Raw genomic sequence first — 72089 nt, 5'->3', positions numbered from 1 at the left:
CCACTGGAGCAGTACCTATTTATCTACTTGCACTTTGAGGTGCTTTTGAACTGCTAGGTTGGCAGGAGCAGGGACCGAGCAACGGGAGCGCACCCCGTCGTGGGGATTCGAACCGCCGAGCTTCTGATCGGCAAGTCCTAGGCTCTGTGGTTTAACCCACACCTCCACCCGAGTCCAAAAACTTGCATCCAAGTAGAACTTGCTGGGAGGCGGGGAGAATACTCCAAAAGTTCTATTTTTTATTATTTTTGCAGGGGATTTTGGTGGCAAATATCAAATACAAACTCCTAGCTCTATGATTCAGACAGAGTTGGATACTAGTCCAGTGGAGGTGTCTAGAGACTGCCTGTTCCATTTGTACTGGATCAGTTTAGATAATTGCAGCCTGAGGATGTGTAGAAAGCTGCTTGGAGAAATGAAGCTGGCCACCTGTATCCTTGACCCTCACCTATCTTGGCTTCTACGAGCTAGCTGTAGGGAGTTGCCTAAGTGGATCCAGGGAGCAATTAATACTTCATCGGTGAAGGGGATGGTACCAACTTCCTTGAAGGAGCTGGCAGTTCACCCCCTCCTTAAGAAGACCTCCCTGGACCCAGAAGTGTTGAGCAACTACCGCCAGTGGTGAATATCCCCCTATTGTGGAAGAAGAAGAAGAAGAAGAAGAAGAAGAAGAAGAAGAAGAAGAAGAAGAAGAAGAAGAAGAAGAAGAAGAAGAGTAGTTTGGACTTGATATCCTGCCTTTCACTCCCCTTAAGGAGTCTCAAAGCAGCTAACAATCTCCTTTCCCTTCCTCCCCCACAACAAACACTCTGTGAGGTGAGTGGGGCTGAGAGACTTCAGAGAAGCATGACTAGCCCAAGGTCACCCAGCAGCTGCATGTGGAGGAGCGGGGAAGCGAACTTGGTTCACCAGATTACGAGCCCACCTCTCTTAACCACTACATCACGCTGGCTCTCTCTGGAAGACGCCTTCTTAGATGGAAGTCAGCAATTCCACACTTTGTAGTTGGTGCTTTGCAACTCCAGGAGAGGCCTGCTTTTCAGGTTGAGAGGTAGGAGAAACCAAGGTTACTCAGTAAAAACTGCTAGAAGTTTATGAAGTTGTCAGAAAGAGTGGAACTGGGAGAATGTGCTGGGTGGCTCTGGAAGGGAACTGGTTTCCTCTGCTCTGCAGATGTTGCTGCCCCAACCAGTGGTGGAAGCTTGGTGGGCAAAGGAGAATGCCAGTTTCTTGCCCCATAATCATTGCACAGACATCGGGGAGAAATTCAGTGGCATTCACATGTAAAGACAAACATACCTAATTCTCAGTTTGTGAAACAATATGTGAACCAGTGGCTGTAAAATGGTGGACCCTGGAGGTCACCAAGATCTGAAGGACCACAGGTCCTCTGCTATATGGGTGGATGGTACCATACTACAGTAAAAGATGCTTTCTGTCCTAAGGGGACAGAAACCTATCCATTCTTAAGGAAATCAGCCCTGAGTGCTCACTGGAAGGACAGATTGTGAAGCTGAGGCTCCAGTACTTTGTCCACCTCATGAGAAGAGAAGACACCCTGGAAAAGACCCTGATGTTGGGAAAGATGGAGGGCACAAGGAGAAGACAGAGGATGAGATAGCTGGACAGTGTTCTCGAAGCTACCAGCATGAGTTTTACTAAACTGAGGGAGGCAGTGGAAGACAGGAGTGCCTGGCGTGCTCTGGTCCATGCGGTCATGAAGAGTCGGACACGACTAAACAACTAAACAGCAACAACAAGTCCTAAGGGGTAGTAAGTTCCAGAGATCTGTCATAGTCGAGCAACCACATTTTCATATGGAAAGAAGATTCCTCAGCCTATAATACATTGGTTATTTTCCTTAGTATTAGATAATACAAATTTGTGAGCTGGCTTTAGAGTTATGCTTTTTCTGATCTGAAGTTTCCCCCGGGGAATGGAATGTACTGGGAGAAACCTGCAATTTGCTGTCACTTGTTGGGTACCTGCCATCGGGGGGGGGGGTGGAATTTCTAATCCAAAATGTCAGGATAATCTCCTTCTTCCTGCACATTCTTTTGCTAGATAGAATGAATTATTTCCCCACAAATATAATGTGTGTGCTTATGACAGGTGCTATAAATGCATTTGGGGGGGGGGATATTGAAATATACCATGTAATTTTCCAGAAGTTGCTTCTTCTGCCTCTTATGTTCCCCCCAGCAAGAGAAGGTGCCTGAATTAGTAATGTAGCAAATTGCATTTCGAAGTGAATTGTGGTGTTTGGGAGGAAATGAAGACAGAAACATGCTATAGAAGTGCAATACAGAATTTAAGATGAAATCCAGGAATTCACTCAGGTGGAGTCATGCTCCAGAACTTGCTCTGTAACCCACACAATTTATCTCTTAAAAAAAAAATTATTAAAGTTTTAAAGGTTTCAAAAAGAAAAAGTAAAAACACCACATTAAACAAGAACAAAACAACACATCACAACAAGAAAAAAAGAAAGAAAAAGATAAAGTAAAAAGAGAAAAAACAGAGAAATAAAATCCATTAAAAACACATTGAATCTTCCCATAACTTATCTTTCATTTGCTTGTTTCCTTGACCTCCTCACACCTCCCTTTTTTGTATTCTAGTTCAATTAACTATTTCAGCAAATCCTTTCCATCTTTTCCAATTTTTGTCCTGTAATTTATCTTAATATAATGTAACTTTACTTTCCCTCCTTTCACCAATTGTCTGTTTTTTCCTAAACCTTTATAACATTTCTGCTAAAACCACATAACTTCATTCCAACAACCTTCTAACATTCATTAATTTTACAATGTTTCTGTAGATAATCTTTAAATTTCTTCCAGTCTTCCCACACAATTTATCTCAGATTCTTCTCGGTCACTCTGAATACATACCATATTTCACATTCGAATGGCCCTGGATATTTTTGTGCATGGACTTATCACTCGCACTGCACCATGCGCTTTGTAGTCTACATTCACAATCCAAGTGTAGCTCTCCCACATGCTCATTGCACAGCCATGCTACACTGGAACAGAGGTTTCTTAACAGAACATTGTCGTGTGCGCCCCAATCTCTGAGCAGTGAGGGACTTCAGGGATTCCTGAACTTACGCAAGGTTTGGTTTCCTTGGAATCAAGGTCACTGGAGATTGTGGTGTCTTTAGGGTAAAGGTAAAGGTAAAGGGACCCCTGACCATTAGGTCCAGTCGTGGCCGACTCTGGGGTTGCAGCGCTCATCTCGCTTTATTGGCTGAGGGAGTGGGCGTACAGCTTCTGGGTCATGTGGCCAGCATGATTAAGCCGTTTCTGGTGAACCAGAGCAGTGCACGGAAATGCCGTTTACCTTCCGCCGGAGTGGTACCTATTTATCTACTTGCATTTTGATGTGCTTTCGAACTGCTAGGTTGGCAGGATCATGTACCGAGCAACAGGATCTCACCCCGTCATGGGGATTTGAACCGCTGACCTTCTGATCAGCAAGTCCTAGGCTGTGTGGTTTAACCCACAGCGCCACCTGCGTCCGTGTCTTTAGGATATGTGGTTTAATTTAAACATATCTACATCCTGTGTATAAGATAGCAAGGCTCATAGGATTTACACTCCAATGTATCCCACTTTCCAAATAGGTTTTCAGGAAAGCCATAGCTTTAGTCTCCGCTCAGAGAGCAAGCTTCATCTTCCCTGCTTCCAGCTCCTGACATGACTAAAACAAAAGTTTAGCTCCTGGGATATTGCTCTCCTTCCTACAAGATGATGTGTCCTCCAACCAGGTGAGGAGGGGAAGGCTTACATCCTCCTGAAAAAACATCACCCAGCTCTTCCCATGCCAACACAGCTGTACTCAACCAGCTCCTTAGACATGTAAATAGATACCTAACAAACATGGCCAGGCCTACTGACTTAACAAAGAGAATGGTTGATGCTTTTAGAAAGGTAAAGGACCCCTGGACGGCTAAGTCCAGTCAAAGGCGAGTATGGAATTGTGGTGCTCATCTTGCTTTCAGGCCGAGGGAGCCGGCATTTGTCTGCAGACAGCTTTCCGGGTCATGTGGCCAGCATGACTAAACTGCTACTGGCACACAGAGGACCAAGTGCCAGAGTGCACAGAAACACCATTTACCTTCCCGCCACAGTGGTACCTATTTATCTACTTGCACTGGGGTGCTTTCAAACTGGTAGGTTGGCAGGAGCTGGGACAGAGCAACGGGAGCTCACCCTGTTGCGGGGATTCGAACTGCCAACCTTCCGATCAGCAAGCTGAAGTGGCTCAGTGGTTTAAGCCACAGTGCTACCCGCGTCCCTTCAGAAGTTTCTTCTAACACCGACAGCAATCTTACAGATTTTTTTAAGCTGCCCAATATCATTGTGAAGCCAAAATGACTTACCGTTTTAACAAAAGATCCGTGATTAATTGTCATATCTTCAATCAAACATGCAAATACCACTAGACAGAAAGACAGAATTTCCTCATGAGCACAGCTGTTGCTTTCAGTCACAAATGGAAATCCAGAAGACTGAACAGGTTTCTACCTTCATGAATCTGATGAAATGCTTAGCTGTCAAAAAGATGCATTATCAACACTGGCAAATGTAAACCTGAAAGGTGGATAAAATGCACACACACCATTTAAGTGTGTGTGTGTGTGTGTGTGTGTGTGTGTGTGTGTGTGTGTGTGTAGAATTTTGCCTCCAACCCTTTAAGGAAATGAGGCATAATGAGGAATTAGTTTATAACTAGGGTGTTTTCCATGAACAGCTTCCCAGTTTAAGCAAACAGAGTCATCAAAGATGCATCGACCATCCGGACAATGATCTTTAGAGGAAGATAAAGGGTCCATTCCTGTGCTTATCTCAAAGTTGGCATGGAAGTAAGAATAATCTGTGCATTCAATGATGCTTAGCCAGCACCTGTCCTGCTCCTCCAGCCTTTGGTCTGGGCATCATGATCACCACAGATTCTCAAAATGAATGATCACCACAGATTCTCAAAATGAAACTTTGGTTCATACACTAAGTGGATCTGCTCCTTCTGTATGTTGTTGTTTAGTCGTTTAGTCATATCCGACTCTTCATGACCTCGTGGACCAGAATACGCCAGGGTGCTTCTGTATAGCACCCCAGAAACCAAAAATCAGGCCATAAAGGATGTAAGTAACAAAAACCCTGTTTGCTGAGTTTGTTCAGGATCCTTCTTTTAGAAAGCACCTGGAGAAGAAGAGGTTAGGTAAACTCACACTATGTGAGGGAGTAGCTAAAATTCTGCTAGAGGTGTAGCAGAGAGGCAGCACTATTGCTTCAAGGAGTCATAAAAACAAGACACACTTGCCCTTTTTGCAGGTATTTCACATACTGAGGTAGAAAGTCTGCAAAATCCATTATGAGTGAGACCAGCATCATGAATGCAGGAGTGTAGCCTGACCCCAAAACTGGTGAGAACCAGTTTAGGAGGAGCCTGACATTGACTGTCAGAGGGAAGAACAACTCCAGATAACTTCTGAACCACCCTGAGATCTATGGATGAAAGGTGGTATACTAATTTAATAAATAAATAAGAGCTCTACAAGTACAGCAAAAAGCTTGGGTTGGATAAGTGTATTCAAAGACTGTGGTTGGATGACAAGACTTCGAGGTGCTGGGGCGGCAGAAGGTAGCAGACAATGGTTGACTAGAAAATAAACAGCCAATATGATGTATATTTTCTATATTGGGAGTGTTCTAATGGTTAAGCTCTCACAGACTCTTTTGGACTCTGAATAAAGTGTGACTAATTGGGATTTTGGTTTAAGCCTCTGTACTGAATCCCTAAAGGTAATACCCACCCACCCTTTCCATTTTAAAATGTGTTAACATTTTCCTCAGCTCTAGATGCAACACACATCTTCAATGGTGTCTAGGGGTCCACACAACCTCTGCTTCCCAGCACTTCCTACTGCCCTCCTGCTAGAAAATGCAAAAAAAAAAGTGAGTAGCAGGGGGTGTCTCATTCACACTACGGGGTTTTTGCATTGGTTGGTCAGTCTCAAAGGCTTCACACATACAGGATGTGGTCACATTATTTCATACCCTCCAACATGTAGCATCAAAAAACTGGGGTACGTGTCTCATGGGCCATGCTTCCAGGTGAGTCACGTGACCTGAATGAGAGTACAATGCCCCAAAGCACACTTTTTGGGTTCAGTGATCTCGTGTGTTTTTTAGCTCTGTGCTCTTTCGTGTTTTGGGGTACCGTGCTCTTATGCAAAAGCACAGAGCCCCAAAACAGAAAGTCCCAATTTAATCAGGACAGTTGAGGGGTATTCTGAGACCTGTTGCCTCCTTTGCACTAGTGCTGTTATACCAGTGCAAGTCTCTATTGTACTTCCAACCTTACTGTATGCTTGTGAAACATGGCAGGCAGAGGGCCTTCTCAGTAGTGCCCTCCCCACCCCCATGGAATGCCCTCTCATCAGGTGTCAAGGAAATAAACAACTATCTGACTTTTAGAAGACATCTGAAGGCAGCCTGTTTAGGGAAGTTTTTAATACTACTACTACTACTACTACTACAGGCCACTTATAAATGCCATCTCCAACTCCTTGAAAGATTCCATCAATCGTGTCTCCGAAAATTTTACATATCACTATATCACTTGGGAAAACCGGCAAACTAATGCCCATGTATTGGAAAAAGCAAAGATCACCAGTGTCAAAGCAATGATCCTTCAATGTCAGCTTCGTTGGACTGGTCATGTTGTGTGGATGCCTGATTATCATCTTCCAAAGCAACTACTCTAATCCAAACTTAAAAATGGAAAGCGTAATGCTGGTCGTTAACAAAAGAGGCAAATATTTAAAAATGTAGAATAAACACCGACAACTGGGAAACACTGGCCTGCGAGTGCTCCAATTGGAGAACAGCCTTTACCAAGGTGTCTTAGCCTTTGAAGACACTTGAACTCAGGACGAAAGGGAGAAATGTGCTAAGAGGAAGGTATACTTGGCAAATCCACACCGTGATCAATGTCCGCCCAGAAACCTATGGCCCCACTGCTGAAGGACGTGTGGATCCAGAATTGGCCTCCACAGTCACTTACGGACTCATTGTTAAAACCGTGTTTATGGAAGACAATCTTACTCAGCTACGAGTGATTGCCAAAGAAGAAGAAGAAGAAGAGCAAGTGTCTAAATAAAGTTCTAATGCAAACCACACTCACAGTGGCCTGTTGGCAGGACTCAGCCCTCGACACGTGAGCCAGAGCTGGTCAGAGCCCAAGCAAGTCCGCAGACAATGATGTTTCCAATTAAATCCAGCAGTCTGCGAAGCATGGTAACCTGGGGAAATGAACAAACCTGGGCTGGAACTGCCAGCAGCAGCCTCTTAAACATATTTCCTGCTCTCCAAGACAGATAGAGAGGCAGAAAGCTCCGGGGAGCATCCATGTGTGGAGAGCCAGGCAGTCTGCAGAATGAAAGCAGTAGTTTGTCTTAGCCAACTGACCCAATGCTTATCTGAATGTCCCAGATGGCTTGCTAAGAGGTCCAGGTAGTAACCAGTCCAGTTGCAGCATCTGAGGGGCCATGGCTGTCAGGGAACTGCCATCGGAGCCAGGAGTGGAGGTAAGGCTCCCCAGCGATGCCGGAGAAGGGCCCAGCAGGGAGAGAGGGAACTCATCCACTGGCGAAGGAAATCAGCGTGACACCAGGAAGAAAGGGGAGCAGGGGAGGGCTTCGGAGAGATGGCTCCAGGACTCTTCCACAGAGACCAGCGGGGAGAGCACGGGTCCTCCGCTGGCCATGCCCACCCTGTGCAGAAGACTTCCACGCAGGGAGGCTAGGCGGAGACTGGGCGTCAAAGAACTTTTATGCTGGAAGAAGTTCAAGAAACGCCCACTGACGGATTCTGCCAGTGACTGACACAGCCGCGGAGTAAGGGCTGTGCAGCCAGGGAAAGGTTTAACCAGGCAGCTTGCCAAGAGTAGTGGCAACTTACACACGAGCAACCCCAATTCCCATTACAATGGCATTCTCATCCCCTAAGGTAAGGTAAAGCTTCTACGAGGATGAGCCCTGTGGCTAAATTGGGCCACATTGTAAACTCCAACTCCTCAAAAGATTATATCAATGGTGTCACGGCCACCCAGGATGGGTCCCAGCTCACAAGAGACCTCACTCCGTTGCAGTTTATTTACAGGAAAAGTTTATTGAAGATTTCTGCTTCTCATACAGTTCAGCATTGTGGCCGTACGTCTGTCACGTTAGACCGCTGAAGTCCCCTCTGACTCCTCCCCTCTTCCACACCAACTTAATAGCCTGGCTCTAGACCACCTCTTCCTCTCCTTTCTTTTCCGCAGGGTCTTCCTGCCCCCCTGGGTTCCCTCTCTCCGTGACTCGCCTGAGGCTGAATCCTCTGCCGCCTCTTCCCCCCTCCTTCTGGCTTTGGGGCCGGGCTCCTCCCCTGAGCTCTCTCCACTTCCGCGCGCCTCTACGTTTGAACTTGGCGCGCGTACGTTGCTCCTGACCTTTCTTTCGACCGCTACACCACCCTTTGTTCTGCTCTCCACCCTTTCCGGCTGAACACCTTGCCCCAACCCCCTTTCTCTGTTCTCTCCTAATCCTGCTCCCTCCGAGAGGCTGACGACTCCACCCCCTTTACTCCGTTCCAGCTGAGACGCCTCTTGCTGCGTCTGTCTTCCACTGGGCTCCTCTCCGCTTCTCCCTTCTCCTCCCTTTTGCTTGATTAAGGTAACCCCCTTTTGAGAATCCTCTGACTCGCTGCTTAGACTCGTGGATTCCCTTAGAATTCCGTCATCTTCTTCCTCATCCTTCTGCCCCTCCTCCCACTCGCTCTCCGTCTCCTCTGTCATCTCCTCCTCTCTCCCAGAAACCCTGACATCCATCCCCCCCTCGAAGCCCCCCCTTCCCCCCTCCCGCTCGCCGGGTGCAGGTTGAGGAAAACGTGGTTCTTCCGGGGTCGGTTCAGGATACAGGTTGTCCACTTCAACGTTCTCCTCTGGCAGCTCCGTATATGTGTGTTCGAACTCGGGTTCCCCACCCAAAGACATCACAGTCTCTTCCTCCATCACTGTTTCTCCTGGCGCTGCCTGCCAAGGACCTACCATCCATCTCTGACTCCATGCCTCCCTTGGCTGATCCACCCACCAACAAGGGCCTGTCTCCTCCCCCCCCAGTCTCGGATCCCTGGTCGGGCTTGTTTCGGGCGTATGGCCCTCGGGCGAGGAGAAACCCTCGAACGTGCTGTCCGACAAAGTGGGCGTGAAAAGCCAATCATCAAAATACTCCTCGGGCATGGGCTTGTGCGGAAAAAGTGCATGGAACTCCTCCTTCAACAGGGGTTCGTCCAACGCGTAACCCGGCACCCAGCTATTGGCAGAGGCCGGAGTGCCTTCCCTGGCGAGAAAATATTCAACTCCCTCCTCCCCCCATCTCGAGTCCAGTATCTCAGTGACCTCGTTAAGAGGTTCTGGTCTTGGCGATTCCCCCCTCTCAGGCGCCCTCCTACGTGGCTCTGGGGGTGCTCCTGACTCTTGAAACCTGTGTGGGGTTTTGTAGGGAGTGAGCACCGACCTATGAAAGACCGGGTGCACCCTGGAACCCTCCGGAAGGGCTAGACGAAAAGCCACCGGATTGATCTTAGCCTCAACTTGATATGGCCCTAGCTGCCTGTGTCCTAACTTCTTCTTGGCCAATGACCTGGCCGGCATCGCGTGGGCTGCTAACCACACCCAGTCCCCAACCTGGATGTCCTCTCCCGCCCTCCTGTGCTTATCGGCCTGCACCTTATACGCCTGTTTTGCCAGCTCCAAATGTCTCCGCAGCTCCTCGTGCACCTCTTGCAACTCCGCTGCAAACTGGTCGGCATCTTGAGGCCCCCCCCCTCCTGGTGCCGCAAATCTCGGGAAGGTCCTGGGATGACGGCCATTGTTCGCGAAGAAAGGCGTCACCCCGGTGGATGCGTGTTTCGTGTTGTTGTAGGCGAATTCAGCCATCGGCAGATAGTCCACCCACGCCGCAGGTCGCTGGTTGGCGTAGCACCGCAGGTACTGCTGCATGATCGCGTTGACCCTCTCCGCTTGACCGTTGGTTTGTGGATGCCTCGCCGATGTCAGGTTGATTTTGACGTGCAAGATGCCCAGAAGCTTTCGCCAGAAAGTGGAAACAAACTGGCGCCCCCTGTCGGACAAGACGGACTGCGGAAGTCCATGCACTCTGAAGACGTGATCGATGAAGAGCTTTGCAGTCTGTTCTGCCGTCGCCACCTTGGCACAAGGGATGAAGTGCGCCATCTTGGTGAACAAGTCCACCACCACTAACACCGCCGTCTTACCTCTGGAGCTGGGCAGGTCTGTAACAAAGTCCAACGCTACCCTCTCCCACGGTTGCTGCGGTGTCTCCAGCGGTTCTAGCAATCCCGCCTGCTTCTGGTGCACTGGTTTGGACCTCTGGCAGATATCACACCTGGCGACGTAGTCCGCCACCTCTCCTCTCATCTGGGGCCACCAAAAGTCTCTAGCCACCAACTCCATCGTCTTCTCTTTGCCGAAATGGCCTGCACTAGGGGCGTCATGCAATTGTTGCAGAACCTTGGCTCGAAGCTCGTCGGTGGGCACGTAAAGGGCACCCTTACGAGTCAAAAGTCCATCTTGCAATTGAAACTCATCATTGTCTCGCGACCCTCCGCGTAGTTCCTCCATCTTAGACTGTGCAAACTGATCCCTTTGCAACGCGCGTCGCACCGCGTCCAGGTCGACTGCGATGGTAGCGCACGTCCACGCCTGCGGTGCGAAAATGTGCTTTGCTGCGATTGGAGCTGCTTCCTCCAAGTATTGCGGCTTTCGGGATAGCGCGTCTGCAATAACATTGGAGTCTCCTGGGATGTATTCTATTTTGAAGTCGAAGTCCGCGAAGAACTCCGCCCAGCGCATGTGTCGCTGGGTCTGCAACTTAGCCGTCCGCCAATACTCTAAGTTCTTGTGATCCGTGCGGACCTGCACCGTGTGCTTGGCTCCTATCAAGAAGTGTCGCCACGCTTTGAAAGCTGCATGAATGGCCAACAACTCCCTGTCCCATATGGTATAATTGCGCTCCGTCTTGCTGAGCTTCCGGGAGTAGAACGCACCCGGTCTCCAGTTGCCTTGTGAATCCTCTTGCAAAAGAACGGCCCCAACCGCTCTGTCTGACGCATCGGTCTCTACCCGCATGGGTCTGCCGGGATTCACGTGGAGCAGCTGCTCTTCGGAGGCGAAAAGACCCTTAAGCGTCCGGAAGGACCGCTCCGCTTGTTCGGTCCAGACGAACTTCTTCTTCTTGGAACTGAGGGTGTCAGTGATAGCCGCCGTCGCGTTCGCAAAGCCTTTAATAAACTTGCGGTAAAAATTGGCAAAGCCGATGAACCTCTGGACCTCTTTCCGATTTCGAGGGCTTTTCCAGTCCAACAGCGCTTGAACCTTAGCCCTGTCCATGGCCAGTCCCTCGTCGGACAACTTGTAGCCAAGGAAATCAACCTCTCTGACATCAAACTGGCATTTTTCCAACTTGGCGTACAGCCTGTGTTCCTTCAGCCTCTGCAGGACCTCCCTCACGTCCTTATCGTGATCCTCCGGCGATTCCGAGAAAATCAGGATATCGTCGAGAAAGCAGACACACTTTTTGTAGAGGAGACCTGCTAGCACGTGGTGCATAAATGCTTGAAAAACGTGGCTGCCATTTTGGAGGCCGAAAGGCATGACTCTGTATTCGTATGTGCCCAGAGGGGTGAACATGGCGGTCTTCCACTCATCTCCTTTCCGGATGCGGATGAGATTGTAAGCTCCACGTAGGTCCAGCTTGGTGAAAATCTTGCCCCTCCTGACGGTCGCTAAAAGGTCGTCAATCTTGGGCATGGGGAAAGCTTTGGGCTTAGTCAAGCTGTTTATGAACCTGTAATCCACTATAAGCCTTTTTTGGGGCGTGTCTTTCTTCTTCACAAAGAAAACAGGGCTGCCTCCCGCTGCTTTAGATTCCTGGATGAAACCGCGCTTGAGGTTATGGTCTATGAACTCCCGAAGCTCTTGCATTTCGTCCTCCGACATGGAGTACAGCTTGGCAGCAGGCAGTTGCGCCCCTGGCACTAAATCAATCGCGCAGTCGTAAGGTCTGTGAGGCGGCAACTTGTCAGCTTCCTTCTCACAGAAAACCTCCAAGAAGTCCTGGTACTTGTGAGGCACTGTTTGCACCATACCCAGATGCAACTGCTGCTCGGCTTCTCCTCCCTGATCGGTCTGAAAGCAATGCTGAGCACAATACGATGAACAAAAGGTGATCTGCCGCTGATACCACGCAACCGCGGGACTGTGCCTCTCCAGCCAACTCATGCCTAACACGATGGGCGTGTCCGATAAGTGGGTGACATTGAAACTAATAAGTTCTCGATGGTTGCCAATCTGCATCAGCATGGGAGGGGTTTGCTGCACCACTTGCCCTCCCAGCAACTTCCTGCCGTCTACCGTGACCACGTTCAGAGGCGTCGTTGCAGGCAGGAGCGCCATGTTGTGCTGCTTAACGAACTGCAGTCCCACGAAGTCGGCGTTGCTTCCCGAATCGATCGTTATTGGAACCTCGAGGAGTCTCCCATCAGGCAGCTGGAGTGTTGCTGTGAGCAGAACTGCCGGTTTGGGAGGCAAAGGGTCCACGCTCTGCGGAGATGCTGGGGGCTTGTCTACAGATCCGCCTGGCTGAGCCCCAGGAGCTCTGCTTCCAGCCAGGCACTGTCGTTTCCCTGAAGTCGCTCCCCTGGTTGCACCTCTGCTGTCACAGTTGCCAGTGCCGCAGTGTGCTTCTGGAGCCTCTGGGGGCACTCTTTCGCCATATGGTGCGCACTGTCACAGATGTAACACTTCCTGGTTCCTCTAGGAGGCTTCGCTTTGGCTGCACCAGGGACAGGGCTCTGGGATGGCTTCTGAGCCCTAGCACCACCAATCTCCATTGGCTCCTCGCTGTCCTTCCCCATTGGCGAGGGGTGCGCACGGCTGAAATCCCTGTGCACAAAAGGGAGAGTCCTCGCTTGCGCACGCGCTTGGGGCCCGTCCTCCTCGTGCCACGGACGTCCCTCATGTCGAATTCCAATAGCTAAAGCCCGTTGCACCACGTCTTCTAGGGTCTGGGGTCTGTCCCCCCTAGCGATCTCATCCTTGATGGGGGGGCTCAATCCCTCCCAAAAAAGATCTCTGACCGGTTTACTGTCCTTTGGCCAATCTAAGGCGGTGAGCAATGCAAAAAATTTAGAGTGGTATTGGCGCACAGCCGCTTTCCCCTGCCTCAGCCCGTGCATTTGACGGCGCGCAATGTCCACATCCACAGAGGATTGAAAACAAGAATCCATCGCTTTGATGAACGCAGTTGAATTGCGACGGGCCGGTCCATCTTCGCGCCACAGATTGCGTAGCCAAGCCCTGGCCTCCCCATGCAGGTGCGAAACAATGAACCCCACTTTCTCCTCCTCATCTTTAAAATCGTGACGGAGTAAATGCAGTGCATACACGACGTCCGCTCTGAAATTGGGATAGTCTTGCAAGTTGCCATTAAAATGCGGAACCAGGGCACCCCCCCGCCGTCCAAGCGCAATGCCCTCCGCTCTGGATCCTGGGGCCCCCGCCCTGTCCGCGTGTTCCCACCTTGCCTGCAAATCCTGGCACGTCTTCTCCAAGTCGTCATTCTTCTTCTGCGAAGCAATGACTGCCGATGTGAGAGCGGTAACCTGATCCCGCAGTGCAACCAGCTGCTCCTCAGCGCTCATGGCTGCTCCCGTTCGTGAGCTTCGCAAAAAAAAATTTTTTGCTTTCGGAGAGGGGACTTACTGTCACGGCCACCCAGGATGGGTCCCAGCTCACAAGAGACCTCACTCCGTTGCAGTTTATTTACAGGAAAAGTTTATTGAAGATTTCTGCTTCTCATACAGTTCAGCATTGTGGCCGTACGTCTGTCACGTTAGACCGCTGAAGTCCCCTCTGACTCCTCCCCTCTTCCACACCAACTTAATAGCCTGGCTCTAGACCACCTCTTCCTCTCCTTTCTTTTCCGCAGGGTCTTCCTGCCCCCCTGGGTTCCCTCTCTCCGTGACTCGCCTGAGGCTGAATCCTCTGCCGCCTCTTCCCCCCTCCTTCTGGCTTTGGGGCCGAGCTCCTCCCCTGAGCTCTCTCCACTTCCGCGCGCCTCTACGTTTGAACTTGGCGCGCGTACGTTGCTCCTGACCTTTCTTTCGACCGCTACACCACCCTTTGTTCTGCTCTCCACCCTTTCCGGCTGAACACCTTGCCCCAACCCCCTTTCTCTGTTCTCTCCTAATCCTGCTCCCTCCGAGAGGCTGACGACTCCACCCCCTTTACTCCGTTCCAGCTGAGACGCCTCTTGCTGCGTCTGTCTTCCACTGGGCTCCTCTCCGCTTCTCCCTTCTCCTCCCTTTTGCTTGATTAAGGTAACCCCCTTTTGAGAATCCTCTGACTCGCTGCTTAGACTCGTGGATTCCCTTAGAATTCCGTCATCTTCTTCCTCATCCTTCTGCCCCTCCTCCCACTCGCTCTCCGTCTCCTCTGTCATCTCCTCCTCTCTCCCAGAAACCCTGACAAATGGTGTCTCCGAAAATTTTTATGCATCGCTTGGGAAGACATGCGAACTAATGCCAGTGTACTGGAAGATCACCAGTGTCAAAGCAATGATTCTTCAACATCAACTTCATTGGACTGGTCATCTTATCATCTTCCAAAGCAACTACAATGGTAATTCAGGTTACATAAGTTTCAGGTTACAGGCTTCGCTAACCCAGAAATATTACCTTGGGTTAAGAACTTTGCTTCAGGATGAGAACAGAAATTGTGCTCCGGTGGCACGGTGGCAGCAGGAGGCCCCATTAGCTAAAGTGGTTTTTCAGGTTAAGAACAGTTTCAGGTTAAGAACGGACCTCCGGAACGTATTAAGTGCTTAACCCGAGGTACCACTGTACTCTATTCCAAACTTAAAAATGGAGAGTGCACTGCTGGTGGTCAGCAAAAGACTTTTAAAGACTCTCTCAAAGCAAATCTAAAATAAAAATAAAAATGTAGTATAAACACTGACAACTAGGAAACACTGACCTGCGAGCGTTCCAGTTGGAGAACAGCCTTTACCAAAGGTGTCATGGGCTTTAAAGACGCTCGAACTCAGGACGCAAGGGAGAAATGTGCTAAGAGGAAGGCATGCTTGGCAAATCCTCACCGTGATCAACTCCCGCCCAGAAACCCATGTCTCCACTGTGGAAGGATGTGTGGATCCAGAATTGGCCTCCACAGTCACTTACAGACTCACTGTTAAGACCGTATCTGAAGAAGTGTGCATGCACATGAAAGCTCATACCAAGAACTAACTTAGTTGGTCTTTAAGGTGCTACTGGAAGGAATTTTTTTTGTTAAGACCGTGTTTATGGAAGACAATCTTACTTGGCTACAAGTGATCGCCAAAGAAGAACGTATGGTGATTCTGATGTGGGTGCCACTTACCTTAAGCAATGTGCAAGAATTATTCAGAATTAGTATTTCAATGGGTGAGACACCATACAAGACCAATATCACAATCCTTGTTTGAATCATAGAATCATAGAGTTGGAAGAGATCACAAGGGCCATCGAGTCCAACCCCCTGCCAAGCAGGAAACACCATCAGAGCACTCCTGACATATAGTTGTCAAGCCTCTGCTTAAAGACCTCCAAATGCATTCCACATTCCTGTGGAATGTCCTCCTAAAGGTAAAGGTAAAGGTACCCCTGCCTGTACGGGCCAGTCGTGTCCGACTCTAGGGTTGTGCGCCCATCTCACTTAAGAGGCCGGGGGCCAGCGCTGTCTGGAGACACTTCCGGGTCACGTGGCCAGTGTGACGAAGCTGCTCTGGCGAGCCAGCACCAGCGCAGCACATGGAAATGCCGTTTACCTTCCCGCTATAAAGCGGTACCTATTTATCTACTTGCACTTAAGAGTGCTTTTGAACTGCTAGGTGGGCAGGAGCTGGGACTGAACGATGGGAGCTCACCCCGCCGCGGGGATTCGAACCGCTGACCATATGATCGGCAAGTCCTAGACGCTGAGGTTTTACCTACAGCGCCACCAGCGTCCCAATGTCCTCCTACCAGATATCAAAGAGAAGAACAACTACCAGACTTTTAGAAGACATCTGAAGGCAGCCCTGTTTAGGGAAGCTTTTAATGTTTAACAGACCACTGTATTTTAATACTTTGTTGGAAGCCGCCCAGTGTGGCTGGGGAAGCCCAGCCAGATGGGCAAGGTATGTTTGAAATCACTGGTTATTCAGCAATAAATAGCCTGATCATTGTTGGAAGAATAGGACATCTGTAGTAAGCTTTGTTGGTCATAATGCATCTTTTATATCAAGAATCTCTTTTTAATATTTTGCGTGTTAGGGAGGTAGGAACTTCCAGTGGAAATGGAAGCAGAAATTGACGATGTCAGCTTAGTCATCCCATGTCCAGGACTAAAATTAATCCAGTGGATCATTCCACAATTGATGTCCGTATGTCACTGCTTTCAGTCCGCAAATGATGATGCAATTGATTATATCTTCCCCCTTTTACATTGTGTTTCCTTTGCATGGAAATGAATGGGGTGGAATAACACAATGAAAGTATAATTTATGAAACTAATTACGCTGAGCTGTGTAATTTCACCGCAGCGCAGTGAGGCAAATGTTGTACGTTTCGGCAGAAGACAAACCTGGTGGTATAGGAACAGTCCTGCATGTGATAAACACAGGGCAGAATGGAAAATGACGTCTTCTCACTCCCTTTCCACCCATCAGTCTCTGCCTACAAATAGAGAGTGAATAAGACAAAGCAGTGGCGTAGCGTGGGGGGTGCAGGGGGGGCCGGCCGCACCGGGCACAACATCTGGGGGTTAGGGTTAGGGGGCACAAATCCACGGGTTAGGGGGCGCAAATCCATGGGTTAGGGGGCGCAAATTACTTGCCTTGCCCTGGGTGCTGACAACCCACGCTACGCCACTGAGACAGAGAGAGAATGTATTCAGTCGGTAGAGCACGAGACTCTTACTTTATGTTATGTATTTTATTCTTAATCTCGATCCAATATACCTGAAGGAGCGTCTCCACCGCCATCGTTCTGCCTGGACACTGAGGTCCAGCGCCGAGGGCCTTCTGGCGGTTCCCTCAATGTGAGAAGTGAAGTTACAGGGAACCAGGCAGAGGGCCTTCTCGGTAGTGGCACCCGCCCTGTGGAACGTCCTACCACCAGATATCAAAGAGAAGAACAACTACCAGACTTTTAGAAGACATCTGAAGGCAGCCCTGTTTAGGGAAGCTTTTAATGTTTAACAGACCACTGTATTTTAATACTTTGTTGGAAGCCGCCCAGGGTGGCTGGGAAGACCCAGCCAGATGGGTGGGGTATAAATAATAAATTGTTACTATTGTTGTTGTTGTTGTTGGTTTGAGCCCCATGTTGAGGGAAAGATTCCTGCACTGCAGGGGGTTGGACTAGATGACCCTCGTGGTCCCTTCCAACTCTACAATTCTATGATTCTATATTGTAAACTGCCCTGTGATCTTCGGACGAAGGGAACTATAGAAAGTAATAAATAATAATGTATTTAATGTCCATGTGTCATGCTGTCTGGGGCTGATGGAAGCTGGAGTGCCAAAAAAGCTGGAGGGCACCAGGTTGGGGGAACCTCATGTGGCCTTCCAGATGTTGCCGGACACTATCTCACATCATCCTTGACCACTGGCCATGCTGACCTGGGCTGATGGGAGCTGGAGCTGAACGTCATCTAGAAGGCCATAGGTTCCCCAGTCCTGATACAAATGGCACGATGTAGTTGTGCAAGAACACAATTATTTTTTAAAATAGCGTTATGGCATAAATTTCCATCAAATTACATCTTTTTGAAGTGTTCTCTGGTTGCTTCCAGAGAAGGTTATCTGGCACTTGAAATCCATTAAGCTAACTGGAGGGCCCTAGAATATAAATAATGTTTTTTAGCACCTTCTGAGGCTCAGATCTGTTTGTCTGGAGCTTGGCCCTGCTCTCTTCCCCCCACTTCTCCTGCGTCACTCTCAGCTCCACGAATTGACATTTAGACTAGCCCCAGTCTCTGTCTCCTTCATCTCTCTCTCTCTCTTCATCATGTTTTCAAAGCCCAAGATGTCTTTGTCCACAAGAAGCCCACCAGAGTGGAGGTCTGCAGATGCAAAGGCATGCAGATAAGGGCTGAGTCACTTCTCAGTGGCTCCCTTCGAATCCTATTGGACAACAGGGGTAGGTGGCAGACTGGAGGCCGTATTCCTTCCTGAGCTACCTTCTGGGGGCCACAAACTAGTATTTGTTGAGACCAGAAATAGGAAAAGCAATGGTGGTAACTCTGACTTTTCTCTTTTGTTGTTGCTTAGTCGTTTAGTCGTGTCCAACTCTTCGTGAGCCCCTGGACCAGAGCACGCCAGGCATTCCTGTCTTCCACTGCCTCCTGCAGTTTGGTCAAACTCATGCTGGTAGCTTCGAGATCACTGTCCAACCATCTCGTCCTCTGTCGTCCCCTTCTCCTTGTGCCCTCCATCTTTCCCAGCATCAGGGTCTTTTCCAGGGAGTCTTCTCTTCTCATGAGGTGGCCAAAGTATTGGAGCCTCAGCTTTAGGATCTGTCCTTCCAGTGAGCACTCAGGGCTGATTTCCTTCAGAATGGATAGGTTTGATCTTCTTGCAGTCCATGGGACTCTCAAGAGTCTCTTCCAGCACCATAATTCAAAAGCATCATTTCATTTCATTTTCAAAAAATGCTGTGTGATTTTACATATCTTTACATTACCTATATTCTGACTCTCTCTAGTCAACGACTTCACCCCATCCCTCTCAACTGACATTCTAACTTCCAATTATAATTTCATCCGCATTTCTCATTCCCCACATCTACCTTTCCTTTTTTTACTTTGAGATTCTTTATCATTGTAAATAAGTTTCTAATTTTAAGTGACAAACCTTTAAGCCAGTCCTGTTAGTGTTGTTAAGTGTTTACAATGTTCTTTTAAATAAATAATACATTTACTCCAGTCTTTTTCAAACTGTTGGTCTCTCTGGTCTCGGATTTTCCTGGACAGTTGTGCTGGTCCAGGGGGGAGGTTACCGTGGGGCGAGGTCCAGGACCTGAGTTGAGGGTCAGCAGACAGTCCTCCTCGGGCAAAGCGGGGTCCACAGTGGGAAGCCGGGCAAGGACAGGAACTCTGGGGGAAACAGGACTGGATGCTGGCCAAAACAGCTCATCAATGACGTTGCTCCCGCAACCTGGGACCAGGCTGACTGGCCTTTATCTTCTCTGAGGCCAGGGGCGGTCCCGGCCCCCAGGAGACCCGCCTCTCCTGGCCTTAAGGCGAGCACCCTCTGGGAGAAACCAGTTCCCTCCGCCTCTCTGCCCTGAGCCTCTGCAGTTCAGGAGAGGCTGAAGGGTTACTGGGCCCAGGGGGAGACTCACCTGTAGGCACTGAGTCCTCAACCACCTCTGGAGCCAGAGTGGATTCACCTGGTGTCTGCTCCTGAGGATCCGGCACAGGTGCAGGCACTTCAGAATCAAGGACCTGCCCCAGTTCAGCCGGCCCTGGAGGCGGGGACTCCTGTGCAGGCTGGGATTCCTCTGGTTCAGCCTCTGAATCGGATTCCCAGGCCATCACACCAGTTTGCTAGCTCTGTATATTCAATCATCTTATTCTGCCATTCTTCTACTGTCGGAGTTTCTTGCTGTTTCCACTTCTGGGCAAAAAGAATCCTTGCCCCTGTTGTTGCGTACAGTGGTACCTCAGGTTAAGTACTTAATTCGTTAAGGAGGTCCGTACTTAACCTGAAACTGTTCTTAACCTGAAGCACCACTTTAGCTAATGGGGCTTCCTGCTGCCGCCGTGCCGCCAGAGCACGATTTCTGTTCTCATCCTGAAGCAAAGTTCTTAACCCAAGGTAATAAAGCAGCCGATGGGCTGAATTAAGCCCCCAAAACAGACTTTGGACATGCCTGCCTTATAGAGTCTCAAAGCAGCTAACAATCTCCTTTCCCTTCCTCCCCCACAACAAACACTCTGTGAGGTGAGTGGGGCTGAGAGACTTCAGAGAAGCATGACTAGCCCAAGGTCACCCAGCAGCTGCATGTGGAGGAGCGGGGAAGCGAACTTGGTTCACCAGATTACGAGCCCACCTCTCTTAACCACTACATCACGCTGGCTCTCTCTGGAAGACGCCTTCTTAGATGGAAGTCAGCAATTCCACACTTTGTAGTTGGTGCTTTGCAACTCCAGGAGAGGCCTGCTTTTCAGGTTGAGAGGTAGGAGAAACCAAGGTTACTCAGTAAAAACTGCTAGAAGTTTATGAAGTTGTCAGAAAGAGTGGAACTGGGAGAATGTGCTGGGTGGCTCTGGAAGGGAACTGGTTTCCTCTGCTCTGCAGATGTTGCTGCCCCAACCAGTGGTGGAAGCTTGGTGGGCAAAGGAGAATGCCAGTTTCTTGCCCCATAATCATTGCACAGACATCGGGGAGAAATTCAGTGGCATTCACATGTAAAGACAAACATACCTAATTCTCAGTTTGTGAAACAATATGTGAACCAGTGGCTGTAAAATGGTGGACCCTGGAGGTCACCAAGATCTGAAGGACCACAGGTCCTCTGCTATATGGGTGGATGGTACCATACTACAGTAAAAGATGCTTTCTGTCCTAAGGGGACAGAAACCTATCCATTCTTAAGGAAATCAGCCCTGAGTGCTCACTGGAAGGACAGATTGTGAAGCTGAGGCTCCAGTACTTTGTCCACCTCATGAGAAGAGAAGACACCCTGGAAAAGACCCTGATGTTGGGAAAGATGGAGGGCACAAGGAGAAGACAGAGGACGAGATAGCTGGACAGTGTTCTCGAAGCTACCAGCATGAGTTTTACTAAACTGAGGGAGGCAGTGGAAGACAGGAGTGCCTGGCGTGCTCTGGTCCATGCGGTCATGAAGAGTCGGACACGACTAAACAACTAAACAGCAACAACAAGTCCTAAGGGGTAGTAAGTTCCAGAGATCTGTCATAGTCGAGCAACCACATTTTCATATGGAAAGAAGATTCCTCAGCCTATAATACATTGGTTATTTTCCTTAGTATTAGATAATACAAATTTGTGAGCTGGCTTTAGAGTTATGCTTTTTCTGATCTGAAGTTTCCCCCGGGGAATGGAATGTACTGGGAGAAACCTGCAATTTGCTGTCACTTGTTGGGTACCTGCCATCGGGGGGGGGGGGTGGAATTTCTAATCCAAAATGTCAGGATAATCTCCTTCTTCCTGCACATTCTGAGGCTGAGAGACTTCAGAGAAGTGTGACTGGCCCAAGGTCACCCAGCAGCTGCATGTGGAGGAGCGGGGAAGCGAACCCAGTTCACCAGATTATGAGTCTACCGCTCCTAACCACTACACCATGCTGTGCTGGGGGCACCTGGTTCACACCCACCAAATGCTGGGTTGGCCGGCCAAGCTCCCCCCTGCATGGGCTGGCTGGTGGTGCAGAATGGCCCGCTTGGCTCCATTGCAGGGAGGGTTGCTCTGGCGGTGTCAGCTGTGAGGCCTGGAGTGCCGTGGCTGGATACTTCACCCTCTGTGCTCCGTGTCCCACCCTCTGGCATGCTTGCACCCACCCCAGGCACCAGGATCTCATGATACACATCTGCCTGCAGGTCACATTTGAAGAAGAAAAAGAGTTTGGATTTGATATCCCGCTTTATCACTACCCAAAGTAGTCTCAAAGTGGCTAACAATCTCCTTTCCCTTCCTCCCCCACAACAAACACTCTGTGAGGTGAGTGGGGCTGAGAGACTTCAGAGAAGTGTGACTGGCCCAAGGTCACCCAGCAGCTGCAGGTGGAGGAGCGGAGACGCGAACCCGGTTCCCCAGATTACCAGTCCACCGCTCTTAACCACTACACCATACTGACATTCGGAGCTAAGGTTTTCCACTCCCTGCTGCAACCAGGGAGCTAGTGGGGTGTTGCAGTTAGAGTGTCAGACTAAGACCTGGGAGGCCAGGGTTGAAATCCCTACTTGGGCATAAAGTTCACTGGGTGACTTTGGGCCAGTCACTGCCTTGCAACCTAACCTACCTCACACGGTTCTTGCGAGGGTTAAATGGGGAGAGGGAGAGCTGCTTGGAGGAAAAGATTGGATATACATGCAATTTTAAAATCCCTAACCACACAAGTGCAGAGGCATCCCTGTTCTTCATTCCAAGTACAGTGGTACCTCGGGTTACATACGCTTCAGGTTACATACGCTTCAGGTTACAGACTCCGCTAACCCAAAATAGTACCTCGGGTTAAGAACTTTGCTTCAGGATGAGAACAGAAATCGGGCTACGGCAGCACGGCGGCAGCAGGAGGCCCCATTAACTAAAGTGGTGCTTCAGGTTAAGAACAGTTTCAGGTTAAGAACAGACCTCCAAAACGAATTAAGTACTTAACCCGAGGTATTACTGTACTGCATCTCTCCAGAGGTAGGGAGCGCATCCAGCCCCACCCATTGAGCTTTCTGTGTGCACCTCTAGACTTCCTGCCATATAAATGAATGGCTGCCATTTGCTCATACGGGGGGGAAAGAAATAAAAATCACTGAACAGGCTGTACTCATGGTATTAAAAAAAACTGTATTGCTCTTTGAGGCCTCCATAATAAATGGGCTCTTGTTTTGCATACACACACAGAAAAAACAACATAAAATAGAAAATTTATGAGCCATTTAATATGGAGAAGGCAAGAGAGAGAGAGCAAAAGACATACAAAGTGAGAAGGCAGAATGCTAATTTGGTAGTGCAAACAAAAACAATGAACACAATCCAAAATCAATGAAAGCATAATCCTATGCCTATCCAGTCAGAAGACCCACTGAGTTCAGTGGACCTTATTCCTATAAAAGATTGTTTGGGACTGTATTGCTGTTCTATAAGAGGTTCCAGTCTCATCTGGCTCCCAGCATGTGGATATCACTTTATGACCAGCTGAGCTTCACGTGGTGTCCTGCTTCCTAACATCTCATCTGTCTCCTAGCATATGGAAATCAGTTTATGAGCTGGTGCGTATGGCAAACTGCCTGCTTCACAGCTCTTAGCTCCACTTCTTCGTAGGGTAAGCAATAGGTCCGTATTCCCAATGACAGGATGGTAGCAGCTTCAGCTTCAGAAAGGCTTTCCAGATCAGACAGCAAAGATCTGGGGTGTCAACAGTAGGTGTCTTTCATCTCCAAGGCCCCGATCAACGCTGGTGAGAACATAGCAGGGAACCCCCATCTCATCTACAGACGGGATGTTGCATCTCAGAGACATTCCGTCTTGAATTTCTGCCTCAGAGCTTTCTGCACGTTCTGGATCTTCTCCGTGATCACCGTGTCACTCAGATGGTCCCCAAACTTCTGCTTCAGCAAAACCCTGATGATTTTGATGCACCTCTCGTCCATCATGGGCTTAGCCTCCCGGAAGGTGTTTCCCCGCCTCCCAGTGATGGAATGGCTCTGTATATAGTCAGAACTGAAGAGCTTGTAGAGGAGTGTTTTGCATGCGGTGCTGATCTTCTGGTCAAACCGGATGGCCTCTTTGAGTTGCCCCCTGGTGTACCCATTGAAGAGTTCGGACACCTCACAGGGATGGCGTGTGGGCTCTTGCTCTTTAAAGGAGGAGGCTTCCAGGTACTGCACTTTCCGCTTCAAGGAGAGGACTTCTCTCTGGAGGCTGAGGACCATTTGTTCAAGCTGCTCAATCTTTTCTTCCCTAGAGGAGTCAAGCAACAACATGGATGGCTTAAAAAGGGGGGTGGGATAGGAGGGTAGACAAATTAATGGATGATGAAGCTATGAGACCAAACTGTGGGAGGCAGTGGAAGACAGGAGTGCCTGGTGTGCTCTGGTCCAGGGGGTCACGAAGAGCCAGACACAACTAAACGACTAAACAACAACAACAATAGCAGCAATAGCAACAAACTCATTTTAGCACTTAAGAACTGCCTTGATTAATCAGATAAAGGATCACCAGTCTAGCACTCCCTTTTAGAACATCAATTTAGAACATCAGATGTCTGGGGCACTCACAGACAGAGAATGGACATGACAGCCTTTTCTTATTCTTTGTCTCCAGTCCTCAGCACCTGGTACACAGTGTGACATTTTGCTTCTAATGGAGGTTCCATTCAGCTGTCATCACTAATAGCTATGGACAGATCCATTGTCCAAAAACATCTCTCTCTCTCTCTCTTTTCGTCAAGCCATCTAAGTCAGCTTTACTGAACCCTGTGCCCTCTAGATGTCTGAAATTAACTAGTTCAGTTGAAAGTAATGCAAAAACCTCAGAGCTACTTCTGGAAGTAGTCCTCATAATTGCCAGGTGAACTAAAGGTGAAGGACGTTCATGTTTGGGTAGAACTTTGAACACTTTCTAGTTCATCTTCACATTCATTCCCTCCCCCCGCTACCTCCAGCTGGAGGTCTAGAGCCTTAGCTTTCATTAACAAAAAGGGGGAAGTCAATTATATATTGCCTTACCCCACAAGCGCCCACTCAACCACTTTGATAAACGGAATTGGCACCACTACACGTGCCACATAGTACCCGTTCCTCATGTATAAAAACTCAGTCATTTAATGTGGCAGCACCTGCACATTGGAACTCCCTGCCTATTGAGATCAAGCATTCACCTTCACTGTACTCTTTTCAAAATAAAAAAAATTCTTTCCAGTAGCACCTTAGAGACCAACTAAATCGCCGAAGAATTGATGCTTTTGAATTATGGTGCTGGAGGAGACTCTCGAGAGTCTCATGGACTGCAAGAAGATCAAACCTATCCATTCTTAAGGAAATCAGCCCTGAGTGCTCCCTGGAAGGACGGATCGTGAAGCTGAGACTCCAATACTTTGGCCACCTCATGAGAAGAGAAGACTCCCTGGAAAAGACCCTGATGTTGGGAAAGATGGAGGGCACAAGGAGAAGGGGACGATAGAGAACGAGATGGTTGGACAGTGTTCTCGAAGGTACCAGCATGAGTTTGACCAAACTGTGGGAGGCAGTGGAAGACAGGAGTGCCAGGCGTGCTCTGGTCCATGAGGTCACAAAGAGCCAAACACGACTAAATGACTAAACAACTAAACAACAACAAGTTTGTTATTGGTATGAGCTTTTGTGTGCATGCACACTTCTTCAGATACATGCACATGAAAGCTCATACCAATAGCAAACTTAGTTGGTCTCTAAGGCGCTATTGGAATGAATTTTTAAATTTTGTTTCAACTACGGCAGACCAACATGGCTCCCCACCTGTAACTTGTACTCTTTTCAGTGCCTGTTAAAAACATTCTTGTTTAGACAAGCCTACCCAGATTCTTAGAAAGTTGAGGTAATTTTATTCTGTTTCGGTATTTTAACGTGCATCTGTTTTAAAGTATGGCTGTGATTTTTTTAATTGATTTTCGTGTTTTATCTTTTTGTAAACCTCTTTGAGGTTTCTTTATAATCAAGCGGTGTAGAAATTTAATGAAATAAATAAGTAAATTATGAAATATAAAGAAAGTTAGGAAACAAAATGAGGTGGCAACCTTCTCTGGCTAATTAGGCAGATATGAAGGTGCTGCTGTAGAGACTGATACAGTGGTGCCCCACAAGACGAACGCCTCGCAAGACGGAAAACCCGCTAGACGAGGCGCTTTCCGTTTTGGAGGCGCTTCGCAAAACGAATTTCCCTATGGGCTTGCTTTGCAAGACGAAAATGTCTTGCGAGTTCCTGCGGGTTTTTTTCCCTCCCCTTTTCCTAAGCCGCTAAGCCGCTTATCAGCTGATCCGCTGATAAGCCGCTTAACAGCTGATCGCTAAAAGCTGCTAAACCACTAATAGCGCTAATCCGCTAAGCTGTCAATGGGCTTGCTTCGCAAGACGAAAAAACCGCTATACGAAGAGCCTCACGGCACGGATTAATTTCGTCTTGCGAGGCACCACTGTACTTAGTCACACTCGCTGCTACTAAGCAATCAGTAGGAAGGAACACGAGGCATTTCCTGTATTTTCCTTGCTGAAGAGATTTGCTCTCTTCTAACAGGAGCAGTTTGCAGGAAGAAGTACAGGGATAGGAAGAAAGCAAATGGTGCATTGCACCTTTACAGCTGTGTGGCTGGGACAAATTAAACTGGGCAAGCCTGTTCTAATCTGGAAACACAATTATGAGGAAAATTTCAGCTGCTGACATTTTTATACCAGACCTTTAATTACTGGTGTGTGGCCCCTGATTGACTTTTTCAGCCTGTACTGCAGCACAGCAGTTCTGAATGTTGTGAGAAATTGCCGAGGATTTGACCCTGAGTCTGAAAAGGGTTACTCAACCCTGGCCTAAGTGTTATGATGAATTAAACATAGGGGTGTCACAGTCCACTGCTGGAACTGCCCTATGTAGTTCTAGCCAGAAGGAAAACAATAGCATTTGGGGTAGGAACCCACCTGGTAAGTAGCCGGTATGTGATTCTGAAATATTTCACTTCTCTGCCACCACGAGCAATGCTGGACACTCCAGCTAGAATCCATCCAATGGAAAAGCCAGGTGAGTTTGTGGGCCTGAAAATTGCTATTAGGTTTCCAGGCATGTCTAATCTATATCCCATTATATTCCCTCAAGTTGCTAGAAATGCAATTAGGGGCAGATGGATCTCTTCCCTGCCAGATTACCTTTCCATTTCACAAGCACTGAAGACTTTCTGAGCCACCTCAAAGCCATCCATTTCCAGAGAATTGGTGTCCTTTGACTTGTCACAGCTAGAAGAACAAACAGATAGCTGAAGCAAGTGACTCCAGAGTTCATTAAAAACAGCAACAACCCACTATCTTTAGACCAAGAGAAGATTATATGGTTTTTGTTTCATTTTGTGTGTGTGAAGTGCTGACACAGATGGGTGCAACTGGAGGCAAACTTGGGCAGAAAAGCAAATGTATTTTTCCCCCTTTTTGGTTAGTGTCCACACACACACACACACACACATCTTTCCTCCATCCAGACATGCATGAGACATTATATCAGATTCTATTGATACATTACAAGCAGTCAGAAACACCTAAGGAGGCTGCATAACAGAGCGAGAAGGGTATGTGGCCTGGGAAGGGTGTGGGGCCTAGGGAAACCCTCAAGGGCCAAACAGAGTGGCTGCCAGGACCACTTTCAGCTTCTGGATCTGAGGTTCCCCACCTGTGTCTTAGCACAACCCTCCTGCACATTATGCAGCTCACCTGCTTTCATCTCTGGCTGAGCAAAATATTCTTCTTCTCCCAAGTGTAAACAAAATCCATTCACCATATGCACATCCTCCAAGGCCTGTTTGTATATATTGACCAGGAAATGTGCACAATTACCTCTCCATAGAAGGATTATGTGCACATTCTCCACGAGGGCTGGTGAATGTGCACAGTGGCTGGTGATTATACATATTCGCCGCTCAACTTAAAATCCTCTTAACACATTTTGTCAGGAACTGAATTGCACTCCTAATTAGGGATGGGTGAATCTGTCGGTTTTGGATTCTCATTTCTCCTCTGTTAATGTTTCCACATTTCTTTGCAAAATTTGCCTAATAGATACATTCCTTCAAAGCGGTTTTCCCTTATACAATGCATTTTTGTGTTCTTTCATTAATATATGCATTTTTAGGGACACTTTACCCTAGTATATGCATTTTTGTACTTGGACGGAGAACGGCATTGCAAAATTCAGAGAAGTGCAAATTTCAAAGGTTGGCTGTGTTTCGGAAATGTGGATTACATAGCTTGGCTTTTAAACGTGAACCAAATTGAACTTCTCCCCAACCCCTACTCCTAATGAAAATGAAAATGCTTGATCTGTATACCATGACACATTTGTACAATTTGGGGGTTTTGGGGTGGGAGGGGGGATACATTACCTGTTTATGAAGATATGTTTCTGACATTGGGCCAGAGGATCATCAGACCTCCTCCTAGTTGCTATGTTATTGTAATCTAAAAAAGAAGATAGGATAAGGAAAGATTATGTAAAATTAAACAGGGCAGATGAAAAGCCCTTTGTTGTCCTAAGTGTATTTATGACCACCACATTTAAGTGATGGTCTTCTAAGGATTCAACAGCATTTAGGTACCCATTTTGATGTGTGATTTTCTGATCTATTTGACAGAGATATTGAGGAAAATATTATTATTATTATTATTATTATTATTATTATTATTAGCCGACTCTCCGATAATATTTATTTATTTATTTATTTATTTATTTATTTATTTATTTATTTATACCTCGCCCATCTGGCTGGGTTTCCCCAGCCACTCTGGGCGGTTTCCAACAAAGTATTAAAATACAGTTGTCTGTTAAACATTAAAAGCTTCCCTAAACAGGGCTGCCTTCATATGTCTTCTAAAAGTCTGGTAGTTGTTTTTCTCTTTGACATCTGGTGGGAGGGCGTTCCCCAGGGTGGGTGCCACTACCAAGAAGGCCCTCTGGCTGGTTCCCTGTAACTTGGCTTCTCGCAGTGAGGGAACCACCAGAAGGCCCTCGGCGCTAGACATCAGTGTCCGGGCAGAATGGTGGGGGTGGAGACGCTCCTTCAGGTATACTGGACTGAGGCCCTTTAGGGCTTTAAAGGTCAGCACCAACACTTTGAATTGTGCTCGGAAACATACTGGGAGTCATTGTAGATCTTTCAATAATGACAAATGCATCTTCATGCTCAGGAACCTCATATATGCTTCTATGCTCACAGGAAGCCCCTCAAATCCACAATTCATCAGTCATTTCAATGAAGGGAGAAGAGCCACAAGGTCATTCCTTTGTATGTGTTGGGTTTCCTCCTTCACATTGGGGAATGAAGCCCTTGCATGGGAGGAAATTCTGTATGCAACTCATGTGGGAGGGAAATATATGATCCTTGTGACCCATGCATGTGGGGCGAATAGCAAAAGAATCAGTATTCAAAACATAGGATTAAACTCACTCTCCAGCAGGAGAGAAGTCTCCAGTAGCAGAGTTTAAACACTTAAAAGTTAAGCAGCACTGTGAAGCGTTAGGAATGTAGGCTGTTAAATCTTTTTATCCCAATCAGTCCACTTGCAAAAAACGCTCCTCTTCTTCTAACCCGTTTAAAATGAACAGACCACACTGCGAAGTAAGTTTAAAAGCTTCATGTACAAAGCATGCCAAAGGTCAGATTCATGAATTTATCCAAGCAGCAGCAAGGAAAACACAGGCAGAACACTCTTGTGGAAACCTTTTGGGAAAAGTGTATTTCTTGAGGTTTGATGGCTCAAAACGCCACCATTTTGAGTAATACCATAAAATTGTAAATCAATGGAAAGATAATTTATGGAAGAATGTAATGCAACAAAGTTTGTTCAATTATCTGTATTCTATCAAAAGTTATAGCCAAATAACCAGAAAAAGGAAGCACAACTTGCTTAGGGTGATTGATTTCATTTGAATGTAGCCAATGAACAGGAGTGTTTAGAGAGCCAATAAGCTGTTATGAGCCATCAAACCTTGGAAATACACTTTCCCCAAAAGGTTCCCACAATTTTGGCCACTAGTGTAGCTTCAAACATATGCTCTAAGCTTGGAGCACGTCTTCCTTAATCAGTTACATGGCATGGAGTGAGAGATAACAGGAATAAGTCTTCACTTCCTCCCTTATTGGAGAAAAGGGAGAGTGACCTAGCTGAGCCTAGGACTCCAACTCTATTGCCTTAGCTTATGGGTAGGCAAACTAAGGCCCGGGGGCCGGATCCAGCCCAATCGCCTTCTAAATCCAGCCCGCAGATGGTCCGGGAATCAGCATGTTTTTACATGAGTAGAATGTGCCCTTTTATTTAAAATGCATCTCTGGGTTATTTGTGGGGCATAGGAATTCATTATTTTCCCCCAAAATATAGTCCGGCCTCCCACAAGGTCTGAGGGACAGTGGACCGGCCCCCTGTTGAAAAAGTTTGCTGACCGCTGCAGCTCCCTCATGCACTACCTAGCACTCGTGCATAGTTCTGTTTGACTGCAATTTCCCACAACTCAGAACACATGGCATACGAATTAGCGGGCTCATATACTGGGAATACAAATGAACGCAATCATCTCACATTTGCTGTACACCTGTTGCACCCTCATTCCATTCTTTGATCATAACAGATGTTTTACCTCTGGTTGCTGGGCTTGGCCTCGTTGTTCCTCTGAATACCCCAGCAGAAGATATTGTTAGGAAAGAAGGCGATACATGAAAGGGAGTAGAAGAGTGAGGAGTGGTTGGCTCAGAGGAATGGGACCTCATCATGACACCAAGGGTGCGCACCTCTCTAAGGCCAGAAGAGGTTGCAGGATCTTGCTGAGGATCAGCCTCTTCATCTTCCACAGTGGTCTCGACATCTTTATCACTGGGGCATTTCTTCAAACTGTTCCCTGGGTTCCACTTGGGAAAGGACTTTCTGGACCTCTTTGGCTGTGGTGGCCCCAGATTCTGCACTGCTGACTGATCATCTGAAATCAGGAAAAGTGCATCAAACAATAACACTGTGTGTGTTATTCTTGCTTGTACAGTGGTACCTCTGGTTGCAAACGGGATCCGTTCTGGAGTCCCGTTCACAATATGAAGAGAGCGCAACCCTCAGCTGTGCCTCTGCGCACGAGCGGGGAGCAATTCACCGCTTATGCGCATGCGCATTATGTCATTTTCCACGTCTGCGCATGCACGAGTGGCGAAACCCTGAAGTAACCCTTTCCGGTACTTCCTGGTCATCGTGGAAAGTAACCTGAAAGAACGTAACATGAAGTGGATGTAACCAAAGGTACCACTGTACAGATTTGTTGGCCAAAGAATTGCACTGTATAGCATGATTAGAGTATTCCATATTGAGAATTGCCTTATAAAGACTAGTCTGTCTAGTCCCACATTGTCATCTACTGTGATGGGCAGTGGCCTTCCAAGAACTTGAGCAGGGAACTTTTACAGCATCTGCTACCCAAACTTTTTAGGAATGTAGGATGGTATCTTACACCTAGTAAGAGCATTGGTTGATCTAGCTAAATATTGCCAGTGCAGACTGGCAGCAGCAGGACCAGCTGCCCAGCTAGCATTCTACAAGTACAGAGCAGCATGTGTGAGAGGGGCCAGGAAGAACATTTATTGATTATTACATTTGCACTCTACCTTTCCTCCAAGGTGTACATGCTTCTCTTGCTCCTCTTTTTATCCTTGCAACAAACCTGTGAGGTTGGTTAAGCTGAGAGACAGTGTCTGGCCCAAGGTCACCCAGTGAGCTTCATGGCTGAGTGGAGACCAGAACCCCGTACTCCTAGGTCCTGGTCCAACACTCTGACCATCACACTGCATGTGTGTGTGTGTTTTCTTTCCATTGGACATTTCTCTAGAGCTCTGCAGTGTCAGCATCACCCTTGACCCAGTGCCACTAACTGGACTCACACACTTCAGCCCGACTGGGCTAGGCGAGCTGGGTAGCACTTCCAGAGACCACCTTCTGCACAGGAGCAGGTCAAAGTGCTGTGGACTCACAGCTTAGAGTTGTGAGTACCGGATTCACTTCCACAAGAATACAGTCGTCGCACAGCAGAGTATAGCAGAGTCTAGCAGAGTATAAACGACTCAGAGAGCAGCTCTGTAGAATATCTTCTTTATTCTATCTACAACTATTATACACAACTATATACAGAGCTAAATAGGTCTAAGCATAAATGAATGCTGCACGACACTGAGTGTCTGCAGCTGCTCTTAGCAGCAACCTTATCTCTTTGATGTGGTGCTGGAGTGGAATAAGTAGAGAGCAGAACACCCCCCCTCCTCTCTGGAGAATCACCCGACTCATCAGGAGATTCTTGGATATGGGAGGAGTGAAATCTCCTCATGCAGCCTCCTTAGCTGCCCACACTTCCTGATATATAAAAGAAGCCAAAGGAAGAGTTATCTTCCCCAGTTTATCTCAGTTATAGGAAACTGGGAAGGCTGCGTAACAAGTGTCTGACATTTGTGTGCTTGCTGATTTTTCTTCTAAGGAAGCTGACTTCCTCTTTTAAAAACAACAATTCACAGCTATCAGGTAGAGATGCCAGTTTTAGTTTCTCCCAGTTTCTCGTTTTTCCAATCTTACATTCTACATATCTCCACTTCAGTTTGTGATTAAAAAAAAAAAGTCCTCATGAAAATACATCAGCATTTTAGTATGTGTTTCTCTTGATATACACATTTCTGCGAAGCCATTTTCTCCAATTAAATGCATTTTTGTATATTATTTTCACTACTATATGCATTTATATGCAAAAATTAGCCAAGTATCTCATGCTTGTAGACATTTCTTGGCCAGAGAATTGCACTGAATTTTGAAGGCTGTGTTTCGGTTCACATAATCATTTTGAAAACAGCAAATTCAAGTAGATAAATAGGTACTGCTCCAGCGGGAAGGTAAAAGACGTTGGCTAATGTTGGTCACATGGGAGGTAACTAGTGAAGAAAACAGCAAATTCAGTAAATCCACATTTAAGTCCCTGTTTAGGAAATTTTTTAATGCTTGAAGTTTTATTCTGTTGGGAGCTGCCAAGAGTGGCTGAGGAAATCCAGGCAGATGGGCGGGCTATAAATAATAAAATTATTATTATTATTATTATTATTATTATTATTATTATTATTATTAGGAACTGAATCTATTCCCCTTCCCCTTCATACTGTCAGGAACATGGTAGATAGCCTCCACATTTCCTCATGCTTATAGAGAAGCTCAACCAAAAATAGGGATTTTGAGGAAGTTCAGGCACCCAGGGAGGCTGCAGAATGAAGATCACTGCCGAGAAGATTTGTGGAATGAAATAAAGGACAGCCAAAAAAGTCTTTTGGCCACCAAGGAAGTAAGGTAGGGATGCCCCATCTACGAGCATTTCACGATAATTATCTCTCCCCTTTGATACAATTTTCAAGTGTAATATCTGTTCTCATTTATTAGTGTAGAATGGTAGGGGAAATGCAGAAGGAAGTTTTGGAACCATACTAATTTAGATCCTTTTTGAATTATGTTTTGAAAATTTAATACTGGACTGCCCTGAGCCCCTGCTGCACAATTAGGGACTCTGCTTACCCAACATCTCCAGCAGTTCTTTATCCTCTTGTAGCTTTTTCTCCAGGATATATTTATGCTCTGTTGGAAGAAAGGCCTTTTAATATTCATTTTTCACCTCCACGAGGGTTGCAGGCAAATCCATCCCACTGCGCTGTAGAACCGTCTTCAACTTTTGCCCAATACAAAATTTTGACAACAATAATACATGCCATTGACTTAATGCTTTGGAATACTCAAGGCAATTCATATACAGTGGATTGATTCCAAGTCATTGCATGAGCCTAATTCTGGCTTGCCCAACAAAACTTCCCCTTTTTCTCCACATTGCCACCCCTGGCCCTGGTGCAAGCCCTCCCCACCCCCAAATCTGCTCTGAGGGTTTTCTCACTTCATTGGTGCATATTTCTGGTTGATTGAGGCACAGGGAGAATTATAAGGATGGGAAATTCCATATGCACAGTGATTTCATTGGATCAATTCATTGTTTCAGAATTCCTCAAAACAGGCATGAAATCTGCCCATTTTGCAGATGAGCAGACTACAGTCAAGAGACAGAAGCATTCCAAAGGCCCATCCAGTGAGCTCATAGCAGTGGCAAGATTTGAACTAAGGACCTCCTGATCTGGTTCATAGTTGGTCTTCTGCAGCCCAGCTTTAATGGATATTTACTTGGAAGTAAGTCCTACCAGGTCCAACAGGGCTTATTCCCAAGTACATTTGTACAGAACCACCATTTTAAATCACTCTGTGACGCTAGTTATCTTCCAGGATATATTAGGAAATTTCTACTCAAATTTTGAGGGAAGCAAAAAACATTTGATTAATTGTGGGGAGATGGAGCCACACTTTTCTGGGCCTGCAGTGAATGCTGGTTGTTAGTCAAGCTGTGTTGTGGATGTAAGGGATGCACAAATCTCTTAGATGTATATATCTCCATTTTTTCCAGACTTAAGCTCAGTTCACCACGTTTGCACATGTTCGTAATATTAAAAAATCAGCATTTTTGTCCTCATATTCCCTAATATATCTATTTTTGCAAGCAATTTCCTCCTGATATAATGTATTTTGTATACTATTTATATTAACACGTGTATGATTATTCTCAAGGTTTGAAGCAGCTTAGGCTGAGAGGCAGAGACTGGCCCAAAGTCACCCAGTGAGCTTCATGGCTGAGTGGGGATTCGAACTCTGGTCTCCCAGGTCCAAGTCCAACACTCTAAGCCCACTGCCATGCAGTTCGGCACACTTTCCCTTAATGTGCACATTTTTTGTTCCCTATTTGTGTTGGAGAACAGCATTGCAAGGTGTTATGTACTGAGTTGAATAGGATCCAAACTGCAGCAGTCTGATTGGTCCTAGAACAATGCAGCAGTATGATTGGTTAGCAGGAACCACCCAATCATGTTCCAGATAGAAGTGAATCCACAACCTGATTGGCTTACAGTAGAATTCCGGAATTAGCCAATCATGTGCATCCCATTGTGTAAATAATGTATATAAAGCAGATACTTTGAGGGGACATTCATTCATTCCTCCTCACCACTATGAGCTGAATAAAGAGCATGAAATCACTTTGCGACTCTGAGTATATTTCACAATGCTTGGAGAAGTGCAGATTTTAGTTGTGTTGCGGTTCACATGCTGCAAATTGCTAAAACCAAACGTATCCTGCATCCCTAGTGGATGGCATCCTTTGCTCCCTTATGGGCACAGGATGTCCTGTTGAGAGTCCTGGGCTGTTCAAAGTTGATAAGACCTGGAAAAAGAGTTTCAAAGTTTTGGGGTTCTTTCCTCTTTGAGCAGATCAACGGAGGAACTTCTGAGATCTTGGAGAGCGAATAGAACAAATTTTCAAGGCAGTACCTCCATAAAACCCACCCATTAATGGAAGTGTGTTTATTTGTTTGTTATTACAATAACGTAGCTATGTAGTGAGTTCTGCTTACCGCTTATTCCTTCCACGATTCCCCAATACAGACCACTGAAGCCTGGGCATCGGGCCAGAACTTGCTCCCCAGCCTCATAGAGGTGGAAGGGTTTCCGTGGTTCCTTGATGTTTTCAATGTTGATAACACGGCTTCCGTCTGGCCAGCTGATGAGAACATAAAGCTTGGCAGCCATTGGCATCTGGATCACTTAAGATAAGAAAGAAGAGACAGGGAAGATCTGAGGGAACAATTCACATGTCTCTTTCTTGAAAGGAAGAAAACCACCTGTTAATGCATTATGAGTTGGTACTCTAAGCTTTCTGTAAATGGCTAGCAAACACTTTACCTATTGGCACATGCCTACAGAGTTTGAAATCGAACCAATGGAGAGTTACAGCGCCTGCTGTGGCTGTAGAGACATGTTTTGGGAGAGACATGTTTTGTTGCAGCCGGGGCAGATGCTGTTGCAGATGCACCTTGACATTTCTCCTCTCTACATTCCTCCCAGCGGTTTTTGTCAGTTTTTAAATGTATATGTTGTGTTTTGAATTTTTAACTGCTTCTGATTATCCTCTGTGTGAATCGCCTTCAGATGGCGGTTTAGAAGGCAATTAATAATAATAATAATAATAATAATAATAATAATAATAATAATAATTTATTTATACCCCACCCATCTGGCTGGGTTTCCCCAGCCACTCTGGGCGGCTCCCCATCAAGTATTAAAAACAATACAGCATTAAATATTAAAAACTTCCCTGAACAGGGCTGCCTTCCGATGTCTTTTAAAAATAGGATAGCTACTTATTCCTTTCACATCTGAAGGGAGGGCGTTCCACAAGGCGGGCGCCACTACCAAGAAGGCCCTCTGTCTGGTTCCCTGTAACCTCACTTCTCACAATGAGGGAAACACCAGAAGGCCCTCGGTGCTGGATCTCAGTGTCCGGGTTGAACGATGGGGGTGGAGACGCTCCTTCAGGTATACTGGACCAAGGCCGTTTAGGGCTTTAAAGGTCAGCACCAACACTTTGAGTTGTGCTTGGAAACATACTGGGAGCTAATAAATTAGCTGTGATCATCATCAGAGTTCAAGGGCATATCTGGAGTTAGCAAAATTAAAGGATATAATAAGGCATAAATCTAAAACTATGGTACAGAAACAATGGGAATGCTTAAATGAATATTTACACAAACAGGGATTGTGGTTGTGCTTAGACTAACCTTGTGAAGAGTACATAGAATACAAAGATTAGATGGGCTATGAAAGAACTTAAGGAAAGGAAGTAACTGAAGAACAGATGTAAAGGTGAATTAGATAACCAAGAGACGTGTCGTGAATGTGGTGGAATTCTTTTATAATATTTTAACTAGGATTTATATATTGCAATGTTTGAAGTATGAATTTGGAATTATTGATTATGAAAAGTATTCTTCTTCTTTCTTTCATCTCTTTCTTCTATTTTTCGTCTTTCTTCTTTTCTAGTCTGCATTCTGGAAAATTGTGTAGCTAAATGTTTTTATATATGGTTCTTTTTGGAACATCTAATTAAATTTAATAATTTTTTTTTTAAAAAAAGAGTTCAAGGGCACATTCCAGCCAGGCAAAAACAGCTGAGGGTGGGAAGCAGTACCAATGAGGGGTGTGGCCCTGGGGATAAGGGGTGTGTCTGAGGAGTGGGAGTGACCTGGGGAGAATCCTGAGAACCAGGTAGAAAGGGCTAGAGGGCCACATTTGGCCACCAGGCCTGAGGTTCCACATCCTTGAATAAAGAAGGCTAGACACCATAGACCAAATATGGTCCCTGCCTAAAGAAAGGACCAGGCTTAATGGAGGCTGCTTAATTCTATTTTGCTTAATTTTTATTGAGCTTAAAGCCACAGAAATGTTGATCTAGGGCATACATCTCATGGATCTTCATGGGTTTTTTACACAGGACAATGAAACCATCAACACATCTGATATTATATGGTTCATATGAACATTGAAATCAATAGTCTTACCTTCTGTCCCATTGCTATGTGAGATGTCATGGACAGCTGCAAGACGCTGGGCCTTTTCAGTGGTGGCACTGTGGAAAGTCCTCCTGATGGAGAATCACCAGGCTTCCCCTCTTTTTGTCTCTAGGCATCTACTGAAGATCTTTTCAGAAAAAGAAATCAAGCTTTTTTCATTTTTTAAAAACTACCTGTTTGTTTGTTTGTTTGTTTGTTTTGAAACCATTTTATTTGATTTTACAAATATAAGTTTATGTCAATACCAAATAGGTATCCATATAAAGAGATTTCTCTGAATCTTGAGCCTTCCCTCCCCATCTCCTCCTATCGTCAACATTTTCAGCTACATTTCATAATCTGTATTTTGTATCCATCCATATTATCCATAGTATTTGTTACATTACAAGTGAAATTAAAATCCTGCTAATGTTTTCATCTGCTTACAGTGGTCTCCTAAGGAAATGATAATTTTTCCCCAATTCTTTTAAAAAGTTTTTGTCCTCTTGGTTCCTGAGCTTTCCAGTCAGCTTTGCCATTTTGGCGTAGTCCGTCAGTTTGGTAAGCATTTTTCATTATTAACAACCTGCTGGTTGTATGGGTTGCATTAAAACTGCTATTTTAGTGCTGCTATTTTCTGTACTATTGTTCTCAGGACTGGCCTAAACAATGATAGATATCAGATGTGAAAACCTAAATGATTTTCACCACACAATCAGTGTGGAGTGCTATAAAGCTGGCCAAGTTATGTTGGTATCTGCGCCAGAAAAAGCTCACAAATGCCTTTCCCTGGGAGACAAATATACAATAAAAAAACAACTTTTTGCTGCCCTCACGTGACACTCAAAATCAGCTGCCTGAGGAGGCTGCCTCACTCTGCCTAAAGAAAGGACCAGGCTTAATGGAGGCTGCTTAATTCTATTTTGCTTAATTTTGATTGAGCTTAAAGCCACAGAAATGTTGATCTAGGGCATAGATCTCATGGATCTTCATGGTTTTTTTTTTACACAGGACAATGAAACCATCAACAAATTATAGGACACATGTATGAAGGCAGAAATGACCCATGATTTAATGCGGTTACAAGGATGCATAAGGATATTTTTGAGCAATGACAGTGCTGGAAGGCAGAAGGCCCACTATTTTTACAGCTTAATCAAAAAAGACAAATGTGATCTGTGATCTGATGGAGATTTGGGGAATGAACTTCTGGGGGAAAACCCATGAAAGTTCAATTTTACTGGATCCAATGTGTGTGCGTGAACATGCCCCCCTCCTTCCTAACTTTTGTGCCACCCCACTTTCTCTCCCCTGCTGTTAATAATAATAATAATAATAATAAATAATAATAATAATTTTTATTTACCGGTATATCCCGCCCTCCCCAGCCGAAGCTGGGCTCAGGGCGGCTAACAACAATCAAAATAATCCAACATTCTAAAAACATTCATTATAAAATTAATTAAAATCAAATTAAAATCAAATTTATGGCAACCATTAAGCAGAATTCTGTGCAGATTGCCAGAGGAGGGGGTCAGGCTGTGCCCTGACCAAAGGCCTGGTGGAACAGCTCTGTCTTGCAGGCCCTGCGGAAAGATGTCAGGTCCCACAGGGCTCTAGTCTCTTGTGACAGAGCGTTCCACCAGATTGGAGCCGCGGCCAAGAAAGCCCTGGCTCTAGTTGAGGCCAGCCTAACCTCTCTGTGGCCTGGGACCTTCAGGATGTTTTTATTTGCAGACTGTAAATTTCTCTGTGGGACATACCAGGAGAGGTGGTCCCATAGGTGTTTCCTCCCTCCCAGTTATTTTGTTTTCCTCTCCCAAGTCTCCCAGATCACTGCCCTTCCACTGGCTCAGTCTATCTGTTCCCCATTTTCCGGCAGCCATGATGGGCTATCAGGGAGAAGACAGTTAGGCATCAGGTCTAAGAGATGCAGGACAGAAACTGATCATTCCCTTTCCCACTCTCTAGAGTCTGATGTTGTTCAAATTAGCCTTCTTGATTAAAAGCCTCAATCTAATTTAAACATTGCTCAGTCCCGCTCCAACAAAATCTTTTAATTACCATCCATGTGGAAACGTTCGTTACGGAGATGTTAAAATTCTGCACATACCCTCACTCCCCCGGCCACAAACTGATGGTCCTGAAGCTCCTGTTTACGCATTTTGCAGTAGCTGTTTTTGCTCAAGCATCTTTAGACCCAGACCACAGGAAGTATTAACCACTGGGAGTATACCCTGCAAACAAATAGCTTTTCTTCTCTGGATCAATGCACCAGTGCAACCACAGAAATCGCAAAAGGAAAGCCCCAAACCAAACCCTCCAGCTGAGATGGCAAATCTTTTTAAAATACTGATTTAAATCTTCTAAAACTACTTGCCTGAATTACACACTGCCCTCATTTGTGTGGGTTGCGTGTGCTCTGGGAACTGGAGGATGTGTGTCAGTGCATACGCAATGCATTTGCAAGCCATGTGTTTGCAAGCTGCATGGCCACCAATCCAATCCACAAAGGCCCCAATTCTGGCTTTACATGGAAATTTAGAAGGGTGAAAAAAATGCTCCCCCTCAAACTCAACACCCCATTTGCCTATTGATTCCAACCTTCTGCTTTTAACCAGCCACCAATTCATAAAAGGTTCTGTTCTCTTATTCCATGACAGCTAATTTCACTCCCTTTGGTGAGGGACTTGGCCAAAAACATAACATCTACCACAGGGATGGGCAACTTGTGAACCTCCAGATGTTGTTCATCAGCCCCGGCCAGCATGGTCAATGATGAGGACTGATTGGAGATGCAGTCCAGCAATAAATGGAAAGTCATAGGTTCTCCACCAATGGTCTGTTGGATTGCCTGTATCAAAATGCTTATTGACACTTGGAAAGAATCCTAAAACTCTGTGGGTCCCCAAAGGAAGAGAAAATTATTGGGTAGCTTTGAGGAAACAAGGAAGAGAGATGGTGAGGGAAGACCATGCTGCTGCCAAGGTAAATAGTGTACCAACCTGAGATTTCAGTTTCTCCATTTTATATGTAGTTAACAGTGTTTTTCCTATTTCTTCAGTGTGGGTTAGAAGGGTCTAGGACGCTGAACTCTCCATGTGAATTAAGGGCCCCCAAATGTTTGAATGCAGAACACAGGAGAGATAAACGATCCTTGCACATGGTGGACAAGATTATGTGCGCTAACCAATGTTCAGTCTGCTTTGGTGCGAGACTCGTGCTACATATGCTCTGGTCTTTGTCTGGCTTGCTTCATAGCCCAAAGCTCCCCCAAATACCAAGGAGCCACTTTGTTGGAAAACGCCCTGGGGTACCCCTGCAGCCCCCGAACTCCGAGCATCCTCCAGTATGCACAGCTCTGGAAAAGGCATTTCCTTCTTCTCCAGTGCGCTTCAGTGACATATATCAAATGATATATGCACACTAATCTTCTAGTTTAACACAGCAAGAAGAGTGAGACACCGTAGAGCTAATCTACGTTTTTATTTACACACTATATACAAACAAAGGATTCATGGTGTCCTTTCTCTCCAGCTCCGAGAGAAGAACAGGCAGAAGTACAGTTTTGTTGTTTAGTCGTTTAGTCGTGTCCGACTCTTCGTGACCCCATGGACCAGAGCATGCCAGGCACTCCTGTCTTCCACTGCCTCCCGCAGCTTAGTCAGACTCATATTTGTAGCTTCAAGAACAGTGTCCCACCATCTCGTCCTCTGTCATCCCCTTCTCCTTGTGCCCTCAATCTTTCCCAACATCAGGGTCTTTTCCAGGGAGTCTTCTCTTCTCATGAGGTGGCCAAAATATTGGAGCCTCAGCTTCACAAAAGTACAGTACAATAGCTAATACAGCGGAAGAGATAAGACTGTCTTCCATTCCCACACTCTTCCCTGACAGGCATGTGTTTTACACCAATCTCATGTGCAGCATTGGAGGCATGAAATTCTAACACACTTAGCTAACACAAGAGAGGCACAAGAGAGATTGTGTAATCTTCCCATTTCTTCTTGCCATTTCATAGCAAGAACAGGACTTTGATGGGATCATAAGCTTTCTCTGTTGCAAAATCCCTCAAAGCATGCAGGGATACTGTACATCAGGTTCCACCAGTCTCTGAGAGTGGGTTATCCAAATTGGCCCTCACCCTTATAGGGGAGAATTGCTGCTACCTCTCCAAACTTTGACAGATAATGGTCCAACCAAGGAAAGGGAGTGCATGTACCTCTACTCCATCCCTCATATCACTTGGGGTAAAGACAACATCAAGGGTAGTCTGCCCAATGTGTTGGATCAATGACCATTTGAGACAGCCCAAAGGTTGTCATGGAGGCCGTGAAGTCTCACGCCTGCCCAATGTTGGAGTCATCCAGAATTATCATCATAGGGTTCTCCAACATGACACCAGAGACCTAAGACTCCATCCAGGTACGAAACATTATTACATATTCCATCCAGGCAAAAGCATTCATGGAAGGAGCAGAGCCATAGCTGTAAACATTTCCATTTTTTTAAAGGGAAATTCCCTTATTCCAAATAGGATTCCTCGCAAGAAAAGGGAAAAGTTGACAGCTATGAGCAGAGCTGGGATCCTGGGGGCATAGACCTGTGGATGGGGGGGGAAGGAAAGGGTTGTGGATTGGGAAAGGCTCTGAAGGCTATAGAAAAATAGGGCCACATTTGGTTTTCAGGTCTGAGGCTCCCTACCTGTGTCCTATAGAATAACTCTTATCACTAGGAATCTTCTCCAAATGCTCAGCTGAAAACAGATTCCCTGCAATTTCAAGCATCTCTTCTAGCCTGCCTTCTGGAACAACAGAGATCAAGCCCACTCCATATTCTGCATGACAGCTCTCCAGATATTTGAAGGCAGCTATCAGTTCTCCACTTAATCTTCTCTCCTCCAGGCTAAACGTACCCAGCTCTTTCACCTGCTCTTCCAGAGACAGACCCATCACCATCCTGACTGAATTCAAATTAAAAGGATTTTATGTATTTTATTTCTCTTACCCAGTTTCCTTTTGCACTGGCTGCTCTTGCCTCTCTGGGATGCTGCCTTAGAAACACAGGAAACTGTTTTATATGGAAGATTTTGGGTAGGTAGTTCCCATTTCTGGAAGATGGGCCATTTTCTTGTTCTGAGTGGGATTGCACACCTGTCAAAGGAGCAGGTATGTAGCTCCTGGGCACCTCCTGGGCTCCTTGCCATTAGAAGACCTCAGTGGCTACAAGTGTCTTTTGCCAGTTTCACCTGATACACCAGCTATGTCTGTCCACATCTAGATCAGGATAAATATGGTCCATGCATTAGTAACCTCAAGACTGGATTACTGCAATGCACTCTTGCCACAAGTTCCACAGTACTACAGTACTAGGGTCAGGCTTGGGTTGACAAGCCCTGATGCAAGAGGAGGGAAAGCTGGGGAAAACAGTGGGAAGGGATGGATGGTGAGGAGCTGAGCTACAGAAGGGAGCGCTCCTCTTTCTACTCAGACTTCAGTTGCTTGTGGTGAGGGATCGAGGATGCTTGGCCTCCCTCCCTTGCTTTTCTGCAAAGTGGACTACCTCAGTGGGGGACTCAGGAGGGCTCTGTGCAGCCAAGGGGTGAGCCAGAACCAGAGGTGGCAATGACTGAAGAGGAACCTGAACAGAAGAGCAGATCCACCCAGCCCAAAGAAGCACACTTTTGCAGCCCCCTACATTCTTGCAGGATGAGTGAGCCTTGTGAGCGAGCACACCACACCTCATCTTTAAAAGCTTGGTAAATGGGGTGTGGAAACTGGTTGGGACATCTTTGTTGCTTCTGCTCAATTCTGAACTTCTGGCCCTTCTTGTCACTTCATTGTGACATCAGTGGATTGGCAGATGAGTGCCCTTGCCCACCTGTCAAACCTGGCCCTGGAGTGGGTGGGTGGGTAGGGGAGTAAACAATACAGCTAGGTAGCCAGATTCAGCTCCAATGCCGCAGATTTCAGAATTCCACCAGGTAGGTTTTGGATTCTGTGGAATGGTCCAACCATCAAATTCAAGGTCAGAAACGGGCCCTAGATTCATCAGGGCCCATCAGAAAGCAAGCTCAGAACCTATCAAAAACACAAGTAAACTGATGCCCACAGCATATGTTTCCGATGTGCTCAGCTACCTCCTGACAGCAGCCATGCTTCATTAATGGTCCAGGAGAAGGGAGAGCACCACAGTGGCAGTTGCTAGGCAACCACATCCCACATGTAGGATGCAGAAATAGCGCCAGGCCAGCGCTGGAGCTTGCAAGTGTTTCCTAAGAAAGTTGGTTGGGGTCATTCAGCAGATGGTTGCAAACTGTCCCTTGCTCCCAAGAGCATAGTCATTTCCCAAGGTTCCAACATTTACCATAAACAGAGACATCATTTGCTTTTTCAAGTCTGGGAGAGATTTTTTCTTCCTGCCAGACACTGCATGCATTTTATGATACAAATAGTATCTTGACCATCATGCGTTAGTTGCAGGGAAAGAACCCTGCCCCACTAAATATTTACAATAGGATGTGCAGAATCCCAACCCCTTGAGAAACGTTGTGATTCTCATTGAAATGTTCTGGTCCTCCTTCATAAGTTGCATTTCATACATAAGGCTAAAACAGGGAGATGGAAGGGGGATGTCCTGTGGTTCTGCCCCCAGTGTGACTGTTCCTACTATCAGGCACCTGTAGACTTTATCTTCAGACCATCATTGGATGTCCAAAGGTCAGGATGGGCGGAGCCCTGCTCCCTTCCAGATGTTCCTGAACTGCAACTCCCTTGAGCCAAATGGTCAAGGATAATGGGAGCTGTACTCCAGGAACATCTGCAGGTTCCATCACATGTTGTTGGACTACAATGCTCAATAGACCAAAGCAACATGGCCAAGGTCAGAATGATGGGATTTCTAGGCTAGGAACATCTAGAGGGCACCATGTTCAGGAAGGCCACCTGGTTAGATGTGGGGAAACTTCTAAATTGAGCCTCTGATCCTCTCAAGTTCTCAGAGCATGAATCTCAGGATAGGTCTATTAGTCATGGTGGCTAAATGGAACTTCCAAATTCAGAGGTACCACCAAATACCAGCTGCAAGGGGAAAATGCCAAAGGAGGGCTACTGCCTTTATGCACTGCCTGTGGGCTTCCAAAGACATCTGGCTGGGAAGAGAATACTGGATCAGACAGACCTTTGCACTCTACTGCTTTTCTTGAGTTATCCAAACTTGCCTTTCAGTTATGCCTTAGAAGAATATTGGTGGCAGATGACCTGCCCAAGTAGAAAGCTTCAGGTTTTATTTTGGGCAAAATGAGAAACAGGAGCTGGGTGGGAGGAGAAACAAGTCTATGAATTGAATGCCAGGGCAGCCGTTTGTGTGTGTGTGTGTTGATACTGCTCAGCCTTGAGAAGCCATAACCAGCTTTTCCTGCCCCCTGGACTATAAGTGTCATTTGAGCTTGGGTGCCCTTAATTTCAGAAATGAAGTTGTTTCCAGAAGGTTTCTTTGGGTGGGGTTGGGGTGAGGGTGGGGAGGCAGGCAGGCAGCTCCCACAAAACCATCTCTTGATGGTATCAGGTGGTTTGGAGTGCTAGTCTCTCTGAGGAGATTCCCCCTGTTCAGTTTTTAGTTTCAGGATAGCAATGAGCCAACCAAGTCATGCACCCAACACCCGAGAGAGAGAGAGAGAGAGAGAGAAGGAGAAAGAGAGAGAGAGAAGGGGTGGGTGGGGGATGAGAGGGAATTGAGAGGAGAAGTCCCACGGCCATCAAAAAAGTAAGAAGTACAAAGTCCTTGCCTGCTTTCCTTCGGAGTCTTCTTCTCTCAAAATGTCTGCTGAGGGTAGAAGTGGAGGTTGCCTTCCAGGTCTCCTTCTCCTTTCATCACCACCGTTCTTTGATGGGCTTCCTTTTGTTTGCAACCCCCTGCTCGCCCCAAGCAAAATCCCACCCCACCACCCTGAGATATAGTTACAGCCCCACTGCCCTCCTCAGACCTCCACCCTCACAGCTGCAAAACAAATAGGTCTTTTGCTTTATTACAAACCAGCCCCCCCCCCAACAAACCCCAAACACTTCCCTTATGGGAAGGAACAACAGAAAAACCGAGCTAAGGACAAAAAAGAAAAGAGAGATGGGGGGGGGGATGAAATCTTGGCTGAGCAGAGGGGCTTCTCCTCCACCTCCTCCTCCCCCCCCCCTTTCCGCAAAGCATGAATAAACCTTGCATTTCCATGAGTTATTCATGAATAATTCATGGCTGGGGTGTGGTGTGGGGGGGAAATGCATGATTAATTCAGGTTCATGCATTATTCAGGGATAATTCTCGAACATTCCTGGTTAATTCATGTTTGCCGAGGGAGCGGGTGAGTCACATCGCTGGCGCTCGGCTCCCCGAGATGCAGGGAGGCAGCGAGGGAGGGGTGCGCCCCCATGGCAAAGTTGTGTCAAGGGATGCCCCGAAATATTCTCTTGGAACCTTCTGAAATATGACAAAATAAGGAAGGGTGGGTGGGCTGTTGTTGTTTTCCCAGCTTTTCCTGGGTCCTCGGGGGGAGAAAGAGAATCTTACAGGTGACAGAGAACCAGAATTGTGAATTCCTAAGGGATGACTCGCAGCCTCTTCTAATGTGTTTTTGGGGGGTTGCAAAATAAATAAATAAAATAAGAGCCTCTTTGACCTGCAAAAGTGGCCGTCCGCTCATTAGCATCTCTTGCTCTCACTCTCAGTTCATTTCCCCTGCTCACAGTGGCAACATCCACACAGGCCAGTCAAATGGGATGCCCAAGGCTGAGATGTTATTTGCATCATGCAACACCTGGATGGCCGTGGAGCCAGTGCCTACGCGTGGATGTGTAGGAAACTGCCGGCTGCTAAGGCCAGGCCTGCTGCTCCTGTCGGTCCTTTCCCCTCGAGCAAGATGGCACCTTCTTTTCGCACTCAGAAGCAACACGCATCCTGCAAACAAAATACCGATCATAATGCCAGCAAAGATTTACAAGAACAGAGCAAGCTTGCTAACAAAGATATGGGGAGGGAAGGCTTGGCTCTGTCATCAAAGGATGCTGCAAAAGGAGAATCTATGGGCCTGTGCTACTCCAGGTTCCAACTTGACTGTGGCAGCTTCAGTGGGGGAAGAAAGATTTTCTTTGGAAGCCAATTTTTGCAAATATTTGCTTTTTTTTTTTGTCCTGGGTTCCCATGCAACCAGGGTAGTAGGTTGCAGTGGGGAGAAAGATCACTGCTGTAGATGAGAAGGGTTAAGAAGGCTGAGGAGATCATGGATCAGGCCTGTCATCTGCTGATGTTTGTAGTCAAGTTTGGTATCCATGCTTTGCCAGTTCATTTCTCTCTCCCTCCCTCTGCCCTAGTGTTCCGGAACCCTAATAATCACACAGATGAGGAATTTTGCCAGATGCAATTCCTCAAATTCTTCAAACACGAGGATGGGGAAAGCAAAACAGATGGGAAGAAGAAGAGTCTGGATTTGATATCCTGCTTTATCACTACCTTAAGGTGTCTCAAAGCAGCTAACCATCTCCTTTCCCTTCCTCCCCCACAACAAACACTCTGTGAGGTGAGTGGGGCTGAGAGACTTCAGAGAAGTGTGACTAGCCCAAGGTCACCCAGCAGCTGCATGTGGAGGAGCGGGGAAGCGAACCCGGTTCACCAGATTACAAGACTACAACTCCAACCCTGGCATCCTCTATTTTTGCTCATGATTGCCAGTACAAATCTGGCCCAAATCTGGGAGAATTGGCTAACCACTAGGACAAATGTATGGAAACGCTGCTAATCCTAAATTGCAGCTACAACAAAGTCAGGTGCTCTAACTGCCAAAAGTATTGGAAGCTGATCGAATGCTGTCACACCCATTCACTATCCTATATTTGGGGCAGGATCATCTCAAGGCTGAAAGCGTTTCTGCAGTCTCTGTAGGGAGAACCCTTGTTCTCTTCACTTTTGTCTCCTCCTGAGAGGTCGCTGAGTCTGGTGAAACATTGCTCTCTGATAAGGGCAGACTTTGGTCTTTCAAATTTCAGCAGCACCCTGTGTGAGACCAAAATTTTGAGCTCCCTGTCTCTTGTATTCCATTCACTCAGCTCAATTCACTACGTCATAGTTACGACACCCTACAGCGCCCCCTAGGCTCAGCTCCCAGTGCAGCAGAACTGGTTGTGCTGCCCTAAGTCTGCCTTGGTCTCTGGGAAGACAGAGTTCCACCCAGCATCTGACAGCAACAGAGTGGACATGTTCAAGAGAGCCTCTGCCAAGTTTGGAGAGGGAAGAGGAGCTTACAGCTCCCATCAAGGGGATGTAGAAGAGAGAGCGGATTTAGGAAGCCCCCACCCATCCTCCCTAGCAGGCTACCCCAATCCCAGCAGAGACCTGTCCCCCATTTCCCACTGGAGTCTTCCCCTGGGGCCTCAGCCAATCCTCCATCTTCTTCATCCTGACACATCCAGTCCACAACACTCTCTCAGGAAGTGTTAGTGATGCTGCCATCAGGATGCTGCCGCCAGGGGGCGGCCCCAGGCCCTCCAGGTGAGCCACTCCTGCTACAGCCTCATCCCATTCTAGCTCTCCCCCCCCCCCCAGATGGACTAGGGATTAATGTGTTTAAGAACTCTGAGAATGAAGTTGCTACTGGACTATGGCACATGTATGGCATTGAAATTCCTGAAATGCGTTGGCAGCCGATTCACCGAAAGCAATACAGCTTTGGCACTTCTGCCAACGGGCCAGATAACTTGACTAAATGGTTGTGCTGATGGGAGCCAGCGCAATGCATACGGCTTATGGAATTGAGCTCCCCCACTCTCCTTCCCCTGCCCCCACCCACCGAAATTGGCCAGGTGGGTTGGGAAAACCCCCAAAGCCACAGGGGAAGAGAGGGAGATTGTTCAGTCTGGAAAGTAGGAATGCTTGAACCGGTGGAATGATCCCCTAATGTAACACTGAATTCTACCATATAATTTTAGGATACTGCTTGCTTGACAGAGCAGCAATCTTCAGATTTGCCTCACTCAGCAATCAGGCCACTCCTTTCAACAACTCAGACTCAGCAATGGCCTAAAAAGAAAATCCCACAGCATTGGGATCCATACCATGCTGATGGAAACAAATAAGTGACAAATCAGTGTCTGTTTAAGAAGGCCTTTTCCAGACTGTCACTATTAGCCAAATGGGATGCCATTGGGTACCAGCAAGTTCAGGTCACGCTGTTAAAGCGGAACAGTTCTCTTGCGCAACACACCTGCCTAAATAAAGAACTGTAAAGAAACTGGCAGGGGTATGCAATAGAAGGAGTATATAATCCTATGCCCAAATCTTTTTCTCTCCTCTCATTTTGCCTATTGTGATCGTTATCCCTGCCTCATCTAGGTGCTCCCAGAGATGAGCGAACATTAGTAGCTAGGTGATGCAAAATGCAATCACAAGGACTTGGCATTGTTTGTTTTGCAGTGGATAACCTGGAGCCCTGCAGATGTTGTCTTGACACTGGCTGAGGCTGACGGCAGTCCTACATCTGGAAGGAGATAGGTTACCCCTCAATTCTTCAGGATATTGGTTATTGTTGGTTTTTTTTGGGGGGTGGGAATAATAGCATTTATCCATCATTTATTACTAAATGTGTCAAAGCCACTTACAATTACAAAAGCCCCACACCCCCCACACCCCCCTAACTAAAAGTGCCCATCCTGCAATAACATGAAAGGACAAATGCTGCCCTATTAAAAGGCTTGGCTGTCTTCATATCCCGTGACCTCATGGTGCCCCCCAAAAGCTGCTAAAGATGGTGCCAGGCACATAGCTGTCAAGCGTCCCTTATTTGGCGGGACAGTCCCTTATCCCAGCGCCGTGTCCCGCTGCTGTCCCTTATTGATGATGTCCCTTAAATTTCCCGGGTTTCAAAGGAAGCAGCTCCTCTCCCTCCCTCCCTGCCGGCCAGGGAGGAGGGAGGCTCCAACTGTGTTGCTTGGCTGCGTTGCTCACCCAATAAGAAGTCTAAGAACGACTGGGGGGTGGAGCTTGCATGCCTTGTGCTGATCAAATCGGCTGCGTTGCCTGGGGACTCGCCTTTGCTCAGCGCTTCCCAGCGGAGAGGTGACAGTGGTTTTCCTTGAGGCTTGAGGATTCGTTTGGCTGCTGGCTGGGCTTTCTGCCTTTGGCTTGGAGGGGCTCAGAAGTTGAACATACCTGTGCCCGGAAAATCCCTTATTTTGGCTGCTGATTCCTTATTTTTGAGGCTGCTGGTCCCTTATTTTCAAATCTGTAAGTTGACAGCTATGGTCAGGCACCACGTCTCTGGAGACAGTGCTCCACAATCAGGGAGCCAACACTGAAAACCCCCATTTTTGTGGGGCTATCCTCTGCAGCTCCCTTGAAGGTTGTGCACAAAGAGATGAGAAATGCATCTGAATGTATTAAAGGCCACAGCACATTATCTTGCCAGAATTACTGCTCTGGAAGCCAGAGTGTTTGCCCAAAGCTGCCATTCTGAAAATGTGATTGGGGAGACGATCTCTGGCCAAACAGTTCAACTCCAAGGAGTCCACTGCCCAACAGAGAGGAATCATGTCCCAGTTAATTTGGTTCATGAGCCAGACCAATGCAGGGGAGCCACCTGTCACAGGTGCTTTTGCTGAGATCATGGTTTTTTTTTCATAGCAGCAGAACAAGACAAGAGACCTCGAGTTATCTCGGTGCTTTAAAATTGTCACTCTTTCTTGGCGGTCAAGCAGGAATTTTTTGCCTGCTTCATATGGTAGAATTGGATTAGTCCTGATTTGGGTAGCTGGCACTCTTTGCTCACTTTGGCAGGAAACACAGACAGGAAAGGTGTAATTCAGGAGACCTTGGTAAGCCCCCTGAGGCATCTGCTTGGTGAACAAACCCTCCAGGTGTCCCTATTTTCCAGGAACATCTCTCTTTTAGAGAAGCCATCCTAGTTTCTGATTCGATCCCGGAATGTCCCACTTTTCCTTAGGATGTCCCTATTTTCATTCCATCGTTCTGCCCGGACACTGAGATCCAGCTCCGAGGGCCTTCTGGCAGTTCCCTCGCTGCGAGAAGCCAAGGAACCAGGCTGCGAGGAACCAGGCAGAGGGCCTTCTTGGTGGTGGCACCTGTCCTGTGGAACGCCCTCCCACCAGATGTCAAGGAAATAAACAACTATCTGACTTCTAGAAGACATCCGAAGGCGGCCCTGTTTAGGGAAGTTTGTTGTATTTTAGTGTTCTGTTGGAAACCACCCAGAGTGGCTGGGGAAACCCAACCAGATGGGCGGGGTATAAATAATAAATTATTATTATTATTGGCAAAATGTTGGAGGGTATGGAGTTATCTGACCCCCTAGCCACCTGAAAGCAATTTTGTATAGGGAAGGTTTTTTTTAAAAAAAAAAAGTTTAATGTTTTATTATGTTTTTATATATGTTGGAAGCTGCCCAGAGTGGCTGGGGCAACCTGGTAAGATGTGTGGGATATAAATAGTAAAATTATCATTATGGAATGGGACATCCCTATCTTCATCGGAGAAATGTTGGAGGGTACAGGTGAGGGGTCAGTTTCTTGACCTACTTGTCACTGCTGGTTGGCCCAAATAGACTAAGAATAGCCTGCTACATCAAACCAAAGTCATATCTTTGGAGCCAGTGTGGTGTAGTGGTTAAGAGCAGTGGACTCGTAATCTGGTGAACCGGGTTCGCGTCTCCACTCCTCCACATGCAGCTGCTGGGTGACCTTGGACTAGTCATACTTCTCTGAAGTCTCTCAGCCCCACTCACTTCACAGAGTGTTTGTTGTGGGGGAGGAAGGGAAAGGAGAATGTTAGCCACTTTGAGACTCCTTCGGGTCGTGATAAAGCGGGATATCAATGTCAGCATTGCCCTTGAGCCAGTGCCACCAACTGGACTCATACACTTCAGCCCCGACTGGGCTAGGCGAGCTGGGTAGCACTTCCAGAGACCACCTTCTGCACAGAAACAGGTCAAAGTGCTGTGGACTCACAGCTTAGAGTTGTGAGCACCGGATTCACTTCCACAAGAAGACAGTCGTCGCACAGCAGAGTATAGCAGAGTCTAGCAGAGTATAAACGACTCAGAGAGCAGCTCTGTAGAATATCTTCTTTATTCTATCTACAACTATTATACAACTATATGCAGAGCTAAATGAGTTCTAAGCATAAATGAATGCTAAACTGCACTGAGTGTCTGCAGCTGCTCTTAGCAGCAACCTTATCTATACACATGATCTCTAACACTCAGTCTCTCTCTCCCCGACACACTGACTGACTGACTCTGATGTGGTGCTGGAGCAGAATAAGTAGAGAGCAGAACACTGCTCCTCCTCTCTGGAGAATCAGCAGACTCATAAGGAGATTCTTGGATATGGGAGGGGTGAAATCTCCTCATCCAAACTCTTTATGTAGTCCACCAACCTCTTTTCACAGTGGCCAACCACATGCCTGAGTGCAATGGCAACTGTCTCTTGGCTTGTGATTCCTGCAAACTGGCTTTCGGAGGCATTCTGGCAGTGGAAATAGAGTCGAAGGAAGGAAGATTTCCTCAGATACTTGATGCTTTGCCCCACCGATTTGTCACCAGTGCAGAGGGGTGAAGCTGACAAGAAGTGCTTGCATATATTTATTGATGCAGGCTATGAGAGGCACAGATCTATGACTTCATGGACCCAGTGAAAGGAGCCAGGGTTGATCTGCCCTATGGGGAAGTCAAAAGGACCATTTCCTTCCATCTTCTTCAGTGAGGCTGCCTGCTATTTGTGTTATTCTGAAGTTTCTCACTGCTTTGTACTAAATACTGCATTGTACTTAATAGCCTGACTCTAATTCCATTCACATGCCTGAGGTCTTCATTCTGATAAGGAGGTGTGGGTGCAAAGGTCACCATTTCTACTCAGTGTGATGGTTTGGAAGCCTGCTTCCTTGACTGATGATATTTGAAAAGGATTCTAGGTTAAGAAAGGAGGATGCTTATACATTCAGTGACATTAAAAATAAAAAGCTATTCAGCATGTCTATCCAGGGTCTCCTGTACCTACTTATTAAAGGAAATGTCACTTGTGGCAGAAATTAATAGACTTCTGATGGAACACTCTTTGCAATCTTAAAGTACATGAATGTTGTTGGAATTTGGATTCTATGGAGCTGCGTAGAAGTGGAGAATAGAAGACCACAAAATACAATTGCCTGGGAGATATGTGCTGGGGTTCTGATTTATTCACCAATTCTGCCTTGGTAATCCTTATGTGAATAGATGAATACTGTCTGGGGAGTCTTTGTAGTCTTCTACAGATGCAATAATATTGGATGCTGAGACTGAGGGATGTTTCTCCAGCAAGAATTAACGCAGCTGTTGAAAGGTATAACAATAAACTTTCAAATTTGAAGACACTTCCCCTAACAATAGCTATGCTAACTGGTGGTGGCCAGGAGTGCCTGGCGTGCTCTGGTCCATGGGGTCACAAAGAATCGGACACGACTAAACGACTAAATGACAACAATACACAGAGCATTCTGGGTGGGGTTTCCAGACCTCCAGGTCTGGCCTGAAGTCTCCAAGTTTGCCTGGCCCCTTCCAGTTGGCAGGTGGAGCGCTTGAATATCCAGGTGGGTGAAAGTATGTATTTAATTACATACATACACATACACATACACATACACATACACATACACATACACATGTATATAGAAGACTGTGCATATAGCTTGCAAGTTTCAGCCTGGCAGGAGCTGGCTGCAAACTATAGCACAGACCCCCTGGTGTGTGGGGTCTGCCCTCTTCCTCTCGCCTCTCCCAATTAATCTGCATCTCCAAGGCTCAGTCCCATGACATCATCAGGAATCGCCTCTATGTCTCGGGGTCTGGGATACTCCTGATCTGGCAACCCTAACTGTGAGCTATGGGGAATATGGACCTTGGAGCAGGACTTTGGGTGCTTACTAAGTCCACAATGAAACAGGGTTAACACCACAAGATTTTCTGCTTTGCAGGGCAGGAATAATAATAATAATAATAATAATAATAATAATAATAATAATAATAATAATAATATATTATTTATACCCCACCCATCTGGCTGGGTTTCCCCAGCCACTCTGGGCAGCTTCCAACAAAGTGTTACAATACAGTGGTCTGTTAAACATTAAAAGCTTCCCTAAACAGGGCTGCCTTCAGATGTCTTCTAAAAGTCTGGTAATTGTTTTTCTCTTTGACATCTGGTGGGAGGGCGTTCCACAGGGCGGGTGCCACTACCGAGAAGGCCCTCTGCCTGGTTCCCTGTAACTTGGCTTCTCACAGTGAGGGAACCGCCAAAAGCCCCTTGGCGCTGGACCTCCAGGTAGAACGATGGAGGTGGAGACGCTCCTTCAGATATATTGGACCGAGGTCATTTAGGGCTTTAAATGTCATCACCAACACTTTGAAGTGTGCTTGGAAACGTACTTCCATAGGGATTGCCACTGGGCTTTCCATAAATCAAAATCTTAAGTGTGACCTGAGAGGCTAGACATAAGAGCATAAGATCTGGGGTGGATCTACTGTGGAATTAATGAAGCTTAAGCTTCAGGGCTCCTAATCCCAAAGGGGCCCCCAAAGCGACTTTAGTCATGCATGTATATATATTTCACTTATTTTCACGCAAATTTTTATTCACATCAGTGACTTTGACATGTGAGATAATCTACTACTGCAACTGTACACTGATTTGCAACGTGGGAGGTCTTCCCACCTTGTTCCCCACACAATTCCCACCTCCACCCTACCTGTGCCTGAAAGGAATGGTTAGAATCCTGCATCTGAATGTTTATTTTCCCCTGCTCCCATTGGTTGTCAGTGCAACTGGCTGCAAGAGGCATCTACCCTATTAGCGCCCACTGAAAGGCACTTGTGCTATGGTGACAGGCCTGTTCCCGGAGAGCAAGATCTGCAGAATGGCTCCCAGAGCAGGATGAAGAGGGGAGGGAAATGGGTAATACAGACATATGGGGGGGAGGACTAGTAAATTCAAATGTTTGGATGGATAATAGGGGAGGTAAACAAACAAACAATGGGGGGAAATGGGCTAATCATCATGGACCAGATGGATAGAAAGGTGAACAGTGGAAGGGAGCAATGGAGAGCCCACGAGGGCTTGTGGGTGTCTGCTGCCGCCTCTTTTTCTTTGCAAAAGGAAATAATTTTGGAGATCATTTTAAACCCTCTGGGTTTTAAAAAATAAAATTGGATTGTTTTATAGGAGATAGCAGAGTTAATAGCTCGGAAGACAAATCTATCCAGTCCCTTGACCACACATTCTCTCTTGTTCACACATTACTAGCATTGCTTTGTTGTTGTAGTTTAGTCGTTTAGTCGTGTCCGCCTCTTTGTGACCCCCCTGGACCAGAGCATGCCAGGCACTCCTGTCTTCCACTGCCTCCTGCAGTTTGGTCAAACTCATGTTCATAGCTTCAAGAACACTGTCCAGCCATCTCGTCCTCTGTCGTCCCCTTCTCCTTGTGGCCTCAATCTTTCCCAACATCAGGGTCTTCTCCAGGGAGTCTTCTCTTCTCATGAGGTGGCCAAAGTCTTGGAGCCTCAGCTTCAGGATCTGTCCTTCCAGTGAGCACTCAGGGCTGATTTCCTTCACAATGGAGAGGTTTGATCTTCTTGCAGTCCATGAGACTCTCAAGAGTCTCCTCCAGCACCATAATTCAAAAGCATCAATTCTTCGGCGATCAGCCTTCTTTATGGTCTAGCTCTCACTGTAAGCATTGCTTACAAAGAGTAAATATAACACACAGTGGTTGCCTTGGTAAAGTGGTGGCGGATGGGCGGGGGCACTGACCTGGGCCACAGATTATGAGTGCCTGATGGCACCCGTGGCATAACGTGATGTCGCGTTATGTCGGCACTGCCGCAGTGGCGCTTCTGGGCCTACAAATCCTGTCAAGTCCAGCCAGCATAGTCATTGAGAGTTATAGTCCAGCAATGTTCAGAGGAATCACATATGCTTTATCCTTTCTGGCGCGTTCCAGCACCCTATTTATTTTTGTCCCTTTCTACTTTTCTAGATCTACAGTATCCCTTTTGAGATTACACAACCGCCTGGATTTATGATACAGCTTGCCATTGCAGTTTTATTCAAGCAGTTAAGACAATTTTTATGGACAGATATTTTACGATTAAAGTTATATTATTGGGAGCAGTACTGGCTCTCATGCCTTTGAACCTGCCCTTCTGTGTGTGTTTTGCATTTTATCACTGTATTTTATTATTTCAGTTTGCATTTTTTAAAATTTCTGTTCTGAGAATTCCAATTGAAAATCAGACAGCAAATTATTTATCTGCAAATGAAAAACACTGCACACAATATTCCATATGCGGCTGCACCATATATTTTTTATGACAATACTGACAACCTAATTTTCAAATCCTAATAATCTCTAGTACATAGTGTGCCATTTTCTATTGTTACCATTCACTGAGTTGATGCTATCCATCACTACTACAAAGTCTCTTCCCTAGTTGGCCACTGCCAGTTTAGGGCCCATCCTTAATTGAGATTATCCCACAACGAAGAACTTGCTAGATCAGGCCAACATCTTGCTCTTGTTAAGTGTAGTGATTTGATTCACTGAAATTGTAAATGCTTGTATGCATTAAAGGTAAAGGTAAAGGGACCCCTGACCATTAGGTCCAGTTGTGACCAACTCTGGGGCTGTGGCGCTCATCTCGCTTTATTGGCCGAGGGAGCCGGCGTACAGCTTCCGGGTCATGTGGCCAGCATGACTAAGCCACTTCTGACAAACCAGAGCAGCGCATGGAAACGTTGTTTACCTTCCTGCTGGAGCTGTACCTATTTATCTACTTGCACTTTGACGTGCTTTCGAACTGCTAGGTTGGCAGGAGCAGGGACTGAGCAACGGGGGCTCACCCCGTTGCGGGGATTCGAACCACTGACCTTCTGATCAGCAAGTCCTAGGCTCTGTGGTTTAACCCACAGTGCCACCTGCGTCTCATTGTATGCATTACCATGTGTTTAAATTTGATTGGTTGTTAACTGAATTCTAGAAAGTAGTTCTCATGTGATTGGCTAATGTTGGTCACATGGGAGGTAACTAGTGAAGGAGAGGCTCCTTTTTATGTGAAGCAAGATGACTGTGTTTTAGAATCCACTGTGAACACTGCTAGGCTGAATAGAGTGCTGGAGTGCTTCTTTGCTTGAAAGAAGGAGAGCAAAGCTGTAGAAGGTAAAAGTGAAATTCTCGCCTAGGAGTGCAAGACATGGCCTAATTGAGATACAGAAGCCTGAGTGCTGAGCTCTGGAGAGCAAACAACAGCTGTTTGGAAGTTAGAAGAACAGACTGTAAGCCCATGTTTGGAGAAGCATGTGACTGTAGTCAAAACAAAAAAAAATTCTTCCAGTAGCACCTTAAAGACCAACTAAGTTAGTTCTTGGTATGAGCTTTCGTGTGCATGCACACTTCTTCAGATATCTGTGTATCTGAAGAAGTGTGCATGCACACGAAAGCTCATACCAAGAACTAACTTAGTTGGTCTTTAAGGTGCTACTGGAAGAAATTTTTTTTTGTTTTGACTATGGCAGACCAACACGGCTACCTATCTGTACATGTGACTGTAAACATGTTTTAATTTATCTTTTTTTTATATAAATATTTATTCAAGATTTTCTTAATACAATAGAGAAAAAACAAACAAAATAACATATACTTTAACAAAAATCATACTTTCTTCAATTCTTTGGACTCACATCTCTCGTTCCTGCGTTCCAAATTTTCAAGCTTTACCCCGCAATTTATCACCTTATTTCAATTCTTATCTTATAATTTTCCAATATTGTATCCCTAATTTTGGATAATTTAACCCAAACCTTAAAAGCTTAATTTTAACAGAATATTTATCCAAACTTTATCTTTTCTCATATTTTCATTTATCTTCATCTTCCTTTTAACTAGCTTGTTGGTGCCCTATTGTTAATAATCTTACATCTTTCTTAACATTCATACAATTTACAATATTTTTGTAAATAGTCCTTAAATTTCTTCCAGTCCTCCTCCACAGCCTCTTTTCCCAGGTCTCGGATTCTGCCAGTCATTTCTGCTAACTCCATGTAGTCTATCAGTTGCATCTGCCATCCTTCCAGCGTGGGCAAATCTTGGGTTTTCCAGTGCTTGGCGACAAGTATCCTTGCTGCTGTTGTTGCATACATAAAAAATGTTCGGTCCTTCTTTAACACCCTCTGGCCGACGATGCCCAAAAGAAAGGCCTCTGGTTTCTTAGGGAAGGTATACTTAAATACCTTTTTCAACTCATTATATATCATTTCCCAGAAAGCCTTAACTCTAGGGCAGGTCCACCAGAGGTGAAAGAACGTTCCTTCAGTTTCTTTACATTTCCAACATTTATTATCAGACAAATGGTATATTTTTGCAAGCTTGACTGGGGTCATGTACCACCTATACATCATTTTCATAATATTTTCTTTCAAGGCATTACATGCCGTGAATTTCAAACCGGTGGTCCATAACCTTTCCCAGTCAGCAAACATGATATTGTACCCAATGTCCTGTGCCCATTTTATCATAGCCGATTTGACCGTTTCATCTTGTGTGTTCCATTTTAGCAGCAAATTGTACATTCTGGAAAGTACCCTAGCCTTAGGTTCTAACAATTCCGTTTCTAACTTTGATTTTTCCACCTGGAATCCTATCTTTTTGTCCAACTTGAAAACTTCTTTAATCTGAGCATAATGTAACCAATCTTGCACTTTATCTTTTAATTTCTCCAAACTCTGCAACCTCCAATTATCTCCATCTTTTTCTATTATTTCCCAATATTTCGGCCATTTGGCCTCCATATTAAGTCTTTTCCGGGCCTTAGCTTCCATTGGTGATAACCACCTTGGGGTCTTATTTTCCAATAAGTCTTTATATTTTATCCAGACATTGAACACTGCTTTCCTGACAATATGGTTCTTGAAAGCCTTATGACTTTTAACCTTGTCCATGTTTTAATTTATCGCTAAGTTTCTGCAAGAAAAGATTTTGAATGTTAAAGTCTGGACATTGGTTTAATTTCCAAAGAAGGGTGTCAGTCATATATACAATTTAAGCTTCTTAGGTGTGTTTTTGCTAACCTTATTCCATCAGTTCTCACAGTGGTCAACCATATGTGTGTGGGAAACTAGGAAGCGGGATCTTGTGGGTTCTAACCCCACATTGGGCAAAGGTTTCTTGCATTGCAGGGAATTGGACGGTCTCTTCCAAATCTACAATTCTATGATTCTTTGATCTGAGTGCAAAGTAAGGTAAAACACACTAACTTGGATACAGAAGCCACTGATAGTCTCATCCTTCATGAGTTCATCTAAACCGCTTTTACAGCCATCCAAGTTGAAGCTGTCCATGGAGGCGCAGGTCAATTCTGTATCCAGGGCAGCTGTCTACCGGCTCCATCTGGTACGCAGGCTGAGACCCTACCTGCCCGTGGACTGTCTCGCCAGAATGGTGCATGCTCTAGTTATCTCCCGCTTGGACTACTGCAATGCGCTCTATGTGGGGCTAAATTTGAAGGTGACCCAGAAACTACAACTAATCCAGAATGCAGCAGCTAGACTGGTGACTGGGGGCAGCCGCCGAGACCACATAACACCGGTCTTGAAAGACCTACATTGGCTCCCAATACGTTTCCGAGCACAATTCAAAGTGTTGGTGCTGGCCTTTAAAGCCCTAAACAGCCTCGGCCCAGTGTACCTGAAGGAGCGTCTCCACCCCCATCGTTCTGCCCGGACTCCGAGGGCCTTCTGGCAGTTTCCTCACTGCAAGAGGCAAAGCTACAGGGAACCAGGCAGAGGGCCTTCTCGATAGTGGCGCCCGCCCTGTGGAACGCCCTCCCATCAGATGCCAAAGAGAGAAACAACTACCTGACATTTAGAAGACATCTGAAGGCAGCCCTGTTCAGGGAAGTTTTTAATGTGTGACATTTTGATGTATTTTTAATCTTTGTTGGAAGCTGCCCAGAGTGGCTGGGGAAACCCAGCCAGATGGGCAGGGTACAAATAAATTGTTGTTGTTGTTGCTGTTGTTGTTAATGTGCCACATCCATTTTCAATAGTGTGAGCTAAAAAACATAGGAGGGGTACTGCCTTTGTGACAGACTTGTGGACTTCCCAGAAGCATCTTCTTAGCTCAAGCTGGAAACTGAAATCTGTGCTAGACAAACTTTTGATCCGAGCAAGCAGGACTCTCCTTATGTTCTTAAGCATATGTAGGCAACAATTAACTGAACTGGGCTGCAGCAAAGCATAGTTTTGCAAGAGTGAACTCTTAATTAGCAAAAGCTGCCTGAAAGTTATTGTTTGTGTGGGTGGCTACTGAGAGATTCATCTACAAGGGAGATGGGGACTGAGTCATAACCAAATGCTTCTCAGACAGAGGACCACCTGGTGCCATTCTCCAGTTTTTAATAAAGGCACACACGGCTTCCATTTAAGCTCATGCTGGTAGGAACACAACAAAGCATTACTTGGAATAAAGGAGCTGTGAAAGCTTTTAAATAAATACAATTAGTGGAGCACCATTAATTATCGGGGAAGTAGCAGCCTCATACCCAGTGTTGTTCGGAATTTCTAAGAAACCGAAAAACCTGTGCAGTTTTGAACCATCTTGATTCAAAATGGCACCCAGCTGTAGCCATACATAAACACCTGCTGCTTGATCTCAGGAACCACGGTGCAAAATGTTGTTACAATATCTTAGGAAGTGTTCTAATGCATAGACAAACAACTTTCCAAAACATAGAGTTGTGATGCCTGGACCTGACCAGACTCCAGACGTGCCACAGATTGATGGCTTTGGGAAACAGGCAGGGTCCCCTGAAACCAATATTGAGGACCACCTTGAGGGGCCATCTTGGGCTGGGACCTGATGGAGAACCCCTCAAGCTGTCAGAAGAGGATGTTTAGCCACCATTATGCAGTCCTGGAGAACACCAGCCCCGAAAGGAACCAACTGGAACAGCAAAGTCATCGAGTGCATCTACATGTGGGAAGGTTGTGGATAGCAGGAGAGGATATATTGATTAAATATTATCCTTCCTCACTCACGCTAGTGAATTATATATAGCAGAGCTTATTCCCCTTTTACACAGCAAGAAGCTAGTTGCAGATTCGTTTGGAATTCTTTAGTTAAACAATCCAATCTGGCATGACCGGTTTGGAGTATATTCCTGGTAAGACCCCTCTCAAAAAGAAATAAAGACACACGAGTCTTCCTTATACACAATGAAAAGTTTGCTAGCATTCAGTTCACAGTATGATCCCTGAAGGCAGGCTTTAGCTTGTAGTTACAGATACAGTGTGGCTTACATCCTTGTAAGGATGGGCCCATGTGCTGCTGGCAGAGAACCAGCAGACAGCATCAAGAGCAGTGACCAAAATGGGAGAGAGAACATCAAGAGAGAGATGATTGTGTGACTGGGCCTTTTGTTAGGTCTGCAAAGTTCACGCCCACCTACCTGGTCATATGCAGGGGGAGGATGCTCCAGACCAGGTGGAACAGGAAATTCTACCTTGGCTGGATCAACATCCCCCTGTCTGTGTCCACTCTAGGCAAACAAGGAATGTTGTATTTGACTGCTCCAATGGATTACATTCCACACTACAGACCCAGAGTCATCTTGCTTTGCTGTTTAGTCGTTTAGTTGTGTCCAACTCTTCATGACCCCATGGACCAGAGCACGCCAGGCACTTCTGTCTTCCACTGCTTTCCGCAGTTTGGTCAAACTCAAGCTGGTAGCCTCAAGAACACTATCCAACCATCTTGTCCTCTCTCGTCCCCTTCTCCTTGTGCCCTCCATCTTTCCCAACATCAGGGTCTTTTCCAGGGAGTCTCTTCTCATGAGGTGGCCAAAGGATTGGAGCCTCAGCTTCAGGATCTGTCCTTCCAGTGAGCACTCAGGGCTGATTTCCTTAAGAATGGAGAGGTTTGATTTTCTTGCAGTCCATGGGACTCTCAAGACTCTCCTCCAGCACCATAATTCAAAAGCATCAATTCTTTGGCGATCAGCCTTCTTTATGGTCCAGCTCTCACCTCCATACATCACTACTGGGAAAATCATAGCTTTTACTATACGGACCTTTGTTGGCAAGGTGATGTCTCTGCTTTTTAAGATGCTGTCTAGATTTGTCATTGCTTTTCTCCCAAGAAGCAGGCGTCTTTTAATTTCGTGGCTACAATCACCATCTGCAGTGATCATGGAGCCCAAGAAAGTAAAATCTCTCATCTTGCTACTTGTGACTAAAGGGGATTACTCACAAGTAAGCAATCTCCTTTAGTGCCAGCAGCTTTGGTCAGGGTGTGGTCCTGATGGTCAGAGTATGCAAAATCTCCCTCCTGAGCCTTCTAGTTATCAGAAGCAACACAGATCTCTGCTTCCTTGTTCTTTATGCTACTGCAACTGTCTTGTGAAATACTCTGGAATACCGACCTCACTTCTGGATTGTGTTTGGACCTATACTGATTTTATGTGTTTGACCTTGATTTATTTAGACTGTGATGCACCAGGAACCCTTCCTTTGTTGGCAAGTACTTCCCTGAGAGTCTTGCCTACTTGGAGTACTACTGAGAGTACTACTCACTTGGAGCAAGATGAAAATGGTAGATTAATCTGCTGTCTAATATTCTGCTTCTGGGGCTCACTCCAGCTTTTCGCCTCATTAATGGAGTAATTTATAATCTCTAAGTGAGCCTACGTATTATGAACTATCTACAACCATGTCTGTAACTGCATAATAAACTACTCTAAAAGTCTAAGGATCCGTATACTTACAGCTCTGTGCATCACTTTATCTATGCCTCCACAAATTGCAACATCCCATTTTATCTGAAACACGGGTTGGGTATGACAGAAAAGTTTGTTCTCGGATTACATACCCTCCCATGTTTCTCAGATGAAAATAGAGGTGTCCTATTCCTCCTTCATCATCATCACCCTATTTACACCCCACCCATCTGACTAGATTGCCCCAGCCATTCTGGGCAGGTTCCAACATATATAAAAACATAACAAAACATTAAATAGTTAAAAACCTGCCTATGCAAGGCTGCCTTCAGATGGTCTGGGAGATGGAAAACTCCACACCCTCCAACATTTCTCTGTTGAAAACAGGGGCATCCTAAGGAAAAGAGGGACATCATGGCATCAAATCAGAAACTGGGATGGCTTCTGTAAATCCCGGACTGTCCCTGGAAAACAGGGACACTTGGAGGGTCTGTGATTAGCTTAGAATACTTCAAGCTTGCCAAAAGGATTTCAATTAGGGCTGCACACTGGATTTGGCTGAGGACTGAGCCAAAATGAGCATGTCTGTAGGACTTCAGGCCATGGGACAGCTCAGGTACACACAGCCCCTGATCACCATGAGTCACACTGGATTAGCCCAGACCTGTGGCTCTCAGGTGTGAGGACATCATGCTGGAAGGAGAGGCAGGGTGGAGGAACCACACAAAAAAGCCTGCATCTCCTTGGTTAGAAGGTAAGCCACTGCTGCAGCTGTTTCCTGCCTGCCATCTCACCACACAGGATAATGCCACTACTCAACAGCTGTTGAGCAGAGCCATCAGTCCTGAGGGGCTCGGGTGCTACTTTTACACAGGATCGAATCCTCCTAACAGCTGAAAAGCAAGAAGATCTGCTGCTACAGCCTTTCTTTAAACTGTATTTAAACTCAGGTAGGTAGTCGTGTTGGTCTGACGCATTAGGAATATATATATAAAAAATAAAATTGTCCAGTAGCACCTAAGAGACCAACTAAGTTTGTTCTTAGTAAAAGCTTTTGTGTGCATGCACACATCTTCAGATACCACATTGAGCTGCATGATATGGAAGTCCATCAATCTCACAAATCGTATGTGAAGAAGTGTCTTTCAGGGTTCCAACTGTGAACTGATGTGAGTAAACTACTTTTATACAAGATTATGGCATGTTTATTTTTTTAAGAGGGATATAAGGGAACTTACCAGGAACCTAATAGTGAGAAGCTTACACAAGCCTGCAACCAGCTACCCGCTGTGCATCCAAAAGGGGAATGTGAAACTCTGTTAAGTAAAGGAACTTGCTAGTGCAAGTTAGGAAGGTTATTAATAAATAATTATATATCCTCTCCTGTCTCCCTGAACATTCCAACAGCTTTCCACTCTATAATTTATGTGATCTGATATGCCCAACCACTGACACATTTCTCCATTTGCTGTATGGCCATGAAGAGAGATCTTAAAGCTCTATCATCCTTTGGGGGGGGGGACATAACTTGTCAGGAACTCGTCCCACTCTTGAGTAGGACCCTGGCAGAAACACATGCCTGACTGGCATGTTCTCTCCCTCCTGGTCAATCGTTCGGGAGCTTCAAAAGCTTTCTTCAGCCCAAAGATCACAGCAACCGATGCCAACAGACATCAGCACACTTAGGGATCCGCAGAGTCTTTGCAGCTTGCGTAACAGACCTCAGCAACTCAGCATTTTGGCTAATCTACTTTATTTACATATAAACACACATGGAGCACTGCAACACGGCTCCCTCTCTCTCTAGCATCAGACAGCAAAGAGAAAAAGAACAAAGGACAATAGTCCCACTTCACAAAACACAGTAGCACAAACTTCCTGTCTCCGTCACTTCCCACTCTGTGGAGTCCAAACATACACCGTCATGTGAAAGACAACAATTCCATAACTGCAATCACGGAGCAGGAATTCTAATGTAACTTACCTTTTCTTTCTAAGCTAGGCTGCTGAGTATTACTCCATGCCATAGATCACAGAGCCAGCATGATGGCTGAGTTGTATAATTCTCTTTCAGTTTTCACCCTCAATTTAAAATTTCCAATAAAACCACCATGGGCTTTTCATGCAGTAAACCTTTAAAACCTCATGCTGGGCTGTATCCGGCAAAGCCATCCTATTAATGCAAGGACTTCAGCTTGCCCAACAGGACCTCCTCTCCCTCTCCCTTTGTACCCCTGCACTCCACAGGCCTGTTCTGTTCTTTTCCTGATGCTCTGGAACAGATTGGATGGATAGAGACACAAAGGGAATTGCAAGGGAGAAAAAGTCTCATTGCCCAGGCAGATGTCTGTGCACTAACAGGGCAACTTTGTTGCACACAACCCAAGTGTCTAGCTTCATTATTTCCTGCCAGAATTGGATTTGAGTTTCAGGCATGGTCACCCCTTCTGAGGGGGTGAAGCCTACCAATAGGAATGGGGGGCAGGTTTGATTCAGTTCAGATTTAAAGCCAGATTTATCAAATTTGCACTTTCTAATGCAACATCGAAACACAGTAATCTTTCAAGACTCACACTTACCAAATTTTGTGATGCAGTTCTGTAACCAAGTAATGTTTGCCAATATGCATATATATTAGAGGAAGATGTGCATAAAAATGAATATATTGGTGAAGATATACAAAAATGCATTATTTTTTTGGTGGGGGATGCTTGCAAAAATGTGTACATTAGTCAAAGCTGCATAGAATAATGTGTGTGTTAGGAAAAAAATGCACAAAAAATATTTTTAATTTTTTAAAAAATATTTTATTGAAAATGTATCAGTTAAACAAAACAAAGAGATTTGAACAAAAATTCTAAAGAATAAAATCCATAAATTTCTGCAGAAATGTGGAGAACTGAATTTAAGATCGGGAAACGTGAAAATTTGAGAGGACCAAAGTCGAAAGTTTCATCCACCTTCATCTGCCAAATTTGTGCACCTCCAGCTCCAACTCTCTCAAGCTCTGGGCATTTCCTCAGTCACTTGGGTATCATTTGTCAAAGGAGTTGTGTATTTACCTTTTTGGAAACACTAAGACATTAGAGCTACTTCAAAGGTTGAGCAATCCTTGGGTTACCTTGACACACCTTGTTAATGACCAGCAATCTGGCTAAGAAGGCAATGGTCAGTTAACAGCTGTCCCAAAGGGAACATATGAAGCAACCTTTGACACAATCAGTTCCCTTGATCTAGCAGATTCAATATTATGGCTCCTCAATATATCGAGGCAACCACAGCATCAAATATTGCACATGAGCCCTTATTAAATCCTATGTTAAGGAGGGAAGGGGCTCTGCCATTCTTTCTACAAAGAATGAAAGATCAATTAAATCAGATCAGTTCTTCTCATTCAGAAGGCTGCAGGGCAGCACACAGGACAATCAAATTATATAGATGTCTTCACAACGATGATATATGATCCATCATTTCAGCCTGAAGTCTGTGCTGTGGAGAATAGAAACAGGTGTTCATATCTGTGTGGAAACTGAATTATATACCCTGTGCATTTCAAGTGGAGCAATATTACAGCAGATATGTTAGTAGCACCCTCCCTGCCCCCATTTCCCAGTATTATAGACTGGTTTGTATAATCTTGAAAAAGCAGCCTGTTAACGTATGAGAGTTGCTGTAGCCATAGAGATAACTGATGCATTTTTAATATTACTGTGGGTTTTGGGGGGTGTTATTATGGAACATATTCAGGAGAAGAATTCAGAGTAGAGTCTCTAAAACAGTTAGATGGCATATTGTATGCCTCTTTCCAGGGGATGTGGGTGACGCTGTGGTCTAAACCACTGAGCCTCTTGGGCTTGCCAATCAGAAGGTCGGCGGTTCGAATCCCTGCGACGGGATGAGCTCCCGCTGCTCGCTCCCAGCTCCTGCCAACCTAGCAGTTCGAAAGCACGCCAGTGCAAGTAGATAAATAGGTACCTCTCTGGCGGGAAGGTAAACAGCGTTTCCGTGCGCTGATCTGGTTTCGGTGTTCCATTGTGCCAGAAGCAACTTAGTCATGCTGGCTGCATGACCCAGAAAATCTGTATGCGGACAAACGCTGGCTCCCTTGGCCTGTAAGGTGAGATGAGCGCTGCAACCCCAGAGTCGCCTGTGACTGGATTTAACTGTCAGGGGTCCTTTACCTTTATGCCTCTTTCCAGCAACTCCTGCAGCCAAGCTAGTGCCAAACATATTGCTCTGCTTTCCTTTGGACCACATTAGTGAGGCTGAGTAAAGGGTCTTGTTTTCTGGGCAGCCCAGGACCTCCATACACACTTCCCAGGTCTGTGCCCCGCGGAAGGTCACTTTTGTGCTGCTAATGCAGCAAAAATGACATGGGAGGCAGAAGTTATGAGTTATTGGTCTCGGCAGCCACAGCAGGTGCTGTGATTCTTCAGTGGTTTGGCTTTGCCCCTGTGTTGTCTCTGGGAACAGATGAATGCCAATATTGGGGAATCAGTTTAGATGATGTCCTGCGTCCCTTACAGTTTTGAGGGTCCTTTACCCAGTGAGAGTTAGAATCTAATAGAGGATTCTACTGCTGAACCAGTCAGACAAGTTTCTTCATAAGACAATGACCTTAGCAGACGACTTAAATGTTCTCAGCAGCACCCCAAAAGGGTGAAGTACACTTAGCTACAGCTAAGTGATGGTGCCCTCTGGCCTAATGAGGGCAGAGTTGTCCATCACCCGCCTCACCTAGTTGCTGTGTAGGTGAAGAGTAGCTGGTGTATTGTGTGTGAACTCAACTGGAAGCAGGCTGGGAGCAGGCTGGGAGCTGGATACAGAGAAACATGCTTGCTCTGTGCTGGATCAAAGCTGTGACTAATAGAGAAGCAAGATCTGTTGGGGGTGTTAATGTTGTGAGCCCCTCCATCTTACGCTCAGGTTGTATATATGTGTAGATAAAATCATATACTGTATTCTAAAGATACCACAGTGTCCCCTGGCCTTCGTTCCATGGAAACCAAACCTAGGTGCCTGTAACCCCTAGATTCTCTCACTGCTTGGAGATTGGGGTTGTGTGTAACAATATGTTAATGATTCAACATCACAATCAACAAATGCCAAATACATGAGTAAAGGTAAAAGGACCCCTAACCATTAGGTCCAGTCATGGCTGACTCTGGGGTTGCAGTGCTCATCTCGCTTTACTGGCCTAGGGAGCCAGCGGACAGCTTCCGGGTCAAGTGGCCAGCATGACTAAGCTGCTTCTGGTGAACCAGAGCAGTGCACGGAAACACCCTTTACCTTTCCGCCGGAGTGGTACCTATTTATCTACTTGCACTTTGATGTGCTTTCAAACTGCTAGTTTGGCAGGAGCAGGGACCGAGCAATGGGAGCTCACCCTGTCGTGGGGATTCGAACCATCGACCTTCTGATCGGCAAGTCCTAGGCTCTGTGGTTTAACCCACAGTGCCACCTGCGTCCCTAAATACATGAGTAGGGTGTGTTTAACCAAGCCTCCTTGTAGACTAGGGTTTCCCAAACTTGGGAGTTGTAATCCAACAACAACTGGAGACCCATCTTCCCTAGCTTGCAAGACCAATGGTAAGGGATGATGGGAGTTGTAGTTGAGGAACAGCTGGAGTTTGGGAATCCTGTTGTAGACGAACAACTACAGAGTCTGGAAAAGTATGAGCCTTTCTCAGGCACTGGCCTGAACATGGAGAAGGATAAAAGCATCTCAAGGAGTAAGAGGCACCCTCAGTGTCTCTGTGCATAGGTTCTCAAACCTTCAACACCAGAGGCTTCTGGTTCTACACACATTTGCCTGGATATTTATTCATTTTATTTAGAATACACAACTTGGGGTTCTCCAGTGAAGCTGAACATTGAAAGAATGACGCGGCAGCTAAAAAAGCCAATGCAATTCTGGGCTGCATCAATAGGAGTATAGCATCTAGATCAAGGGAAGTAATAGTGCCACTGTATTCTGCCCTGATCAGACCTCACCTGGAGTACTGTGTCCAGTTCTGGGCACCACAGTTCAATAAGGACACTGACAAACTGGAACGTGTCCAGAGGAGGGCAACCAAAATGGTCAAAGGCCTGGAAACGATGCCTTATGAGGAATGGCTAAGGGAGCTGGGCATGTTTAGCCTGGAGAAGAGGAGGTTAAGGGGTGATATGATAGCTATGTTCAAATATATAAAAGGATGTCACATAGAGGAGGGAGAAAGGTTGTTTTCTGCTGCTGCGGAGAAGCGGACACGGAGCAATGGATCCAAACTACAAGAAAGAAGATTCCACCTAAACAATAGGAAGAACTTCCTGACAGTAAGAGCTGTTCAACAGTGGAATTTGCTGCCAAGGAGTGTGGTGGAGTCTCCTTCTTTGGAGGTCTTTAAGCAGAGGCTTGACAACCATATGTCAGGAGTGCTCTGATGGTGTTTCCTGCTTGGCAGGGGGTTGGACTCGATGGCCCTTGTGGTCTCTTCCAACTCTATGATTCTATGATTCTATGATTCATTCTTAGGCTGTGGAGTTCACAAATGTAGGACATAGTGATGGATGCCAACCTAGATTTCTTGAAAGGGGATTAGACAAATTTCTGGAGGAGATAGCCAACGGTGGTTATTAGCCACAATGGCCATGTACAACATTCAGTAATAAAGGAGGTATGCTTCTGAAGAGCAGTTGCTGGAATTCTCAAGTGGGGAGAGCGCTCTCTTTAAATGTTCTTTCCATTTTGCCATCAAAATTCTCCCAAAGCTGCTAGTTACACGGATAGGAGACGGTATCAACTGGGGACACTGTGTGGCAGGGAAAGGTTTACCCCAGCACCACAGCCTGAATCAGATGCAGTTGCAGCTGCTATTAATTATAAAGGGGCAGATCTGGTCTTGGGTCTCCTGCTGTCGCATGTCTTTTGGCCCTGGAAGAGGGTTGCTAGAAGGTGGCTGGGACAAGGCCTGCATGCATTTAGCAGCTGGCTACAGTTGCTATAATGGGTCTCCTGGCCCAGGTGCAAAACAGCAGATGAGTCCTTTATGGCAAGTGCTGCATATGAAATTAAATTTGAGTGTGTGCGACAGAGAGACAGAGAGAAAGCACGACAGGCTAATCGGGAACTACATCTGCCTTGGGAAATTGAAAAGGAGAAGGGAAAAAAAACAGGAAAATGCAGAAGTGGCAAAAATTAGCATCTGAAGGGAATAATTGAATGTTTTAAAATCCTGCTCATTAGGCCATTCATTAGAGACTTCTTCTGGCAGCTTACAGGAGAAACAAAAGTAATTGCCACGTTCTTGGTGCACATTCAATTGGCACTCCAGCTTATTAACGTTCTAATAGCTTTGGAGTCTGGTGCTGAAAACTTTATAGTGTGCATTTAGAAGGCTTGATATATTCTCACACGGACGAGGGGCTGCTCTCATCTCTGCACCAGGAAGGCCATAGGCCAAATCGATTGCAGTCTCTTAAGATGCTGGGTGCTTCAGAAGAACAAAGGAAGAGCTTGGTTAGCTGGTGATTGGCTAGAGCCCACTTTAATAAATTGCACGAGTTTTACAGTACAATCCTATCCATGTCAGGTTTGATTCAATTGGCCATGGTTGCTTCCTGGAGCAGGTCTATGCATCGTGAGTTGGGGCTGCAGCAATATGGTGGCTCTTTTATTCTCTGCAGGACCTGCCTCCAGAGAGTAGCCCTTATGTCAACTGAATTGCAGGATGCCTCAGGGTTCTTTCTTGCCACCAGTACTAAAAATGTAAAGGGACCCCTGACCATTAGGTCCAGTTGTGACCGACTCTGGGGTTGCGGTGCTCATCTCACTTTATTGGCCGAGGGAGCTGGAGTACAGCTTCCGGGTCATGTGGTCAGCATGACTAAGCCGCTTCTGGCGAACCACAGCAGTGCACGGAAACACCGTTTACCTTCCTGCCAGAGTGGTACCTATTTATCTACTTGCACTTTGACGTGCTTTTGAACTGCTAGGTGGCAGGAGCAGGGACCGAGCAACGGGAGCTCACCCCGTCACGGGGATTCGAACCGCCAACCTTCTGATCAGCAAGTCCTACGCTCTGTGGTTTACTATTTAACATTTATTTGAAGCTGCTGGTTGCAGCCATTGGGAGGAAGCGGGTGTTGGTCCTCAGAATAATCAGTGAGATGAGGACAGCCATTTTTATATCTTCAGACAGCTTTATTCACCTAAGCTTATGGTGGATTTCGTTAACTGCTCTGGTCTATGGATTTTTAAAATGTTAATGCTGGCTGCTTCTGTTGCTTTTATTTTATTGTGATACCATGTGATGTTTTCTTGGATATTACTGAATCTATTTCAATTGTTTGAATTGCACAGTTTAATTTTGTTGCTGGGCTTTTGGAAACCACATTGATCTTTTTTTAAAATGAAAAGCACTTGAATAAATGAAAGAAACATATCTTCTCAGAGGTAGACGCCATTGAACTCTGTGGAATTTACTTTCAAGGTAAGATGTGCTTGACTGTATTAATGGGTTCATCTAGTGAGTAAACATGTGTCAGAGCTGCCTCTAGGTTCCAGCTCACAGAGGACCAACGCTAGTCAGTAATAATGTACAAAAGTCTTTATTGAAGTTCAGTTTCCATTTCCAAGCCGCAGCGTGCAGCTCTACGTCTTAGAACCTAGATCGGCGAAGCTCCGTCTGAGTCTCCACCCCCTGTACACCAATTTAAGACTCTAGCCTTACTCCACCTCTTCCGTCTCTCCTTTCTCCTCTGGGTCCTTCTGCCCCCTGGGTCTCCTCCTTTCTGGACTCTTCTGACGCTGACCCCCCTGACTCCTGTCCCTCCTTTCGGCGGGCTTTAGGATCTGGCTCCCTATCCGGGCTACCGACTGTGCCGCTCGCCTGTACATTTGAACTTGGCGCGCGCGCCCAGCCTCTAACCTTCCTCTTGACCGTTTCCCCGCTCTCCGATGGAGGCGTGGCCAATCCTGACTCATCTCCTCCCGCTGGTGGTGAGCAGCCTGATCCCGATACCTGGGACTCCTCCCCCCTACTGCGCTCTGGTGGGGAAGCTGGTCCTGATTTCCAACTGCTGCTCTCTGAGTCCCCTCTGGCCCCTTCTTCCTGGGGTGTCCCCCTAGGCACCCCCCTTGCTCTGACCATGGGAGCCCCTTTCTGTGAATCTTCCGATTCGCTGGAAAGACTCAGAGACCTCGGACCACTGTCATCGCTTACGTTTCCTTCGGATTCCTCCCCCTCGCTCTCCATTTCCTCCCTTTCTTGTGCCTCTGCTCCTGAGCCCCTGACAACATGAGTATGGTTATACTTTTAATCATGAGAGCCTTGCTCAATCTGGGCAGAGGTTTGTCATGTCCAGCATCCTCTTCTCATATTGACCATCTGTTGTTGGCATCCATCTGACTTGAGGGACAAGGGGGCACGCCTCCAGGGGTGAAGTCAAACCACTACATTTGCAGCAGTGAAGTGACATCATAGAATCATAGAATCTCTGGAGCTGCAGAAAACAACCTTTCTCCCTCCTCTATGTGACATCCTTTGCCCAGCTCCCTTAGCCGTTCCTCATAAGGCATTGTTTCCAGGCCTTTGACCATTTTGGTTGCCCTCCTCTGGACACGTTCCAGTTTGTCAGTGGAACGTGTCCAGAGGAGGAGTGCAAGCCTGGGCAGTGGGTACGGAGCTCCTGGGTTGTCCAGACAACAAGACCCCCCTCTCAACCTCGCGGATGTGATCCAAATAAGGTTGTCATATTTCAAAAAGTAACAAACAGGATATCCTGAAGGCTGTTGAGCTTCCAAGCACAATTCAAAGTGTTGGTGCTGACCTTTAAAGCCCTAAACGGCCTCGGTCCAGTAACCTGAAGGAGCGTCTCCACCCCCATCGTTCTGCCCAGACACCGAAGTCCAGTGCCGAGGGCCTTGTGGCGGTTCCCTCACTGTGAGAAGCAAAGTTACAGGGAACCAGGCAGAGGGCCTTCTCCGTAGTGGCGCCCGTCCTGTGGAACGCCCTTCCATCAGATGTCAAACAACTACTTGACATTTAGAAGACATCTGAAGGCAGCCCTGTTCAGGGAAGTTTTTAATGTGTGACATTTTAATGTATTTTTAATCTTTGTTGGAAGCCGCCCAGAGTGGCTGGGGAAACCCAGACAGATGGGTGGGGTACAAATAATAAATTATTATTATTATTATTATTATTATTATTATTATTATTATTATTAATAATATTGAAGCCCCCAAAGCTGTTGAGTTTTTTTAAGGAAAACCTGAAAGTTGTTGG

General features: G+C 46.2%; 1 protein-coding gene across 2 annotated transcripts; it reads right to left on the bottom strand.

The window, feature by feature from the left end:
* Nucleotides 1-22754: 22754 nt before the first annotated feature.
* On the bottom strand, nucleotides 22755-45239 carry LOC309372994 (uncharacterized protein). Of its 2 annotated transcripts, XM_081917144.1 has the most exons (8): nucleotides 44818-45239; nucleotides 37044-37182; nucleotides 35061-35249; nucleotides 33133-33192; nucleotides 30194-30529; nucleotides 27945-28020; nucleotides 26722-26808; nucleotides 22755-23791 (listed from the first exon to the last, which is right to left on the bottom strand). In XM_081917144.1, the coding sequence occupies exons 3-8, from the start codon at nucleotides 35239-35241 to the stop codon at nucleotides 23341-23343; spliced, it is 1191 nt and encodes a 396-aa protein (XP_081773270.1). In that variant the 5' UTR covers nucleotides 35242-35249; nucleotides 37044-37182; nucleotides 44818-45239; the 3' UTR covers nucleotides 22755-23340. The 2 variants fall into 2 exon arrangements, with proteins under 2 accessions (XP_081773270.1, XP_081773271.1); XM_081917145.1 differs by lacking the exon at nucleotides 35061-35249.
* Nucleotides 45240-72089: the final 26850 nt, after the last annotated feature.

Source organism: Podarcis melisellensis (assembly GCF_964234715.1).
Source record: "Podarcis melisellensis genome assembly, chromosome: 6".
Classification (NCBI taxonomy): domain Eukaryota; kingdom Metazoa; phylum Chordata; class Lepidosauria; order Squamata; family Lacertidae; genus Podarcis; species Podarcis melisellensis.
Note: the sequence above shows the minus strand (reverse complement) of the source record. Positions and strands in the feature narration are given on the sequence as shown.

Coding starts and splice junctions, on each gene's coding strand:
- LOC309372994 (XM_081917144.1), bottom strand. CDS start 35,241: ATGCCAATGGCTGCCAAGCTTTATGTTCTCATCAGCTGGCCAGACGGA. Junction 26,809..27,944: donor AAACATATCTTCATAAACAG/GTAATGTATCCC, acceptor TTGTTCTTCTAG/CTGTGACAAGTCAAAGGACA. Junction 23,792..26,721: donor AGTGCTTGTGAAATGGAAAG/GTAATCTGGCAG, acceptor TGACTCCTCTAG/GGAAGAAAAGATTGAGCAGC.